Below are 72,089 nucleotides of genomic sequence, written 5' to 3' on the forward strand. Positions count from 1 at the left end.
GGCATATGAGGGGGCCATCCTGGTACCCATGGCTGTTCCCTTTAATTGTTGGTATGTCTGGCCTTCAAAAGTGAAGAAGTTGTGGGTCAGGATGAAGCTGGCTAAGGTGATGAGGAAAGAGGTTTAAGGTAGGGTGGCAGGTGATCGGCATGAAAGGAAGTGCTCCATTGCAGCGAGGCCCTGGACGTGCGGGATATTTATGTATAGGGAAGTATATATATATGATGAGTATAATAGAGAGAAACATTCCACTTGGGAGAAATATATCTAAAAACCAAGTTGATGTGACTTACCAAACAAAAGCGCTGGCAGGTCGTTAGATACACAAACAAACACAAACATACACACAAGGTTCAAGCGTTCGCGGCCGACGGTGGCTTCTTCGGGGGGGAGGAGGGGGGAGGGGGGGACCGGGGGATGTGGGTTTTAAGGAAGAGGGTGGGGAGTCGTTCCAGTCCCGGCAGCAGGTGGACTTGCCTTGGGGGAAAAAGGGACAGGTCTGCTTGTGTCTGTGTATGTGCGGATGGATATGTGTGCGAGTGTATACCTGTCCTTTTTTCCCCCTAAGGTAAGTCTTTCCACTCCCGGGATTGGAATGACTCCTTACCCTCTCCCTTAAAACCCACATCCTTTCGTCTTTCCCTCTCCTTCCCTCTTTTCTGAAGAAGCAACTGTTGGTTGCGAAAGCTAGTAATTTTGTGTGTGTGTTTGTGTGTTATTTTATTGTGTCTGTCTACCAGCGCTTTCCTGCTTGGTAAATCTTGGAATCTTTGTTTTTAATATATATATATATATATATATATATATATATATATATATATATATATATATAGTGTGTGAGTGTATTATATTTTCTGATGTTATTAATTTGGTTACATATTCTACATATGCCAATAAATTTGATGAACTGATACAACTTTGTAATTGTCTACATGTAGTACTGAGGAGAAGAGGAATTGATTATACTGTTGTGAGAAGCTTTTACATTAGGAATACACTGACATGCAACCAGATGTATAGCACGGTAGTATTGATATATTCGTTTATAGAAAGTTGACCACTCATGTCATTGCACCACTTTGTATTCTATCATTGCACTTTGAGGACACAGGCACACTGAGATATGAAATATAGGCTCTGCTGCTTCATCACCAATACTAATTGTATTATATTTTGAGGAATGGTGAGAAGAATGGGATAACTTTTGGTTTTATATTTGAAGATTGAGCTTTTATTGATTAGTAACGATGCAGCAACCTGACTAAGATTTAGATATAGTTCACATCACCACTTTCAGTAGTAGACATTACCATAGGATTTAAATACAATATATATACATTCATGAACTGAAGATCTATGAAATGATTTTTTTTCGGTGCTTGACACATATGGTATGCATCAACACTACTATATCAATATACAGAAGTTTTAGTTGTGCCAGGTATATGAGATTTGTTGAATTCACGATTATTATTTATATCTGTAATGTACACTAGCAAAACTGGTATGAAAACAGGTGATTTACATTGAGTACCTTGTGTATAAAATTAATATTTATCTTTTTATGTGATTTTCAGATTGAGACAGCCACTGATTACCTCATGTTTACTCACGCATACTAGAATCACTCGAGTTGAAATAAACTCTACAGATAATTTGTTCCATGCTGGAGAGGTATATATTGTTCTCTGTCATAGGAAAGAAGAACACTGTATGGAAAGCAAATATGTGTTTGAATGCAAATGATCTATGTTAATTAAATATTGCTTTTAGCAATAAAAAGAGACTAATGTTTGTTAGACTGAGATTAGAATCAAAGTGGGAAAATGATGAACTGTAAATTGATTATTTATATAGGGTAACATTACATTACATTGCATACATTACATCAATACTTGTTCCATATAGCATTAATATGACACTTCACAATTATGTGGAACGTGTCAATTTCACATAAGTTTTCGTTATTCGATTTTTATTTTTATTTTTGTTTTTACAGTTACAATCTCGTACCTAAAAATTCATTTACTGAATAGAAGGAGTTGTCATTCATAAATTCTTTTAATTTGTTTCTAAATGTTGGCTGACTGTCTGTCAGACTTTTAATGATATATGGCAAATGTCCAAAGATTTTGTGGTAGCAGAGTACACCCCTTTCTGTGCCAAAGTCACATTGAATCCAGAATAGTGAAGATTATCCTTACCTTTCTGTTGTGGCTATGCACTACGCTATTATTTCTGAATTGGGTTGCATTATTAATAACAAATTTCATATGTGAATATATATATTGCAAAGGAACTGTGAATTCCCGAGTTCCTTAAATAAATGTGTGAAAGGCAATCTTGGGTGGGCTCCAGCTATTTTTCTGATTACACGCTTTTGTGCAATGAATACTTTTCTCTTAACAATGAATTGCCCCAAAATATGAAAGCAGTGAATGACTGTAGGTATAGTAGGCTAATTTACTGAGATGCTTGTCATCAAAATGTCCAATAATCCTAATGGCTTAAGTAGCTGAATCTAAGCATTTTAGAGGATCATGAATGTTTCTTCCAATTCAATTTCCCATCAAAGCACACACCAAGAAATTTTGGATATTCTGGCTTAGCAGCAGGCCTCTCTTCAAAGTCTCTGTTTAATAATGATGTCACACCATTTACTGTAAAGAATTATATATACTGTGTTTTCTCAAAATTTGGTGAGAGTACATTTGCAGAGAATACTTAATAATTTTCTGAAAGACCTTATTTACTGTACAATTTCTTCAGCTAATTCTTGTTAGTTGGATATGAGTACTATACTTGTATCATCAACAAAAAGAACTACCTTTACAACTTCATGAAAATATGGTAGCTAGTCATCAATATATAGTAAGAACAATAAGGCCCCCAAGACTGAACTCTGTGGTGGTGCAATCATTCTTGATATCTCCACATTTAGAAGACTACTGATTTTTGCGGACTATCTGTACTGTTAATATCAACCTCCTGTATTATTCCAGTTAAATATGAACTACTTAAGCTTATCTAAAAGGAAAGATGACCTATGGAACATATGTGTTATGTTTGAAGAGAAAAATTAAGATATGAGTTGTGCTTGCCTACCTCAAAACAAAAGCTGGGAGACATGTTAGTTCTGTCTGCCTCATTCCAACAGTATTAAAAATGAGTTACATCATGAAAAAAGACTAATATTGTACTATGTAAAGGAAAGTTGAAAAAGTTTTGTTCCATACATAGTGTTACTGTTTAATACGACCAATTGCTGCTAGAGGATGCATTGTTTATACTGTATTTACTGCCACATGTATGAATGCTTAAGTTAATATAGTTTGATTGCCGTTTTGTCAATTGCCTGCAAAATGTTTGTGCAAATGATGGTTGAACAATACCTTTTTCTGGGGGGGAGGTGGTATTTAAACATAACAGCTCATTTTTCATGCAACTTCGAAGTTCATTTGGATTGCATGATTAACTGTTATGTCATTAGGTAGTACCCACACAAATAATTTCGACTTTTGAGCTCTGTAACGTAATTTTCAAGAGCTTCATATCAAAGTACTCACTAACATTATGTCCATATACTTGTAGGAACATGTACTGTCAACGTGTTTAACTGCCATTGGGGCTTTACATTTGCGATGAATCACCTAACAAAAGAGATAACAAATATATTGTAGTTATAATGTTTCAAACCTATAACAGCTCTATTTACCATCCTGACAGCTTGGTATGCTATTAGCTGAATAACAATATCTAATTACTTGTAATTACTGTAATTCATAAAATGAAGCCTTATTAAGAATGTAAACTATGTGTTTTTTGGGCTGCTGTATTATATATGGAAATTCTGTTCACACTAAAAAGTAATGTACTCATATCTGAAACAGGAACGTATGAGATAATGCAGTTTTAGTGTAATTAACGAAAATGTAATTGACATTGTTTATTCATATTATTTCACTTACTTTTCTATGAAAACAAGAGATATGTAATCGGCTTTGTATTATATTCCTTGCATTTCAATTGTAACCACTGGGAAACAACATTTTTTGAAATTATCTACAACTTCTGTAATTGTAATTAGTGAATTTACTATATGCAACAGTACATTAATTGTTAGTGAGAGTATATAAGACCTGCAAGAAATTGTGTGGGAGGCCCAGTATGATATAGGAATGTGGGTTCTTGAGTAGCACTCGCTGATTTAATAAAGTGTACACCTGTAACAATAACTGACTTTTCACTTCTTTTGAGGGCTTGGTGTTCTCTGGCCCATTTTTATTTGAGAAAATCTAAGTTCTGATCAAAGGTCATTATTTTGCACAAACGGAGTTACACCCAGCAAATTTCAAGAAATTTATTTCAGTTACATTCTTCAAATTAATATTTCGTGAAGACGCTTACTTTTATTGACAACATTTATCCTCAGCAAAATGGTTACACAGCAAATTCTGACCCCAATTTTTTTCAAGTTCCAACTCTTTGTTGCGTGATGTACTCGTTGGGGAATCATAAATAGTTTAGTACTATAATAAACCTTTAAGCTGATGGGCTGCATCTTTTCTTACATAATTTTTAATTTGTAACTTGATTGCTACTGAGGGACGACTCATTCTTTCATTCATAGTGTCCTACAGATCATCTGAAAAAGGAAGATCTTGAGAGATATGGAGTGAGTCAAGGTATACATTAACGAATGTCAAGCAAATTATAGAGACCCATCGTGTACACTATATTAACAGTGAACTGCCATTATACTCTTTAATACCATGTGTACTGATGTCATTAAATGTTATATGCTGAAATATAAGGAATGGCGCTACTTTACAAAAAGCTACTACCTCCTCCATTATACTATATAATTACTGCTTAATAATGACTTAATTTCATTGACATTATTCAAAGAAATTAGTTTTCTATACCTCGAACCCCAGAGGCCTGTTTACGATACAGTACTAACTGTCATTCAGTTTTACAATGAACATTGCTATTGCCTCGTAGCTAAATGGAATTCTCGATCTGTTCCTTGACGTTTTGTTAGTTCAGTTTTATAACACTATAACAGCTGCTTTTATATTTATATATACTGAAATAAAGTAATATTTTAGATACAGAATGGTTTAATGTCTTATAAGCATCGTCCTGCTTTTTTGAATGAACAAAATTAAGTATGTAGAACCACTTTATATATTCAGGAAGTCACCCCTCCTCGGCGAAAGCTCCAAAAATTCTTGTCCCAAATTTTGTAGTGAGTGCCGAAGAATTCACTGTGGAAAATAACGTGTTACGTAGGTAAACATGGTTATAAATGAAAAATAAATTGAGAAGGTCGATATTATACATTTATTTTGACCATGTTGAGAATGTACATCAACATAATGTCGTTCAGTGAGGTGCGCGGCCCACGGTAAGGAGACAGTGTGTCTGCTACATGTCGGTCAGCATCTTTTGTTTGACTGGCATCACCATCATCTCGTGCACCTGAAACATGAAAGTGATCTCTGACAAACGTCAGCTAGCAATTGCAGGACATCAACCACAGCATGGTATTTCAGAGATTTCAACCAGTAACAAAACTTACATTCTCAGACAGATCAACACGCGAAATAGTAGGAAATAGTGGTGGCCCACTTTCTCGTAGAGAGAGAGAGATAGAGAGAGAGAGAGGCGGGGGACGGAAAATAAAAATAACATTATGGAGTGCCAAATAACCATGTTTTGTTAGAAGTTTCGAAAACAGTACTATTATATTCTGACACTTGTAAAGTAGTGTTCGGAATGTGATTAGCAACGTTTCATTGTTGTAGCGCAGGAGGTAATGAGTGCTAATTCTGTCACTGAATGAGTATCACAAAGCTGTGACTGAACAAGATTGCTTCAGCTCTGCAAAGCACCAGAGTTTAACACCTCGTTTAGCAGCAATAAAATGTTTGTTCGGATGTCCTCTTCCTTAGCTGAGTGATCAGTGTGTCTGACAAGTATGTAGTGGGCCCACTTTCGATTTCCAAGCCTGGTTGGAGATATTTTTCCACTTGGGGGCTGCGTGCTGTTGCTTTCCTCATCATCACTTCATAATCATCGACACCCAAGTCACCCATTGTGGCGTAAACTGAAAAGACTTGGAAGTCGGCGGCCGAACTTCCCCAGGTGGGGGACTCCTGGCGGTCAATGCAATACGATAATTCTATTTCATTTGTAAGAATTATTATTTTCTTATCGTAGGTACAACCAGGTGTGTGTCGGATCAACGTTATTTATTTATTATTTTCAGAAGAACATGGTTTATTTGTGTATTGTATGTGGTCTCGCAGTGAAACTACTGGTAAACCAGGTTTGTTCAGTTTTTGTGGTGGTGTAAAAGGCAGTTCTTGTTGTGTTCCTACAGAATCAAACACCACAAGTCTGGCACATCCAAAATGCCTGACATAACTTACATGATCACTGTTGGAGGTTACTGTTCACTTAAAAATCCATCCGGTAGCTGATATAGCGCTCACTGGTCAGTCTATCAGGACTCGGATTCCATGTTTCTATGGCTGAGAGCAAAATATGACTGTCTTTAATTGCTACTGGTTACATAATGCAATCACACACGATTTTCTTATTTAGTACCAAAGCTGACTCGCAATAAGGACTTGCTATACACTGAACATAATTTTAGAGACATAAATTCTTACCATCAGCAACAACTGTAATATTTACAAACGAAAAAGAACAACTTTGAGAGAGTAAAGACTATAAGAAGCACAGAAGATAAACTTATCAAGTAGCGTACGAAATAAATTAGCAGCGTTTTATAGCTGTAGCTCAGAAGGTGTTAGTATTATCGGTGATCAGTTCGTCACTAAATAACTATAACAAAACTGTGACTGGTCACAGGTTACAGTAGCGTGGGGAGCTCGATTAAACCACTCATCGGACTGAATATTACAACATCACCTTCAGAATGTATTCTTGTAATTCAGAGAATTAGTAGACCGTATGCTGCTTGATATTTTATTTTAGTATATAAGCTTATTTCGGCTTTATTGCCTTCATCAGTACGTGTCCTGGCGTTGTAGATGCTCATATGTCAACTTCGAGTGAACTATTACTGCTGTCTGTAGTTGTTAAGTGTAATATTTTTTCAATAACATTTTAAAGTCGTTGCAAGTATATTATAACACGTGTTTTATTGTTTTGACAGTTCTGGAAATTGAAGTTTGACAGCTATTACTTTACTTTTGTCTACGGTAAAACGTTACTGAAAAAAGAAGTTACATCCAACAACTTCAGATCAGCACTAATAGTTTACTCAGGGTTAACATATGTCCATCTACAACTTTAGGACATGTACTGGTGAAGGCAATAAAGACAAAATAAGCTTATATGCCAAATTAAAATATCAAGCAGCATACTGTCTACTAGTTCTCTGCATAATGTCTTTTTTTCGTTTATTGAGATTCGATTCCCCCCCCGAAGGGGGTGGGCTGGCAGCAGCTTAGTTCGCCGCTCTTCAGCCTACAGAATTTTTAAAACGTAAGAAGAATATAATAAACAATAGAAGCAGGCGATAAAAACGGTGACTTAAATTTTAAAATAGCGGGAAATTGTGGAAGTTAAAACACAAAACAAAGGGTTGGCGATGCTAATAAAATACACAGGAAGCAGAACAGGTAAAACAGTAGACATACATTAAAAAAACACGGCGACCGTCTAGTTTCTGTTGGCGAGAGATACAAAAATCACACCCAGCGACAGTATGATTTCCGTTCGCAACACTTCGGAAAAGATGCACAACACTTGAAACACTGCACTAAAAAGTTGGCACGAAGATGACTCACCACAGCTAAGGGCAGATGGGGTGACCTGGACAGATGAGGGGAAAAAAGGGGGAGGAGAGGAATAACGAAGTGGGGAGGGGGGGCGACGGAGGGTGATTAATGTCGTCCTGTGACATAATATATGCTGCAGGTCCCACAATAAAGAAACATATTCCATATAACATTGTCAATAGCTCTCTCTAAAACTCCCACAATAAAGAAACATATTCCATATAACATTGTCAACAGCTCTCTCTAAAACTAAAGATGTTCAAAAGTAAGTTTGAATAAAGTTAATTTACGAGGGGAGTTCACTACGGGTTATGCAACAAATTTTTTCTCGGCCAATTTCGGTTGAAATAATGCAAAATTGTTGTGGGACATCGTGGCAAAATCGTACGACAGCCCAAATAGTTTCATGTAGTTTCAAAAGGTGGCTGTGCTATACGTAGCCTCAAAATGGCGCCTGTAACGGAGACGCGTTCCAAGAAAAGAGCTGACACTGAGTTTATTTTGGCGGAAAACCGGAGCATCGCAGACATTCATAGGCGCTTGCAGAATGTCTGCAGAGACCTGGCAGTGAACAAAGGTACGTACGGTGCTTCGTTGGGCGAGGCGTCTGTTTAACATAGCAACAAGGTCGCGAAAATCTGCTCGATCTCCCTCGTGCTGGTCAGCCGCACACAGTCGTGACTCCTGCAATGTTAGAACGTGCGGACACTCTCACTCTATTTTTTTTGTACAACATGGTTGTGGAGAGGAAACAGCGATTAGTATGATTAATCAGGTATTCAAAAACAGTCTTAATCGCATTTATTATTATTATACCGCCAACCGGCTTCAACCCGACGTAGGGGTCATCTTCCAGTGGTCGACTGCTGGTGGTGTCACTCTTGTCTACATAACAGCAGGAGTGACACCACCATCAGTCGACCAATGGAAGATGACCCCTACATTGGGTTGAAGCCGGTTGACGGTATAATAATAATAAATGCGATTTAGACTGTTTTTGAATAATTGACTCTCACTCTAGGTGATAGATGGTTCTCAGTCAAACACCTCGCTCTCAACTGGACGTCTCTGTCGGCAGCGCTGATACATTCGTCCGCCAGTTGGGGCACTCAAAGGCGTGTGCCCACTGTGTTCCTCGCCGCCTAACAAAAGACCATAACGAGCAACGAGGGAACATGGGTGCGACATTGCTTTCGCGTTACGAGGCTGATCGTGACTGTTTTTTGTTCGAACATCGTCACAGGCGATGAAACGTGGCTTCACACTTCATACAGGAGCGGCACCACCCCACCTCTCCTCCGAAGAAAATGTTCAAACCTGCCCCCTCAACCAGTAAAGTCACGGTGACGGCCTTCTGGAACTCTGAAGGGGTTATTCTGTTTGGTGTCCTCCTTCGTGTTGCAACGAACAACTTTGAAGTGTGCGTACTATCCTCAGGAAATTGAGGAAACAACTTTAGCGTGTTAGTCACCACAAAAGTGCAACGAACTTATCCTTCTCCGTGAAAATGCAAGGCTTCAGACAAGTCTGTACACTCGAGAGGTGCTCACAAAACTTCATTGGACCCTTCTTCGTCGTCCACCCTACTGCCCGGATCTCGCACCTTCGAACCTCCGTCTATTTGGCCCATGGAACGACGCAGTCCGCGGGAAGAAGTACGCAGATGCTGGGGAGGTTATTGACGCAGCAAGACGATGGCTCCGACATCGACCAGTAGAGTGGTACCGTACAGGTATATAAGTAATCCCAGTAAGGTGGCATAAGGCCACTCCATTGAACTGAGGTTATCCTGAGAAATAGGATTTTGTAATGAAACGATTTGGGGGGGGGGGGGGGATGTGGTGTATTGGAATCCTGACTAAAAGCCACCTGCTTTCAGAAAAAAATGTGTTTCATTACCTACTGAATGCCCCTCGTATCTTCTACGAGGGGATAATACAACCCTCTGCCAGCCCCTGGCCGTCTCTAATCGTTATCGTCCCAAAGAAATCAATCAATGGAGAGAAGATCTACCGTCTTTGTGTCAATATGAGAGCAGTAAATAAGGTAACCACTCCTGTTAGTTTACCCTCTCCCACATATCGACGAAACACTGGACAAGCTAGGAAATTACAAATACTTCACTACCCTTGATATGATGAGTGGGTATCACCAAATACCGATTGCACCACAGGACAGGCCAAAAACAGCGTTCATATTCCCCTCCAGTCTATATGAATTTTTGAGAATGCCATTTGGGCTGTGCAACGCACCAGCCACCTTACAGCGCTCTGCTTACTTTTAAGAGGACTGAAGCCTACAATGTGCCTAGTTTATCTACGAGGGTCACTCTAAAAGAAATGTACACTAATTTTTTAAAACACAATTTTTATTCTGCATGTGTGAAAGTTTTGCAGTGTGTAGATACATCCTTCCCACTTGTTTTCAAACTTAGTTCATCCTGTTCCCGTGAGTGGCGCCATCACAGCATGTCTTCAAGATGGCTGCTACACTTGACGTTCGTCAGAAGCAACGTGCTGTCATAGAATTCCTGTGCTGCGAAAACGAGACTGTGGGAAACATCCACAAGATGTTGGGAAAGGTGTATGGAGATGCTGCTGTCGATCGCAGTACAGTTAGTTGGTGAGCAAGCAGGTTACGTGATGAAAGCGGGCACGGCAATATTGAGGATTGCCCTCGCAGTGGCAGGCCTCATACTGCACACGCAGACGCATCACAGTGAACGAATTGTCACGCTACGTTAGGATATGGGAAGGAGGTGTTTGCAGAATACTCAAAGTGTTGGCGTTAAAAAGGTTTGTGCCAGATGGGTTCCCAGGATGTTGACAGTGGCTCACAAAGAAACAAGAAAAACGTTACGTGGCGAACTTTTGGAACAGTACGAGAATGGTGGAGATGAATTTCTTGGAAGAATTGTGACAGATGATGAAACTGGCTCCATCATTTTTCACCAGAGACGAAGAGGCAATGAATGGAGTGGCATCATGCAAATTCACCCATGAAAAAAAATTCAAAACCACACCTTCTGCTGGAAAAGTTGTGGCTACGGTGATTTTCGATTCCGAAGGACTCTTGCTTGTGGACATCATGCCAAGTAGAACCACCATAAATTCTGCTGTATATGTGACGACACTGAAGAAACTTCAAGATCGACTAAATCGTGTTCGACCTCATCGCTAAAAGCAGGATGTTTTGCTGTTGCACGACAGTGCACGGCCACATGTCAATCGCAAAACCATGAAAGCGATCACAAAACTCGGATGGACGACACTGAAACACCCGCCTTACATTCCTGACCTGGCTCCATGTGACTATCATCTCTTTGGGAAACTGAGAGACTCTCTTCATGGTATAAGGTTTGAAGAAGATGGCTCCCTTGTGCACGCTGCCAAACAGTGGCTCCAACAGGTTGGTCCAGAATTTTACCGTGCGGGTATACAGGCGCTGGTTCCAAGATGGCAGTTGAGAGGGATGGAAATTATGTAGAGAAATGAAAATATTGTTCCTAAAGGATGTATCTACACACTGTAAGACTTTCAAACATGTAGAATAAAAGGTGGATTTTTTAAAAAATAGTGTGCATTTCCTTTGGAGTGACCCTAGTAAGATTAGTTGTAGGGTCGTCATTGTCTCGCGGGTTAGTACTTTTCACCGGAACTTAAAATGTTCTTCCCCAAAGCCGGCTTCTATCATTTTTTCCATTCTTTTGTAAATGACTCATGTCACTTTTTTCCAATCTCGACTTATTAAATACTATATGGGTGAAGGATTACTTAAATGACACAAAGTAGCTGGTTTAGGGAAATGGCACGCAGATCACTCTCTGGATCGGGTGCTCTCTCTTCGGTGTTGGGAAGTTTCTAGAGTGGACACGAACGTACCAGCACAGAGGGCGGGGCGCCCAGGACGTAGATGACGGCGTCGGCGATGTCCTCCGGCGTGATGTGCGGTTGCTTCAGCATCGCCTCCCGCGAGAAGAGCTGCAGGTTGTCGAAGATGTCCGTGGCCACCAGACCGGGGCTGATCTCCTGAAAGGCGAAGCAAAATCAACACCACCACGGACCGCAGCTACCTACGCCATACAGGTAAACTTCTGATACAGTTTAAAATGGTTCAAATGGCTCTAAGCACTATGGGACTTAACATCTGAAGTCATCAGTGTAGTACTACTTAAACGTAACTAAGCTAAGGACATCACACACATCCATGCCCGAGGCAGGATTCGAACCTTCGACCGCAGCAGCAGCGCGGTTCCGGACTGAAGCGCCTAGAACCGCTCGGTCACAGATGCCGACGATACAGTTTACACTTAGGTACAGATGTTGTAGCAACCCCAACGACATTAGCGAGACTTCGTTTTAAAATAAACAAAATACGGGGCTGCCTAGTAAATTTTTAATTATCACTTCCGAAAACGGAGGTTCCTAATTAAGCTTTTGTTTGTTTGTTTGCAGGCGCGTGTCTGCAGTCCCGGTACAAGTTCAGCGACGGTTGTAGAGATGCATGTTTGCAGTTAGGAGTAGCGGCAGTAAAAGATAAAAACAGGTCAAGAAATATACTGGAGAGGAAGACTGTAGTGAGTATGGAAGGTAGGTGGAAGTAGCATAGCGTCAGGTGAATTAATTGGAGGTGGTCCAAGAACGTTACCGAAAGGTGCTGAACGGTTCTACTGCTACCAATTTAAACTGAGGTGACAAAACCGATGGGGCACCTCCTAATATCGTGTCGGATCTCTTTTGGCCCGACGTAGTGAAGCAACCCTCCCGCCATAACGGTCCATAACTGCGAAAATGTTGCTGGCGCAGAGTATCATGCACGAACTGACCTCTCCATTATGTCCCATAAACTTGTGATGGGATTAAGGACGGGCGATCTGAGTGGCGAAATCGTTTGCTCGAATTGTGCAGAATTTTTTTCAAACCAATCACAAAAAAATGTGGCCCAGTGACATGACGCATTGTCATCCATAAAAAGTCCACAGTTGTTTGCTGTAAATGGTCTCCAAGTACCCGAACATAGCCATTTGCAGTCAATAATCGGTTGAGTTGTATTAGGGGACCTAGTCGATTTCATTTAAACACAGCCAACACCATTATGGAGCTACCACCAGCTTGGACAGTGCTTTGTTGAGAACTTGGGGACATGGCTTCGTGGGGGCTGAGCCCCATTCGAACCCTATCTTCAACTGAAATCGGCCTTCATCTGACCAGGCCACGGTTTTCCAGTCGTCTAGGGTCCAGCCGATGTGAGCACGAGCCCAGGAGACGCGCTGCAGGCGATATCGTGCTATTAGCAAAGATTAGATTAGATTAGATTAGATTAATACTTGTTCCATAGATCATGAATACGACACTTCGTAATGATGTGGAACGTGTCAGGTTAATAAAAGATGTCTGTACAAGAAATTACATTACACAAAATATTGCATGACACTAATGATTAAGTATTTTTTTTTTACTTAGTTTATATCTAAAAATTCAGCCAATGAGTAGAAGGAGTTGTCATCTAGAAATTCTTTTATTTATTTTTAAATGTTAGTTGGCTATCTGTCAGGCTTTTGATGCTGTTTGGTAGGTGCCCAAAGACTTTTGTGGCAGCATAATTTACCCCTTTCTGTGCCAAAGTCAGATTTAACCCTGCATAGTGAAGATCATCCTTTCTCCTGGTGTTATAGGTATGCACACTGCTATTACTTTTGAATTGGGTTGGATTATTATCAACAAATTTCATAAGGGAATATATATACTGTGAGGTTACTGTGAGGATCCCTAGATCCTTAAATAGATCGCTTCGGTCGCTCACTGTCATAGACCTTTTTACGTCAAATTTCGCAGCACTGTCTTAACAGATACATTTGTCGTACATCCCACAGTGTTGCTTGTCTATTAGCACTGACAACTCCTCGCAAACGCCGTTGCCTGGTTCCAAATGGTTCAAATGGCTCTGAGCACTATGCGACTTAACTTCTGAGGTCGTCAGTCGCCTAGAACTTAGAACTAATTAAACCTAACTAATCTAAGGACATCACACACATCCATGCCCGAGGTATGATTCGAACCTGCGACCGTAGTGGTCACGCGGTTCCAGACTGAAGCGCCTAGAACCGCACGGCCACACCGGCCGGCAACGCCGTTGCTCTCGGTCGTTAAGCGAGGGCCGTCGGCCACTGCATTGTCCGTGGTGAGAGGTAGTGCCTGAAATTTGGTATTCTCGGCAGACTCTTGACACGGTGGATCTCGGAATATTGAATTCCGTATTTCCGAAATGGAATGTCCCATGAGTGTAGCTCCAACTACCATCCCGAGTTCAAAGTCTGTTAATTCCAGTCGTGCAGCCATAATCACGTTAGAAACCTTTCCAAGTGAATCGCATGAGTACAAATGAGAGCTCCGCCAATGCACAACTCTTTTAAACCTTGCATACGCGATACTACCTCCGTTTGTATATGTGCATGTCCCAATCCCGCAACTTTTGCCACCTCAGTGTACGGAAAGTTAGTGCTTCCTGCAAGTCGACACTCCCTGCTGATACTGAATATATATATAGAGCAATTACTGCTTTTTAGATTTGTTTGTGAAGAGTCTCGGGTTTACAAAGTGACGTCTTACATTCTCATGTCAGTGTATGTGTCACGTAAGGACGATGAAGATAAGTGAAATCAGGGATCATACGTAGGCATACAGACAGTCGTTTCCCCTCCCTCCATTTCCGAGGGGAATAGCAAAGTGTAAGACTAATAGAGGTACAGAATACGCTGCGCCATGCACTGCATGCGTGCTTGTCGAATAAGTATGTAGATGTAGATGCTACAACGTGCCAGAAAAAACTGGAGTTTAGTGCTTCAGGAGAGATACTAGGTTGGTAGGAGTACTCACAGTGACCCTCATGCTGGAGTCGCGCTGGAGGAACTCGCGACGCAGGCCCTCGGACAGCACCCTGACCGCGTGCTTGGTGCCGTAGTAGAAAGCGCCCTCCGACATGAGGGGTAGCCAGTGGCCCGCCACGCTGCAAGCACACAGCAGACAATAAGTAATGAGGCAATGATTAGCGTGAGCAGCAGCTGGCGGGCGGGAGAAGGGAGCGAGCGTCACCTGCCGATGTTGACGATGTGGCCGTCGTCGACGCCCTTGGCGCGCATCAGGTTAACGGCCTCCTTGGTGCACAGCGTCAGCCCCAGCACGTTCACCTCCAGCATGCGGCGGAACTCCTCCGTGCTGCCCTCTGCACACAAACACACGCATTATCCAGGATAGGTCTGACCTCACATTGCAAGTATCAGCACTGTGCACTGATGAGCTCAAAAGCTACGACCACCACGCTTAATAGCCTGCTGTTCAAGTTTAGAACGAAATACAGATGCTGTCCAGCGTGGCATTGATTCCACAAGTCGGTGTCATGTTTTCAGGGGTATGTCGTACCACATATCTACGCACAAGAAACGCGAATTACAGGCTTGTGCTTTGTGGGTGTGGAACTGGCGCCTGACAGTGTCCCACATGTCGTTCATCTACATCTACATCAACATCATTACTCTGCAATTCACATTTAAGTGCTTGGCAGAGGGTTCATCGAACCACAATCATACTATCTTTCTACCATTCCACTCCCGAACAGCGCGCGGGAAAAACGAACACCTAAACCTTTCTGTTCGAGCTCTGATTTCTCTTATTTTATTTTGATGATCATTCCTACCTATGTAGGTTGGGCTCAACAAAATATTTTCGCATTCGGAAGAGAAAGTTGGTGGCTGAAATTTCGTAAATAGATCTCGCTGCGATGAAAAAAGTCTTTGCTTTAATGACTTCCATACCAACTGGCGTATCAAATCTGCCACACTCTCTCCCATAGTACTTGATAATACAAAACGAGCTGCCCTTTTTTGCACCCATTCGATGTCCTCCGTCAATCCCACCTTGTAAGGATCCCACACCGCGCAACAATATTCTAGAAGAGGACGAACGAGTGTAGTGTAACCTGTCTCTTTAGTGGACTTGCTGCATCTTCTAAGCGACCTGCCAATGAAACGCAACCTTTGGATCGCCTTCCCCACAATATTATCTATGTGGTCTTTCCAACTGAAGTTGTTCGTAATTTTAACACCCAGGTACTTAGTTGAATTGACAGCCTCGAGAATTGTACTATTTATCGAGTAATCGAATTCCAACGGATTTCTTTTGGAACTCGTGTGGATCACCTCACACTTTTCGTTATTTAGCGTCGACTGCCACCTGCCACACCATACAGCAATCTTTTTAAATCGCTTTGCAGCTGATACTGGTCTTCGGATGACCTTACTAGACGGTAAATTACAGCATCATCTGCGAACAACCTAAGAGAACTGCTCAGATTGTCACCCAGGTCATTCATATAGATCAGGAACAGCAGAGGTCCCAGGACGCTTCCCTGGGGAACACCTGATATCACTTCAGTTTTACTCGATGATTTGCCGTCTATCACTACGAACTGCGACCTTCCTGACAAGAAATCACGAATCCAGTCGCACAACTGAGACGATACCCCATAGGCCCGCAGCTTGATTAGAAGTCACTTGTGACGCCTGTTCCGTCGGGCTCAGATCAGGTGAATTTGGTGGCCAGGACATCAACGCGAATTCACTATCATGCTAATCAAACCGATGTAGCACGATTCTGGTCTAGGGACAAGGACAGTTATTCTACTGGAACATGCAACATCTGTCGGGAATACAGAATGAAGGAATGCAGGTGGTCCATATCAATGTTGATGTGGTCCACAGATATCATGAGGCCTCTGATTATCACCACAGATCCCACGGAAGCCCACGTGAATGAGCAAATACTGCCACAATGGGTCTGCGTCTTTGGCGTGGTACATATTTCGATCAGCTATTAGCCTGGATGACGGTGTATTCGAAGACGACCATCGATCTGGTGTGACAAGGAATCCCACAAGTGGACATGTTTCCATTGATCCACGGTCTTATCTCAAAAAAATGGTTCAAATGGCTCTGAGTACTATGGGACTGAACATCTTTGGTCATCAGTCCCATGGACTTAGAACTACTTAAACCTAACTAACCTAAGGACATCACACACATCCATGCCCGAGACAGGATTCGAACTTGCGACCGTAGCAGTCCCGCGGTTCCTGACCGAAGCGCCTAGAACCGCACGGTCACCGCGGTCAGCTGGTCTTATCTCGATGCGCCGTGTACACTGCATTCGTACTTGTCGATTGTGTTGTGTGAACATGGGGACACGGGCAGTTCATTTGTTATGAAGCCCTATGTGCGCTGAACAGTGTGTCCTGAAACACTTACGCCTGCTCCAGCACTGTACTCTGTCGTCAGATTTGCCACAGGTCGCGGGATATGCTGCTTTACAGAGTCGGCAAGCTTCCATTCTCCTCGAGGCATAGACGTCCAATACCTCGTTGCCTACTCATAGTTTCGCCGTCCTGCAGTCATTTTCCACACATGCTCACGACAGTAGCATGGGAACAACCGAACAGCTTAGCCTTTTCCTAGATGCTCGTCTCTGGGGGTCAGTGGTTATGTCAGCGCCTTTTTCATTTGCAGCTCGTATCGTCACGGGAGTGATTCCCACTCATCACTGCTCTACTTATACACAGTAATTAAGCTCCGCCTACCTAGGGGTTTTATGCAACTGCAACGTCTTCAAACATCACTCATATGATCTTCACATTCTCTCACTTGATATGCTCAAACTATAAAATATGCTCAAACTATAAATCCTACAGAAAAGCGAGCAGGACTTTTTTGTAGGAAATTTAATGTAGTTAAATTTTGTACAGGGATATGTTTTTGCTTGAGTCCTTTATTTTCGAATTATTTAACACAAACGTACAAAAGTCAGCTTCAAACGCGTCTTTCTTGAGTAATTTGAAAACTGTGGCCTCCAGCGGAAACGTATCCCAGTACAAAATTTTCTACAGGCAGATCCTGTTCATTTTTTTCTGTAGAACTTATTGTTTACTGTTGGTTGGTTTGGGGGAAGAGCCAAACAGCGAGGTCATTGGTCTCATCGGATTAGGGAAGGATGGAGAAGGAAGTCGGCCATGCCCTTTCAAAGGAGCTATCCGGACATTTGCCTGGAGTGATTTCAGGAACTCACGGAAACCATAAATCAGGATGGCCGGACGCGGGATTGTACCGTCGTCCTCCCGAATGCGAGTCCAGTGTGCTAGCCACTGCGCCACCTCGCTCGGTCTTATTGTTTACGCTTAACGGGCGAGAGAATATGAAAATTACACGCGTGGTTTTTGAATGCGTTGCGGTTTCCATAAAACCCTCAGGTAGGGGCAGCTGAGTCGCCCTGTGTACTTCGCTTACCGCGTCTCGTGCCCACAACCCTGCGAGGCGGTTTCCAATGTCGCAGCTGTGGTCCCAGTGTTTAAGCTCAGCACTATCTGTATGCAGGTTACTGCGTTTGCATCATTCAGTGCCGTGATCCTGACTTGACAGTCCCCTGTCATTTTCTGTTGTATTTTGGACAAATGAATCGAGGTTGGGTGCAGACACTGAGTCAACGAAGTCTCAGTGCATATCAGCTGCTAACTACACTCCAAATGCAAACTCGTATTATGACTGTGTGCAACTTGTATCTATGTTTGCTGCTCTAAAATGCCTGGAATACATTCTTTCTGAAAGCAGCAGGGAGCGCAGTGTCATCTACAACTGACGCAGAAACAAGACTAAGTTATAACGAATCGAAGGTAGTGAAAGAGAAGCAGTCGCTGAGAAAAGAATGAGATGAGACATGGTTGCAGCTTGCTCCCAATGTTATTCAGTTTGTACACTGACTAAGCAGTCAAGAAAACCAAAGAGAAATTTGGGAAGTGATTTGTAGTTCATAGAGAAGAAAAAAACTTTCAGGTTGGACGATGGTACTGTAATCCTGCCAGAGACAGTAGAGACCTGCATGATCAATTGAATGGAATGCACACTGTCCTGAAAGGTGCTTATAAGAGGAACGTCGATAAAAGTAAATCAAGAGTGAAGCTACAGTAGAATTAAATCAAGTGATGCTGAGAAAAATGAAACAGCAAAAGAAGCAGATGAGTTTTAATATTTGGGCAGCAAAATAACTGACAATGGCCGAAGAAGAGAGGATATACCATGCAGACAGGTAATACCATGAAAAAAGTTTCTGAAAAAGAGAAATTTGTTCAAATCTAAAAAAAAATTAAATGTCTGGAGTTTAGCCTCGTATGGGATTGAAGTGTCGACAAACAACAGTTCAGACGACAATAGAAGCTTTTGGAATGTGGTGTTACAGAAGAATGTTGAAGATTTGAGGGACAGATCAAATGGCTAATGAAGAGGTACTGAAACAAATGCTGAAAAAAAAATGTGGCACAATTTGACTAAAAGAAAGAATCAGTTTAGAGGGCACAGCCTGAAGCATCAAGGAATCGTAAAATGAGTAATGGACGGAAGTGTGTGTGTGCGTGTGTGTGGGGGGGGGGGGGGGGGGGGGGTGGTTGGGTTGGTGGGTGGGTGTGGTTGGGAGTACAATTGACGAGGAAGAACAAGAATTGAGTACAATAAGCAGTTTCAAATGAATGTGGGTTGCAGTAATCATTCAGAGATAGAGACGCTTCCACAGGAAGATATATATATTGTGGAGAGCTACATCAAACCAGTCTTCAGACTGAAGACCACAACGTAAACAACATTTCCTGTACGATTTCCATTTGCTCACAGCAAAGGTCTATAAATAAATCGTGCCACAGTGCTATAATGCAGGCGAAATATACATTATATCTAAATGTTTTCTAGCCCTTCTCAAAGGTGATAAATATAAATTCCCCTTTAGTGCAGAACATTTAACAAAGTGCTTCATTTGTCGAGGATGTACGGTAAAGATCCGAATGTTTCTATTAGGCCTAAACTCCAATTACAGTCATAACTTATCACGATCACAGTGTCACCAAGCAAAAATAAATAAATAAATAAATAAATAAATTCTAGCCTCAGGTATTAGACAGAAGCTGTTCGTACAAAATCACTAATTTTCCTTGAAGATTAACATAAGAGCTATGTTTACTAACTTTCATACTCATCAGCCACAATTTTGACATTTTGGCTATCATTGATGTTACGTGCTGCAGTATGTCACCTACAAATATTTCTGACCTATGCACCTGTATATGTTTTATTACTTACTGTGTCTACTGATTCTGTTCTACGTTTTCTGTTGCTACACTGCTGGTAAAACTGTTATTCTTCTTGTAATACTAAAAACAACTTTCAGCACAGAAGACACACTCTTCCAACATGTTAACCTGTTTAGTGTTATCTAGTGTTGCCAACTGTGCGGTTTTTAACTAACTCATACAATACCAGGAATACGTAAGTTGAAAGTGCTGCATGGAAATGAAAATGTATAAGATTACTGGATATCATGACCGCGTGCTATGCAACAACCGTAATCACATAAATTCAAACAAGTTTCAGCATCTTTGTGCCATGATCAGTGGTATTCTTTATTCAGTTCCGTAAAATGAAAGCGTGTTTTAACGAATAATTATCTAACAAAATTAGGCCTGAAACAGTTTTTTGTCCTTCGTTGTCATTACCTTAATTTTTCCACATTATTGGTTTATGCAAGAATCACTATACATTATTGGTTATCGGTAGTTTCTCACATCCAAAAATTTAAAGTGTGTCCAGCACAGTTGTTGAAGACGTCATCCGGTTGCATTCTCATAAATTGTTCGAACATTTTATATACCAGGAGAAACTCAAGTTTCCCAAAAAACTGTACCTGTCCAACACTGTTTATGCACAAGAATAGAAATATTATATGTTGAGAATTATAAATCAGCAACTGTATATCGTAGAACCAATATTTAGAAGGGATGCGTTGTCAGATGTGTAAAAAACAGTAATAAATTGAAGACTCTTACGTTTTGCTTGTTACGTCACTTTCACGATATATGTTTGTAGGCAGAGTAGCTTAACGGCTGCTGCTTCTTTCGCTTAGACTGTATGGTCTGCACAGCTTTCTTCTGTTTTTCTTTAATCGAATTTTTACATTGTTCACATATTGCAATATCTTCTGAACTATTCACGCTAGCCTTAAAGCTGTAGAAGAATGGTCTTTTCTGAATGTGCTTCCGACCAAAAAGCGATTCTGGTTGCTAAGGCTTTTATTAATTATGCCTTGTGCTTTCTTGTGATGATATTTCCGTAGAAACTTTCATCCCCCAGCACATATTTCTTTGTATGTAACCGAGAAATGAAATGTCAGTTTTCATAGATCTAGCTTTAATATGTTTTTAATATAACGAGATATTTGCTTAAAAATTTTCATCCACTGTTTCACCCCCTTAGGAGTTGAGTTTCCAAAAACAGTGAAACACGATTTTTTTTAAATTTCTAACAGAGAAACCAGACACAAATTTCATAGATTTAGCTTTGGAAATGCTTTCATAATGAAATAATTTCATGAATCTTTTCATTCCCTATTTGAATCCCGTAAGGGGTTGAATTTCCAAACTTGCTGCTATACGAATTATTTTTATTTCCAGTAGAGAGGTGAAAAACCAATTTTCATAGATATTGGTTTAAAAATTCTTTAGTAGATCTTTATAATTACTTATTTTCAAAGAAACTTTCACCCCTTATATTATCCCTTTAGCGGTTAAATTTCCAAAGTTACTGAAGATGCATTTTTTTACGTATTTCTCACTGAGAAACCAAATACAAAATTTCGTAGTTTTAGTTTCAAAACTGCCTTAATAGCAACGTTTCTTCAAAAAGCATTTGGTCCTCTATTTCACCCCATTAGGATCAGAACTTCGAACAATACCTTCTTAAACGATAATGTCCACACCCTCTCAAAATTTCAATTTTCTCTCCTTAGTGGTTTGGGCTGGACAAAGATGAGTCATTAAATCAGTCTGGCCCTAGTTCATCCTCCTAAGGATCGAATTTCCAAACACAGTGAAACATGCATTTTTTCATTTCTAAATGAGAAGTCAAATACCTGTTTGCATAGATTTAGCCTTAAAAATGCTTCAGAATGAAATGTTTTCGTAAAACTAGTTGAAGCCTGCCAGAGACTGTGTTCATGTGTGTGTGTGTGTGTGTGTGTGTGTGTGTGTGTGTGTGTGTGTGTGTGTCGTATATTTTTGACAAAGGCCTTGGTGGCCAAAAGCTTATTTTGTGGCAGTCTTTTTCTTGTACCTATCTGCGACTCAGCATCTTCGTTATATGGTGATAGCAAGTATCCTTTTCATAATATTGTTACATTCCATCCTGGATTTTCCACTCTTTGAAATGTGTACTTTTTGTTTGCAACTGAGAAGCCAAATTCATATTTTCATAGATTTGGCTTTAATAATGCTTTGATCTCCTATATCACCTCCTTAGGGGTTGAATTTCCAAAAACAAAGAAACACATTATTTCTTTATTTGTAACCGAAAAGTCAAATTCCAATTTTCTTAGATGCATCTTTAAAAAACTTACTGTAGTTCTTTAATAACTGGTTATTTTAAGAAACTATCTATCACTATTTCGCTTTCATAGAGCTTAAATTTCCAGAAATGCTGATATACGTATTTCTTTACTTCTGACCAGGATACCAAATACCAATTTTCGTAGATCTACCTTGAAAATTGCCTTCACAGAGACATGTTTTCAGAAAACCTCTCATCTCCTGTTTCAGCCTCTTAGGGCTAGAATTTCGAAAAGTCTCTTCTTAAACGACGCCTATAGGATAAGATAAAAACCCTACCCAAATTTCAAGTTTCTGTCATCAGCGGTTTGGACTGGGCCATGATGAGTCAGTGAGTCGTCGAGTTAGGGCATTGCCTTTTGTACATAAAGATTAAATATGCTTTTTTAGGTTATTTTTAAGAAAGGAATAAAGAGATTTATTAATAAATCTCGACCCATTCCATTATTAATGTCCTTCTCAAAAGAATAATTCTGGATGGCAGAGAATATGGGGTTCTATGTTAGTCACAATTTGAAATATAGAAGAGTGTTTCACTATATGTGACATCTACCATTCCAACAACCATGTAAAGATGAAACGAAAAAACTGTCACCTTCTTGGATTCTAGTTCATATGAAGAATTTGGCTGTGTATAACAATACATTTTTCCATAGTAATTTTTTGTCTTCTGCGGTGCAACTTAAAATTGGTTCATATTATCTGCAACTGGGAAGAAATGGTTAATGGAGTTAGAAAAACTAAAACTAAACTAAACTCCTTCCGAACAGGCAATTAAGGCCCAACGGTACGGGCCGGCCGCCGTGTCATCTTCGGTCCACAGGGGTCACTGGGTGCGGATATGGAGGGGCACGTCGTCGGCACACCTTTCTCCCGGCCGTATGTCTCAATCAAGTAGCTCCTCAGTTTGCCTCACAAGGGCGCCCCGCTTACCAACAGCGCTCGGCAGACCGGATTTTCACCCATCCAAGTGTTAGCCCAGCCCGACAGTGCTTAACTTCGATGATCTGACGGGAACCCATGGTACCACTGCGGCAAGGCCGTTGGCAGTTAATGGAGTTGCCATACATAACTATTTTCTGCATAGAGGAAAATCACTACTGCTGTTCCTTCGGGTTCAATATGGGCTGCTTTCAATCAATAAATAATTTTCCCTGTTAAATGATAAAGCTCGTATAGTTGTCTTAGTTGTTGATCCAAGCATCGTAATTATGTTAGTAGAATTACACCAAAACTGTCTTTCTTAGCACTATAGCGGATGATCGCATGATACAAGCAACGTACAGCCTACTAAGCTGATAAAATAAACGAAGCTAAACTTGCCAGGTATGCCATTCAGTTGGTCGAGATGTATACATATTGAGTGAGCTACCGATCTTTGTGTTGTTTTGCTTCAAATATCAGATACTCATACTGCCGTGTTGACATGTTGATGAGATGGTCATACCTCAATGACTAGTTCACGTATGTGCTAGATGCAAAGTTTAAATATGCTGATGGGGTCTGTGCAGACTAACCTGTAATCTGAGAGTCAGAGAAGACGCCAGCGTTGTTGACCAGGATGTCGACGCGGCCGAGGTTGTCCTTGAGCCAGCGGAAGGCCGCCTGTATGTCCTCCTCTTTGCGCAGATCTGCCTGGACTGCGTGCAGCTTGCCAGAGTACGAGTCGGACTTAGCAATGGCCTGAAACCAAAAAATGTACCAAAAACTGTCTGAAATGTGTGGATTCCCTACACAATATGCCACCACAGGTACAGTACTTCACTTGAGTCAAAAGGCAACACTCTGATATACAACCTTGGAAACTGAAACACAAAATCATGACATTTGTGAGCTCGTCAGCTCTTGATGTGAACATGCAGATTAATTCTGTTACTCCAGAGAATGATATTCCAGGTGGCTGTGGAGAAGTTTTTCTAGCTATAATGGCCAGGGACAGTGCCAGAGTTGAAGCCAAGGCAGGCTATCACGCAATATCTCGTTTGGAATGCCAATAAGGACGAACAGCCGATGCTGCATGTAGAATAGGCAGACCAGAGTTAATTGCCAGACACCACCCAAACTGAATGTATGACCAAAGTACCGATGCAGCAAAGTGGCCTCGTGGAGAAGGGAGCATAACATCATTTTTTTGACCACGCACAGTGAAGTAACAACACGTAAATTGTGGGCAAGAGTGGCTATTCAGTAGGCAGACGGAGCTGCACTAACCAAACTGGAAACTTTAAGACCGGAATTATGAGACCGCAGTGTGGTGTAGAATTTTGACAGGTCCATGAAAACTAGGGCACACTCGATCATTCTCGACACATGATAATGTGATTCGCATGGACCAACTGGTACAATAACCCTGGCATCAATGCTTAGTTCTCAGTTGGCAGCTAACCAGTCCCGAGGTGGGACCTGTGATATACCATCTACGACCTGCCTGGATGACTTCGACCTACAATGCAACAGGCAGCCTGTTCTGAATGACTTGGCTGACGAGGGCGGCTAGCGCCTCGTCTTTGCCTAGAAGCCTTGGGTGCATCCCATCACCAGGCCACCTGGAGGCCTAGCTGATGATACCTGTTGAGCTACCAAACCACCACCTTTCCAGGGAAACACAGTTGCTCCCACCCCCGTACCAGAGTGTATGAGCAAACACCTCCATCACTGGCCCTGCTCTCGCTGAGAGGCCGTGACGTAACTCTTTGTGACTTCGGCCACCTCGTTCAGAACTATGGGTTGCCTTTCCGGACTGTGTGAAAATAACACTAAAGAACGATATACATTTCTTTTTTCCTTTTTCATGTAATTTCTTTTCACTTTTTTTCTGCTTTCTTTTAGCGATACGTTGGAAGAATTATTTTAGGATGAGTGCTGTAAATTTATTTCTTTGTACAACTACATTTCTGTTTACGTCCTGCAGTGGTCATAAGTGTAATTGTTTTGATGCTGCATGATTTCAGGTTCATTAACAGGTTGTTTAAATTCTTTTTCTGTGAACGGAATAATATGAAGTCATAATTTTCATGAAACTGCAAATCGATGTTCTTGGAATTGTTGAAAGTGTAATGTGAAGCGAGATGGACTGAGTGGTGTAGAAACATATCGCTAGGCCGACAGAGAAAGCATCAACAAAGAGTTGGGAGTGAGAACGAGAAGGTGATTGTCGTGCCTCGCCAGTTCAAAAATGTGTGTGAAATCTTATGGGACGTAACTGCTAAGGTCATCAGTCCCTAGGCTTACACACTAGTTAACCTAAATCATCCTAAGGACAAACACACACACCCATGCCCTACGGAGGACTCGAACCTCCGCCGGGACCAGTCGAACAGTCCATGACGGCAGCGCCTCGCCAGTGCTAGTGCGTTTTGTGTGTGTGGCCGACGTAAAATAGCTGTTTGACCGATGATAACGTTTTGCGATTCTTTTTGGGTACCGCGGACAAAGAAGTAAGCGTCGCGTTAGTTATAAGTCGGAACTGCCACTTGGCGTAAGAGCTATGACGGGCAGACAGCCAAGCCGCGTGAACGCCTGGCAACTGGACAATTTGATTGTAGGCAGCACAGACGGTTTATTGCGTACTGCGGTCTGTAAAACTAAACAGAAACTTGCTAATGCATTTCCTTGTCGTGAACTGATATGTATAACTTTAATCTCGAATGGGCGATGTGCCGATCACCACGCAAATGATGTGAGTACATGGTGACTATTGTGCACGGTACGTACTGTGTGATGTATACCATGGACCATTAAGTCAAGTTACAACTAACTTATTGTACTTTCTTATTGCGGACGGTAGTACTGAGAAACGTGCCGAGCCGCTATCGAACGGAAACTGAGAGGGATCGGTCGCGCCCGTTCTGCTGGCGGAACCTTCCGCAGTCGAACGACGAAAACTTCTCGCTGCGACAGAGATGGATGATGGAAGAGTGGCTGCAGTCTTCGTCTTGGTGATCCGTTGGACTGGTCGAGGCACATTGTCGGTCAGCCGGACGTTCCAAGCCGTTGTTGGCTCGAGTCGATGTGAAGAGTTTTATGAAGGAGCCCGCAGGAACTGTTGCTATTCGCCGAGTTGTGGACTCTGGCCGACATTAAATAGCCACATATAAAAGTGATGTTGGTCGAGATGGCCGTTTGCAGCTGTCAGCATAAGTGGATTCTTGTGGGCGTTACAGCTTGTAAAAGCGTATTTACTGCTCACTCGACTCATTGTCTTCATTGTAGTGAAGTACGTTACTGGAACGCGTCATGGTTAATGTATTCAATCCTTGCGGGTTTGGATGACCGTGCTCGTTTTGACAAGAACCATATTTATTACATTATGTTGAATACTGTGTATCCTGTTATTAATTTGATTATTGTTGAAAAAGATGACGTTCACAATGGAAGGAGGGCTGTGTGTACGTAATGTTAACGAGTGAGGTATCAAATCAAAGTATTAACGGACTCCTCTGGTGTGTAAGGATTACTTGTGGTAATTTTAATAGTATCTGTTCTGAAATGCAGGACGGTAACCCCAGTGCGTAAATTTGAAACTTTCTTGTTAATTGATGGTGGGACCTGTGCGATTTCCGTCTGCTATGTTAGTTAACGGGATTTGTTTCTTATGTAAAGAATTACCTGTGGGCGCTTTAAAATTGTTTGCTCTAAATGCAGGAAGGTGAACCCAGTACATAATTTGAAAGCTGTTTCGGTTGATTTCAAGTACGCTTACGTGTAAAAAGAAAGAAGAAAAAAGGTTCAAATGGCTCTGAGCACTATGGGACTTAACATCTGTGGTCATCAGTCTCCTAGAACTTAGAACTACTTAAACCTAACTAACCTAAGGACATCACACACATCCATGCCCGAGGCAGGATTCGAACCTGCGACCGTAGCGGTAGCGCGGTTCCAGACTGAAGCGCCTCGAACCGACGCTTACGTCATGCTGATCTCTTGTTAATTCCTCATGAGATTTGTGCGATTTCTGTCCGCCATGTTAGTTGACTGGATTTGTTTGTTTTTTATGTAAAGATTATTTGTGGGCCCTTTTAAAATTGTTTATTGTAAATGCAAGAAGGTGAATCCAGTACATAATTTGAAAGCCGTTTTGGTTGATTCCAAGTACGTTTATGTCATGCTGGGTCATTAGCTGCTGTCTTAATATTAATTGTTTACTAAAGATAAAAGGGGAAAGAAAGTTTAAATTCAAATTTTCTCTGCTTATTGATCTTAAAAGTTGTATTTAAAAAAATACATTCTATGATAAAATTGTCCTATCGATTCTCTTGTAAGGCTAACTGAGGTTTCACCTCTTGAGTTTTCTGTTCAAGTATTTATGTGTAATAAAAGCATGAAACTTTCTTCATTGTAAGGTCGTTATGTACGCCTGTAAAGGCCCAGCACCACCGTTTCATCGCTATGTCACATTTGTAATTTTAGGTGTATGGTTTGAGAATGGGCGTGTCAGCCCGAAACCAGTAACCACTACAGCTGAATTTCATACCAGTGCAACTGAGACGGATGAAATAAAAAATTATAGAATTCCTCGATGTTTAATTAGAAATCATCCCATTTACAAACAATGCTTCGAACAAAAAGATTGTGGATTCGCTTTGTCCGTCATTGTTCCCGTTGCTCCCGCTATGCCCTTGGCACTCTCCATGTTGAATATCGTTGCTAATCGACGCGTTTAGTACACAGAGTACTGCCGACGTAAAAATCACGTTCTGCTCGGCACCAGAAATCCTAAAACGACTCCGGCAGCATACCCCATGATGTCCTCACTCGCTACCTATGGCTGCGCCAGGCAGCTGCCGAGCCGCAACATTTATCAGGAACACGTGAGAGCTGCCGCATGCGGTGTGCAGTGCTATGCACCAAATGGTTTAGCGCTCCGCTGACAACTCGATAACTGTTCCTTCCAACAGCAAAGTCACACGTCTCCTGCCCACAGTCACGGCCGGGCGCATTGTGTTAAGACAATACGTGACAAAGTTATCCAACACCAAATGTGCCATGGTGCCGACAAGGGCGGCGGCCTAAGGGACATCATGTACCAAACTTTCGCATTGTTTTGACCTGTTTCATCCACAGTACTGCGTTAGTAATTGTTGGAATATTGGATGCGTCGCTTGCACAACCACACATTGCGATTTTTGTTTGACAACACGTCCTCAAGAACAAATTTCAAATTTTATTGAAAGGACACTTAGCAGCTAGGAGTATCGTTTCCGAAAACAACCGCACGAAAAATAGCATAACCATATAGAAAACTTCTCAACTAGTGGAGGAAATAAAAAACGTATTCCTATTACCGAAGTCTGGTGTAATTGCAATGAATCACATTTAACATATAGTACATGAAAGTTACGGCAAATGGGTCTAAAGTGGCCTGTTGGTACAGATACATTGATGATGTTTTTTTTTATCTATTAAGTGAACACAAGGAAACAGAAAAACTGCATAAAGAGAGCGAGCGATTAGGCAAAGGCGCTGGTTAAGACAGTGTCTCGTATTCGGGTGAACAGCGGTTCAAATCTCAGGCTGCCGTCCACATTGACATTTCACGTGGTTTCTGTAAATCGTTTAAGGAAGTGCCGGTATGTGATTTTGAAAACGACAAGGCTGATTTCTCCGCATACTTCCAAAATCCTTGCTTGTCGTCTGCCCCTAATAACCTCATCATCGACCGGAGGTTAAACGCTAATCTTCGTTCGTTCCATAAAAAAGTTATAAACGCAATACAATGAAACATCACGTTTACGTTAGAGGAACTGGACGAAACCAAGCTTGATTTATTAGACAATATCGTGAATACATAAAACAGTGGATACGCTTTCGCAATATGCAGGAAGTCCACAGGAAGAGATATAGTGTTACATATAAACTGTAATCACACTCTTAACCAAAAGCAGACAGCACTCATACACATGCCTCATTACATGTCACTTCTAGCTCGGAATTCAAGAGGTAACTCACACAGTAGGCAGAATAGCTCGGAACAAACCGAGCGAGGTGGCGCAGTGGTTAGACACTGGACTCGCATTCGGGAGGACGACGGTTCAATCCCGCGTCCGGCCATCCTCATTTAGGTTTTCCGTGATTTCCCAAAATCGCTCCAGGCAAATGCGGGGACGGTTCCTTTGAAAGGGCACGGCCGACTTCCTTACCCATCCTTCCCTAAACAGATGAGACCGATGACCTCGCTGTCTGGTCTCCTTCCCCAAACAACCAACCAACCAACCAGCACGGAACAATAGCTACGACATAAAAATAGTGCATAGATAATTTCTGATGATCCACGTTCGACTTTTAAGTACGGGGACAAACACTGTTACAAGCTAACAGACCACACAAACTCTATACAACCTAAAACAAACATATGCAGCAGATTATTGAAAGCAGTTTCGTAATCGTAGTGTAAATTCAATACACTGATGACGCTTCTGGGAGAAGAAGCGCGTCGTATCTGACGTATAAACGCATCACATTTCACAGTTGTGCAAGTGACAATCTCAGTAAGTCAACAAGTTTGTGTCGAAAAATCAGTTTGGAAGATTTGCCATAAGAATAATATACCAAGTACTACGAAATAGTTTAGTAAGGTAACTTATTTTGCGTGTTTTCATGCACATCTGAGATACTGACTTGCAGACATCTATTCAGTACCATGAAGCATCCCCTCTCGCTAGAAAACTATAGCGAACTGCACGAAACTCTGCAGAGGATTGGCGCTTGGTACAGGGAGTAGCAAGTGACTGAGAAAATAAACAGATATAACGATCTTCGAATACCGTTTATTGTATGATTACACTAATGCAGAACAATCACGGAAATCAATTTTTTCCATAAACTGTCTTGGCGTATGTGTACGGAGCGATTTGAAATGGGACCCTCGCATAAAAGTAATCACGTGTAAGGCAGATGCCAGACAGATTCATTGGAAGAATTCCCAGAAAACGTAGTCCATCAATAAAGGAAGTAGCTTGAATATTGCAGGTCAGCATGAGATCCGTACCATAATGGACTGAAAGAGGAAATAGAGAAGATCCAAAGAAGAACAGCACATTTCGTTACAGGTTTCACTTAGTAAAAGCGAAAACGTCACGGAGATTCTCGTCCAACTCCACTGGCAGAGGCTGTGAGAGAGGCATTCTGCACCTCTGTATGGTCTACTGTTAAGATTTCGAGAGCGCAAAGTCCTATAAGAGTCAACCAATATGTTTCTTCCTCCTAGACAATTCTCGCGAAAAGATAAAAATAAGAGAGATTTGAGCCCACGCGAAGGCTTACCAGCAACCGTTCCTCCCGTGAACCATACGCGATCGGAACAGGAAAAGCGGGAAGCCACACTGGTACACAAAGTGCCCTTGGCCACAAACAGTGAGGAGGTACAAATGTGGATGTGTAACAGACGGGACATCTCATAGACTCCACAAGAAATCGAAACTGATGTGAGGCATCTGGAACCACGATCTCTTAGTCATAGTTAACAATTTACGGAGACGGGGGAAAATGCGCCCAAGACAAACACAACTGTCTCGATGGCAGCCCACATTTACTCAACAGGCTTGAGCTGAGATGCTCTGGCTGGCCTTTATAAACACTCCTATATGCACGTGAAGTTCTCCTTGAATCATTCTCTCTCAGTTCGCAAGCGACGGCGAGATGCATCGTCTTGCCGGAGGTACAGGTCCCATGTGAGGTTCTGTAGGCTCACAGTCGAATTTACAGGATCAAACAGTAGGTTGCTGTGTCATTATCCAGTGAGAGACGCATCAGGAATTGCCGAAACGCACCCCTCACAAGCAGCCGTCTCTGATTCAAACGCTCGTGTGTGTATATGTGTGTGTGTGTGTGTGTGCGTGTGTGAATAACAAAGCTATGTGTAGTGTAAGGGAATAAGCTCAAGACGACCAGTGCATTAAAAAATCCCAACGATTAACGTGAACTGCGTCCTTTGGCATATGTATGTGATATTAAACAGTTACCAGCATTCTACAGTGGAAAATTTCCCTATACGTGTCCACACTCGTACTCTGAAAGTCACCATGCCGTATGTGGCCGATAGTGTACTGTGTACTACTGTCTCCCCTTCTCACTCCTCCCCCCCCCCCCCCCCTCTTCCTTCTGTCATTCACGGACCACTGAACCACTGATGGAGGCGGTAAGAACGACCGTTGTTAAGTCTCCCTACAGGCCGTAATTATTTCACCTTAACCTTCATGGCCACTAAGCAAGACGTACGAGAATCGAAATAATACGTACTCGGTTCTTCTCGAAACTCTGCTCTCGGAATTTCAAGTTTTTACGTGATGCATCATTCGTGTTTAAAACTCTAAAGTGGCGTTTTTGTTACTGTTGGTTTATTAGTACATGGTCTAAGTACGTCGAATTAAATTGTTTTTGATACGCTGAGCTAAATATAGAACGTGACGAGCAGCGATCGCAGTTTCAGTTCAGCGCGGTCTGCAGCAGAAATCCAAAAAGAAAATGGGAGCTATGAGTCTGATGTAGAGATGGGATACAGCTCTTCGAAGAATGCGAATATATTCTAGTTCCGATTACGAATATAACTCAGTAATCGTTTTCAATTTTCCAACAGAAACACTTGCCAGAGCTCAGCAATTGACGAAAAACTGCTTCTTTTTTTTGGACTGGAAGGAACACTTCCTGTGCAACGATTTCCGTGTCAATATTTATCCCAGTTATCTCCTGCGAGGCCAGATCATCAATCAACTTTGTTCTTCCGCGCTTTTTCGTTAATTTTTCACCTCAGTGTCAAGAGGGTGCTGTAATATTTTCCAGCTGATACTTTGCTCTCTTATTATGAGGTCGCTGGCAAAATCAGGTTTATAATGTCCAGCTCAGCTGTGGGCGTACGGATTTTATGGGTTATGACCACACAATCTGTGAAATTCACCGGCGAAGTCTGATTCAGTTATACCAGAGACCATCTGTCTTGATTGAAGTACGCTGTTTAGAAAATAATGTTTAGGAATCAGAATGAGGCCTCCAAATTGATAAAGCATATTAACTATTGGGCTATTACCCACACTTCGGAAAACTGTATTGTTGATACATTGTAAAAATTGTAAATTTGTGTTAAGATCTTATGGGACCAAACTGCTTAGGTCATCGGTCCCTAAGCTTCCACACTACTTAATCTAATTTAGACTAAGTTACGCTATGGACAACACACACACCCATGCCCGAGGGAGGACTCGAACCTCCGACGAGGGGGGGGGGGGGGGGGGGGGGGCAGCCGCGCGGACGGTAACAAGACCGTGCGCCGTTGATACATTCTCACAATGTTTCGACATCTGTAAGAAACGCTCCAATACCATACGTATGTGAAACTTGAGTTTCTCCCAGCGTATAAGAAGTTCAGAGTATTTCCAGGAATAGCTAGGTGACGTTTCGGACTACTGCCGATATTTTGACAGATGCACACCCCGTAATTTTAAAGACACAATGCTTTGAGAGTGAGTGCGCTATGCGAGAGAATTTAAATCCTCAATTTCTGGGGCCAATCGGACCAAGGACCATAACATGGCATATGCGGAATGGCGAAACACACACACACACACACACACACACACAACTAGTAACCACCACACATACAATCATGAGCAATGCCAGAAGTCATCCATCAATAACAAATGGGTGAGAAAATAACATTAACTTTGTCCTTCCGTTGCTTTATCAGGGAATGAGGAAGATTCCATACAGAATGTAAGCAAAAACCTCCATCTCTATACTACCTGGAAGGCTACGTACTGATTTAATCTCAACTGCTTCCACAGTAATAGTATCCCTGCAGTATAAATAATGGAGAACAAGACAACCTACCCGAGATACTTCCCCCTCCCCCCTCCCCAAAGTGGTGTTTCGTAGCCCACCCAACCTCCACAACATCCTAGTCCATTAATATGTCACTCCCAACCCCTTGCCACAAGGATCGTATTCTTGTGGAAGACACAGGTGTAAAACCTGCCGAGTCCATCCATCCAGCTCTTACTATTCCAGTCCTTTCACACCTGTGAAAGGAGCCATGACATTTACCAGCTCTGCTGCAATCATTGCAAAACTTTTTATATTGGCATGACTTCCAATCAGCAGTCTACCAGGATGAACAGCCACCGCCAAACTGTGGCCAAGAGCAAAGCAGACCACGAAAGTAGACAACCCTGTGGCACAATATGAGGCTGAACACAACACTCTTGATTTCAATGGCTGCTTCACTATCCGAGCCATCCAGATCCTTCCCTCCACCACAAGCTTTTCTTAACTGGGCGGATGGGAATTATCCTTACAACACATTCTCCGCTTCCGTAATTATTCCGGCTTCAACCAACGTTAACATACTGTCCCCACATCCTCCACCCAACAGTTCCCACCCCGTCTGCCCTATCATCTCCTTCCCATTCTCATCTCCAACCCTGTAAATATGGAGCCCTCTGCCAACGCATTGGCCCATCATTCCTCGCACCTCTTCAATTCCGCCCACTTTTTCCTCACCTCCCTGCCACGCAATCTCTTGACGCTGCGGCCTTGGCATTCTACTCCCTGCACACTCCACCAGACAATGTTCGTCCGTCTCCCCATCCATACACCATCACTTCCGCTTCTCCACCACCTCCAGATTGCTGCTTGCGTCCCACGTGATGCTGCATTCTGGCTCGAGATGCTGGAGTTGTGTGTGTGTAAGGTGTGCTTTCTCTTGTGTGTGAAAGGTAGGTGTGTGTGTGTGTGTCTTTTTCTGATGAAGGCTGTTGCCGGAATCTATTTGATTTATCCCTGCAGTATCATGGGCTTACGTCCACTCCGTCTGCACTCCACATGACATCTAAGCTTCGCGGCTTTCTTACTGCCGACGCTTGAGGGCTGCCAAGCTACACACGGGTACCAGACCTCTTTCCTGTACTGGCCACTTGAGAGGAAGCAAGACGACCTGCATCATGGTGCCGAGGGCTGCACTTAGGCCGGTGCACGGGTCCTGAGCAGGCACTCCACTCCCGCCGCCAAGTGCTGATGCATTTCTCCAATCAGGAGCTCCCTCCGGAGCCAGTGCTACGCGACCAACGTCATCCGAGCCAGACCTGTCGTCCGGAGCCTGCAACGTGGCCATCTGGAAGAAGATGCTACTCCGACGTAGTGACGGATCAGTGGACTTGTTTTTGTTTTGATTTGGCTTCACCAGACGTAGAAATTACTCGCTGTGAACTCTGACTCAAACTAGTCCCTACCAGACTTTGTTTCCACACTAAGTGCGCCAAGAACTTAATCTCGAACTTTTATTTTCTCTAATACCAGGCTTTCTGGCTGAAGTACTGTTTTATAGCTCAAACCAGAAGAGTTTATTTTGTTCGTGACTATTTCAAGATTTGTTTCCAAGAAGAGAAGTTGTGTTCTCTTCGTTCAGATAAAACTGGTGTTCATTGCATACTTGGGCTGTTATACATCGGCTGTTACTTTTTGACTGTGATACTTTAATCCCAATAATTGCAAATGCCCTTATATGCATAGGATGACCACTTACAATGCCCGACCAAATCTGATATTGCAGAACACTGCCTTCGTAACACTCATTCTGTGGAATATGAGAACACTGAGTTTGGGATAGTGTTGTTATGGAAGCAGTTCAGATTAAATTAGCAAGGGATCTTATAAAGAGAGACGGAGGTTTCTGCTGTTTGGAATGCTGATCAAAGAATAAAGGGACAGAGTTAAATTATTTGCTGAGACACTGGTTATTAACATTCACTGTCGATTATTTCTGACACTGGTCATCTTTGATTGTGTGGTGGCACTAGTTTTGTGTGTGTGTGTGTGTGTGTGTGTGTGTGTGTGTGTGTGTGTGTGTGTGTGTATGCGCGTGTGTGTGTGTGTATGCGTGTTTCGCCACTCTGTTTATGCCATGTTATGGTACTTGGTATGCTTAGGATTAAATTTGCTTGCATAGCGCTCTCTCGTTGCATTTGAGCCTATAAAGTTACAGGCTGTGCACATTTTGAAATAATGGCGATTGTCCAAGACGTCATCGGGTTGCAATCCCGGATGTTGTATGGAGAGCAGAGTGGGTTATTCAATCATGTGTACAAGTTCGGCTTACATACCACTGATTTCGCTTCCAGTGAGACATAGTTTTTTCTGCATAAGATGCGAGTCTGTTTAAGGATGTGCAGTGCATAAATAATCATTTAGAAAAATTACTTTAATCGCACCGGATCGCTGAAGCTGGCTCCAAGATCTGCAGTCTCGAACGCTTATCAAGATATCTAGTCTCTTGTATTTGCCGTTATGAAACATATCGCAGAAAATAAAAATCTCCAGAGTACTGCACTTCATGTGGATAAAGAAACTCTCTAATATTGAATACAATTAAGTAGCCGACGACTTAACGAAGACGGGTCCACAAAAGACCACACTCACAGTTGTTAAACTACTGTCATCAGACCTAAATCCTGCAGTATACAGAAGAGCAAGTCGCCGACGAAAGAGGAATGTTAGGAACTGCAACCCTATGAAAATATTGGAAATATAGATTCTATAATACGTTACTGAAATGTACATTACAATATTTGTTTTGGGATGGCTCCACCTCAGAAACATTAGCTACGAGCCACTTCTGCTCTAAAATACACTACTGGCCATTAAAATTGCTACACCACGAAGATGACGTGCTACAGGTGCGAAATTTAACCGTCACACAAGGCTGGCGCCGGTGGCGACACCTACAACGTGCTCACATGAGGAAAGTTTCCAACCGATTTCTCATACACAAACAGTAGTTGACCGGCGTTGCCTGGTAAAACGTTCTTGTGATGCCTCGTGTAAGGAGAAGAAATGCGTACCATCACGTTTTCGACTTTGATAAAGGTCGGATTGTAGCCTATCGCGATTGCGGTTTATCGTATCGCGACATTGCTGCTAGCGTTGGTCGAGATCCAATGACTGTTAGAAGAATATGGAATCGGTGGGTTCAGGAGGGTAATACGGAACTCCGTTCTGGATCCCAACGGCCTCGTATCACTAGCAGTCGAGATGTCAGTCATCTTATCCGCATGGCTGTAACGGATCGTGCAGCCACGTCTCGAACCCTGAGTCAACAGATGGGGACGTTTGCAAGACACCAACCATCTCCACGAACAGTTCGACGACGTTTGCAGCAGCATGGACTATCAGCTCGGAGACCATGGCTGCGGTTACCCTTGACGCTGCATCACAGACAGAAGCGCCTGCGATGGTGTACTCGACGACGAACCTGGGTGCACGAATGGGAAAACGTCATTTGTCGGATGAATCCAAATTCTGTTGACAGCATCATGATGGTCGCATCCGTTTTTAGTGACATCGCGGCGTACGCACATTGGAAGCGTGTATTCGTCATCGCTATACTGGCGTATCACCTGGCGCGATGGTATGGGGTGCCATTGGTTACACGTCTCGGTCACCTCTTGTTCGCATTGACGGCACTTTGAACAGTGGACGTTACATTTCAGATCTCTTACGACCCGTGGCTCTACCCTTTATTCGATCCCTACGAAGCCCTACATTTCAGCAGGATAATGCACGACCGCATGTTGCAGGTCCTGTACGGGCCTTTCTGGATACAGAAAATGTTAGACTGCTGCCCTGGCCAGCACATTTTCCAGATCTCTCACCAACTGAAAACGTCTGGTCAATGATGGCAGAGCTACTGGCTCGTCACAATACGCCAGTCACTGCTCTTGATGAACCGTGGTATCGTGTTGAAGCTGCATGGGCAGCTGTACCTGTACACGCCATCCAAGCTCTGTTTGACTCGATGGCCAGGCGTATCAAGGCCGTTATTACGGCCAGAGGTGGTTGTTCTGGGTACTGATTTCTCAGGATCTATGCACCCAAATTGCGTGAAAATGTAATCACATGTCAGTTCTAGTATAATATATTTGTCTAATGAATACCCGTTTATCATCTGCATTTCTTCTTGGTGTAGCAATTTTAATGGCCAGTAGCGTATGACAATAGGCAAATACAAGAGATTGACAGGACACATTTCTATTACCACAACTTGATAATAAATTCAGTTTGGAGGAGCATACTACAGAACTGCTGAAGCGCCAACTAAATCTTTATTTCATGTGCGAATGTTGTCAAACATAGGCGATATAAAAATAAGAAAGCTGGTGTACTTCGGTTACATCATATGGGATCATTCTTTTGGGGCAACATATCGAAGCAAGCTGCAGTTTTGAGTCCATAAGTATATGATACGAATTATTTCTGGTGTGATCTCAAGAATGCCCCGCAAACTCCTGATCGAGGAATTGGTGATACTGACTACTGATTTATTGAAATTTGTGATACATGCCTCTTTTTTAAAACCTACAGCTCAGTTCATGGAATCAATGCGAGAAACAAGAATAATATTCATAATGATTTAAACTCCCTTATTTTGATGTTAAAGGTGTCCATTATTCAGGATTACATGAAAATAGTAACCGTTCGATCCCCCTTCTTTAAAGAATCGAATTTCTATGTATAAAACAGGTTCAAATTTTTGATTATCTTACAAATGAGTTGAACTGATAAATATTTGAGGACTTTAAGTGTCGTATAATGATGTAATTTTGAAGGTACACTGTCCACAAAATGTGTCCCGAAAAGAGACAATAGTAAAGAAGTAATAAATTATAACATCAAGCCTAAGTCGCTAAGTGCTCACATTCTCAAACACTGGAAGAACATAATCTGCTTAACCGTGTCCCGTTAGTTACGATGCTTGAAGACATATACAAAGTTTTCATCTTTATTGTTTGATTTACTGCGTAAAAAAGTTTAAGCTAAGATTATACCTCTTAATGAGTAGATTACGACAGTATTTTAAATTTTTTATTTGGTCAATAAGTATATGAAATACTGAAAAACAAATGTTTGTTGCCCCTTATAGCTGTTAGATAGGCAACCTGGAACTAGGATCGGATTACTATCGCACCCGTTAAGTAATATAGATAAGGGCGCGAAATACGTGTCTCTACTTGCAGCTGCCGATCGCTTCCTTGTTGGATAAACTGCGCTTGCATGATGAAATGTATTATCTGCAAGTTTGTTTTTTTGTACTTGGAATATGTTTTGAGGGACATCGAACATGTGTGGCAAAGAGAACTGTCAAAACACGTATTTAATGAATAACTGACGGGGTCAAAATTTGGTAGGACTCTTCGGCACTCGAGTAACAGTCACACAGCGATTCCTAACACTGAAACTACGAGCCACCTCTGTTTTAGACATGTGTTGGGAGAATGGAGGGCTTCAAACCAGTCTTCGGACTGAAGACCAAATCAACAACAAAAATTACCCTTTGATATGCACTTCGCAGTGCTTCGCAGGAGATCAGTAAACCCTCGATTACTTCACAGAATCGAAGACCCACTCGCAAAACAGCTTCAAACGTCTGTTTCTTTACAAGTGACTTAAAGTGTTAAATATTTGACTTTAAGCATGTAAGAGAGAAAAAGTTTAGGAAAGGTTTGAAATTATGCTCAAAGTTTGCTGCAAGTTCTTAAGTGCTCTCATTATGAGAGCATGTATGAATGTAAACTGGCTAATTTGCCTTCCATTTTAGGTAGAAGCTGGTTTCCCATGTAGCTCAGTGTTAATGACGTCATATGATTAGGTAAGGTTGTTACAAACTTTCTGTGGTGATGGAGAAGGATAAATGTCTCAGTCTGACGTAAGGTACTCTGATTCGGAAACGAACGAGTCCAAAGTTCTGGTACCTCTGTCAGTCAAATAGATGTAACGATACTGTTTCTGCTACGGTTGTACGATACGCAACTTTCAGAGGTGACAGAACGGACCAAAAAAAGAAAAAAAAAGTCTGGTAAACATGGGCTTTAAAATGCGTACGCCTCTAGATCTATGAGCACTTCTTCAAATTCGCTACCGTGAAACATATCTCTTCTTCGAAACAATTGCTGATAGCTGACGAGGTATGCATTTTAGAGCGCTTGTTTGCTGGGCTTTTTTCTTGTTATTTTGGTCCATACCTCTGAAAATTCCTTACCTTACAGTCTCAGCAGAAACAGTTCCGGTACATGTATTCCACTGTCGGAGATATCAGAGCGAATAGCGCTGATAACTTTCGACTTAGTCTTTCCCGGACCAGGACCCCTGACCTCAAATTGATACACTTACCTTCTCCATCACCCTGAAAGTTTGTAACGTTCTCACGGAGTCATCCTGTACCTAGATACTGTACGCAATGTGTGTTGCAAATAGAGTTATTAGTAAAAAAGTATTAAATTAAGACGCCGTGTCTCATATTGAAGTACGTATTACTGCGAGCCATTTTAAACAAAAAGTAATTTTTCACGGATGTCAATGTTTAGGATGTCGTATCTTCTGAACTATGTGTTGCTTATTCGCATACAGTCATGTTAAGAAAAAACGGAACACCTTGAACTTGCATATTCACAAGACTTGTACATTAGTATGTTCCGCAGAAATGACTGGTATTTCAGTCACCTCGGTTCAGCATGTGTCCTGTTTCCTAGTAGACGCAGTGTCCGCCATGGGCCCTGATAACGTGTTCCATGCGTGACGGCATCGACTAGGATAAGGCAAGATACCGTATAGCCATCCATGCTCCATTCACCTGTTTCCAAAGTTCGTCAGTGGTGGTGATTGGTATTGGGTCACAGCGTTGCACCAGCCGGGGTGGCCGAGCGGTTCTAGGCGCTACAGTCTGGAGCCGCGCGACCGCTACGGTCGCAGGTTCGAATCTTGCCTCGGGCATGGATATGTGTGTTGTCCTTAGGTTATCTAAGTTCTAGGGGACTGATGACCTCAGAAGTAAAGTCCCATAGTGCTCAAAGCCATTTGAACCATTTGAATCACAGCGTTGCACCTGTCGTTTCACAACATCCCACACATTTTCGGTTGACGGCAAGTCTCGAGATCTGGCTGGCCAGCGCAAAACGCTGGCAGCCTGTGACACCAAAAAGGCACGTGTTTGTGTAGTAACATGTGGTCGTGCATTGTCTTGATGAAAAATGGCGTCTGGGTTGGGTTGTTTGGAGGAAGAGACCAAACAGCGAGGTCATCGTCTCATCGGAGTAGGGAAGGACGGGGAAGGAAGTCGGCCGTGCCCTTTCAAAGGAACCATTCCGGTATTTGCCTGGAGCGATTTAGGGAAATCACGGAAAACCGAAATCAGGACGGCCGGACGCGGGATTGTACCGCCGTGTTCCCGAATACGAGTCCAGTGTGCTAACCACTGCGCCACCTCGGTTGGTAATGGCATCTGGGGTTTTGTGCAGAAAGGGTATGGCTACGATCGCAAGATGTCATTCATGTAGGTCATACCGGTCACAGTGCTCTGGGCTCGCACCAACTGTGATTTGTTGTTATACTCAATAGTACCCCGTACCAAAAGGCCTTGAGTCTTGTGCGAATGCAGTCACTGTGATGTCACTCCCCCTGTCTGCACCGAATAAAAATGCGGCCATCATTTTCAAATAAACAGAACCTAGATTCGTCCGAAAACATCATCTGATGCCATTCTTGTTCCCAGTGACGTCGTTCCATACTGCCGTCTAGCATTTTTCTGCAAATTCATCGAAGGTAGGCGGAGAAGTGGACGACGCGCACATAGCCTGTGCCATAATAAACGACGACGGACTGTCATACCTGCTAGTGTATAATGTGTTACACTATTCCACTGTTGCGTCAAAGTCGAGGAAGACTCACATCTGTCCTACAATGCCATTCGGATGACGTGTCGATCTGCTCTGGGGATGGTCTGGGTGGTGCAACCTAACCCATCTCGTAGTGTTCTACGACCTTCCAAGAACCATTCTGCACGCACCCCTCGCACGGCCTAAACACTTGGTCCCACACGAGTAGCAATTTTCCGGATGAATGCGTCACATTTTCTCACGCCAATAATGCACGCTCTTTGAGACTTACTGATCTGACGGTACGTTTCGTGTACACATTTGCGAGGCATCCTGAACATTTGAAGTCATACTGATCCATTACCTTCCGTTTATAGTTACAACGAGAGCTGCTGACACATTTTACCAGTAGATGGTGTTACGTTTAGATATCGATGTTTTCCTTGAACCCGGGGACCGACATGGTTGAAATGCCAATCATTTCTTCAGAACATACTAATGTACATGCCCTGTGAATAAGGACCTCCTATCTCTATTCGTTCAAGGTGTTCTGTTTCTTCTGAACATGAGCGTCATTTCGTAGGTACCTTCGATAGCATACATGCATACTACCTTCTAAGTGTGTTGCGAACAAAGTTAGTAGCAAAGAAGTAATAAATCAAAACTTCGTGCGTGATGCTGAAGTTTTACTGCACGAAATACGAAAATTTAATAAGCTATGAACTTGTTTCCTCCCATCTCTTCGCCTTGTGTGTCAGCGAGAAAAAGTTTCGCAAGCGTTTTAAATTATGTGTAAAGTTTGTTATAAGTCGCTATGTTCTGTCATTCTTAAATGCTGTATGAACGAAGTCTGTGTATTTGTCCGCCGTCGTTTACGTTGCTTCATGACAAACACACAGTTTCTTACAGCAATACGTGAATTATTGTGTAAAGCTTTGAACATAATGTTTGACCTCTTAATGAGTAGATTGACAGCATTTTAAATTTTTAGATTGGTTCAATAATTAATCAATTTTGGTTACCTCTTGGCTGCAACTGGTATCGGGATCCGATACACTCCTGGCGTTCCTGGTATTACAAGAGGATCGCACCTACTCGTCAGCACCGATTCATCCACATTTATGATATAAGACAAGGTGATTCAGTTGCCCCTAACGCTGCCGTTTTATGTAACCCGCAATGTTATAGCTGCTCTTCATAAATCACGAGCGAGATTTTCATGTTCTCTCGCTCGCTACGCGCAGTCTACAACTGCTGCAGGGAAATGAACACGATCTTTTTGTAGAAAATTGATGTGGTTAACTTTTTTTTTTACTGGGATAAAGAAAGTATTCGCAATAGGCCGTAGTTATTGACTTAACCAAGAAAAACGTACAATAGTGATCTTCAAACGCAGTCCTGCTCCCATGCTCGGGCCCCCACCAGTCAGGATTTGTTGTATGCTATTCATGGCACTTCTTCCTACCACTGTGCAAATATCTGAGACTGCATGCATTATTTCCCACATTAGACCTTATTACGCAACCGGCTTAATCGAGCACTTACAAATTGTAAAATCTACATCTGTTTAAATTTTACCTAACAGTGTTGTGAGTTTAGCAACATAACATAAACATCGTTGCATTCGTCAGGCCTTCTGACTACGATACTACTGTGCTTGCAAGGGATACGTTTGGATCGGATTGTTAACATAATTAGTTTTAGCGTAACGTATGCAAAAGTTGTTTTCCGTTAATTATCCTCACGGGAACGTTTAAATTAATAAACTAAACAGACGACCATGCTGATGGTTTTGTAGCCCAATCAATAGAGATCAAAAAAGGTCGAATATCGCGAATATTTGGTGCAGTCGGAAATTTTTGTACAGTGTTAGAATCCTGACTGGTGAGGTACGAGTATGGAGTGGAGGTGCGTTTGAAGTTCACTTTTATAAGTTTTTCTTGAATAACTCGAAATTTTCCCTTCAGCGAAAATGTATCCCAGCACAAAATTTGAACTACATTAATTTTCATACAAAAAGTTTTTTCTCTAAGTTTGCGCGAAGCGAGAGAATATGAAAATCTCTCGCGTGGTTTATGACGGGCAACTATAAAAATGTGGGTTACATAAAGCGACAGCGGTAGGGGCAGCTGACTTACCCTGTGTACAGGACTTGACCAGAAATGAAAGTGAGGAAAGTGGGAGCTCCAGATGGTCAAGCATTTAGAAAACAGCGGCATTTTTGGCGAGAATCAGACGAGTCATGAGCCATCCACGTTAACGTAGTTTCCAGGCAACGGCTGGTGTAGTGGAAAGAGCACAGGCTAGTAATCGGAGGGTGGTGGGGCCGAGCCCATGTCGAGAACCTTTCTGTTTCTTTTTACACACACCAAAAAAGGTTTTGTATCACCTCGGTTCCCAAAACTCCTGAAGATAGACGTTGACTGTGGATATTGTAGCACGGACACAGTCCCTTTGACTGTTCTGAGATGTCATTAAACCCGCCCAAGCCGGCCGCGATGGCCGAGCGGTTCTAGGCGCTTCAGTCCGGAACCATGCGACTGCTACGGTCACAGGTTCGAATCCTGCCTCGGGCATGGATATGTGTGTTGTCTTTAGTTAGGTTTCAGTAGTTCTAAGTTCTAGGGAACTGATGCCCTCAGTTGTTAAGTCCCATAGTGCTAAGAGCCATTTGAACCATTTTTTGAACTCCCCAAAGATGTAAACAACCATGCATGAGCAGCGCCTATTAGATGGAGGGTGTTCGATAGCCTATCAGTTCTAGTCATTCCACCAGAATGGAGGTAGGCTACACGGCTCGTGTTTTCTGTAGTTCAACCTTGCCTAGACGGTCAATACCGCGGTCCGATCGCGTCCACATTATTACTTTGTGCCAGGAAGGGCTCTCAACAAGGGAAGTGCCCAGGCGTCTCGGAGTGACATGGAGAAGATACAGAGAAACAGGAACTGTCGGTGACATGCCTCGCTCAGGCCGCCCAAGGGCTACTACTGCAGTGGATGACCGCTGCCTACAGATATGGCTCGGGGGGAACCCTGGCAGCAACGTCATCGTGTTGAATAATGCTTTTCGTGCAGGCACACGACGTCGTGTTACGACTCAAATAGTGCGCAATAGGCTGCATAATGTGCTACTTCACTACCGACGTCCATGGCGAGGTCCATCTTCGCAACCACGATACTGTGCAGCGCGGTACAGGTAGGCCCAACAACATGCCGAATAGACCGCTCAGGATTGGCATCACGTTCTATTCACCGATGAGTGTCGCATATGCCTTCAACCAGACATTCGTCGGAGATGTGTTTGGAGGCAACTTGGTCAGTCTGAATGCCTTAGACACACTGTCCAGCGAGTGCAGGAAGGTGGAGTTTCTCTGATGTTTTGGGGTGGCATTATGTGGGGCCGACGTACGCCGCTGGTGGTTATGGAACGCGCCGTAACGGCTGTACGATACGTTAATGCCATCCTCCGACCGATTGTGCAACCATATCGGCAGGATATTGGCGAGGCATTCGTCTCCACGGACGACAATTCACGGCTCCATGGTGCACATCTTGTGAATGACTTCCTACAGGACAACGACATCGCTCGACTAGAATTTCAAGCATGTTCTCCAGACATGAACCCTGTTGAACATGCCCGGATAGTTTGGAAAGGACTCTTTATGAACGACTCTGAGGGATCTACGCCGAATAGCCGTTGTGGTGTGGGACATGTGGACAAACAGTGGACTGTGGATAGTATGCCACGACGGATACAGGCATGCACCAATGCAAGAGGACGTGATACTGGGTATTAGAGGTACCAGTGTCTACAGCAATCTGGACCACCACCTCTGAAGGTCTCGCTGTATGGTGGTACAACATGCAATGCATGGTTTTCATGAGCAATAAAAAGGCCGGAAATGATGTTTATGTTGACCTCTCTTCCAATTTTCTGTACTGGTTCCTGAACTCTCGGAACAAAAAGAAAAGAAAAAAAAATGTGTGAAATCTTGTGGGACTTAATTGCTAAGGTCATCAGTCCCTAAGCTTACACAGTAACCTAAATTATCCTAAGGACAAACACACACACCCATGCCCGAGGGAGAACTAAAACCTCCGCCGGGACCAGCCGCACAGTCCATGACTGCAGCGCCTAAGACCGCTCGGCTACTCCCGCGCGGGTCTCACAGAACCGAGATGATACAAAACTTTTTTTTGATGTGTGTGTTAATCTTCCCTTTTTACGTTACTTACACGGCGAATAAACCGAAGTAATTCTCATTATAATGCATTTGTTACTGTTTTCGTAAAAGACACGAAAAGGAAAGGCAAAGGAAAACTTGTAATATACAAATAAATGTCCAGGAAAGGATTGCAAGTCATATACGAGAACTTTATATATACAGTGTAGTAGGGGTATAAGCGCAAATGTTTCTATTGGTGACTGAGGACAGTGTACTGAACAACATTGCATTAGTGTTTGTTTAATTTGCAAATGGCAACAGCAAACCATTAATGCTAATTTGGCCCTGGACAGCTTGTCAAGTGCTGACGTGTAGAAACGTGGACGCAAAACGTTTAGTGTATACTGACAGGCGTATTCAAGTAAGTGTTGCAGTTACGATCGTAGAGAAAAAATCAGGTTGTAAACGATGTGACGTGTTTGCGGGAAGACTGTCAGGCATAGGGAAAAAAGAACTGACGCACCGAAGTGGGTACATTTTAAGGTACGAAAGATTACAATATCCGCACTTATATACCTTAACACTCTGTATAATTATATAGTTTTATTATTTTACATTGTTGACTTAGACGTGCTGGAGCAACGTTCATTGTAAATGCAGTGGAAGCAGTAATTACCTCGGCATCCTGCAGACGTTACAAACGCAGCATTTTTACAATAACATGGTTGTTTTAAAGTTTGTACAGAAAAACGAACTTTGGTGATCTCGAATCACACAGTGCGGCTGCAAATGAACAGTAGCACAACATGTCAGCAGATATTCGCGAGGGTAGCTGATGGTGTACAGTGTAACGTACTTTGATGCAGTCTTCTTGGTGTAGATTTATTTTTCTCTTCCATTGAGATAAGATCAGTTTTGAAGCATTATGGCAGTTCATTTATCTGACGACAAAAATAGACACCGCAGGGTTGCAATAGCGGAGTAAACTCGTATTTGGGGGAATCGCTTTAATACTAGACGACGGCAACCCTTCATCTCAAAAGATCTCGTCGTATGACTGTGGATTTTTTTGTACGTCTATGAGCCAGTTAATAGAAGATATTTGTCTCATGCACGGAAGACTTAATTCTCAATCACAGCTTTTCTTTGTCTTAGCATTTCATATCTTTTATGGAAATATTAATAAATACAACCGTAAGTAGGCTGTTTAGGCTTTTATGTTGGTGACGCCACGTAGCGCTCTGTATTAAAATCTGCGCTGTATGCAGTCTGTGGCTGGTTCGACTCATTGCTGGATTATTCGCTAGTGTAGTGTTGGGCAGTTGGAGGTGAGCCGCCAGCGGTGGTGGATGTGGAGAGAGAAATACCACGGTTTTGAGATGTTAATATGAGCGGACGATCTGGACGTGTGTTCGTCAGAAATAGGAAATTTGTCATATAGATGTCAAAATTTATATACATATTATGACTTTTGAACACTATTAAGGTAAACACATTGTTTGTTCTCTATCAAAATCTTTTATTTGTAAACTATATGCCTATCAGTAGTTAGTGCCTTCAGTAGCTAAATTTTTTTATTTAGCTGGCAGTATTGGCGCTCGCTGTATTGCAGTCGTTCGAGTAACGAAGATTTTTGTGAGGTACGTGGTTAATGAAGGGTATAGGTTAGTCAGGGCTATTCTTTTGTAGGGATTATTAGAAGTCAGATTGAGTTGCGCTAAAATATTGAGTGTCAGTTTAGTAATGATCAGAATAAGTAAAGAGAAAACTGTCTGAGTACGTTCAGTATTACTCAGCTGTTTCAATATCAAATAAAGTAAAAGTTTACCAGAACAGTCTTTCTTTACATTCAGAGGGGAAGTTTCACAACATAGTTAGCATTATTTCTGTTTACTTGAAGTGTAAGTAACGTAAAAATTACGAATGAGGAAAAGGTTCCACGTAAAGCCTCGACCACAAGACCCTCTGATTACCCTTCTGAACTCATCCCGCTGCTCTAGCCGCCTCTTGGAGCCCACGCTAACATAAACGGCTCGTACCTCGCCCGACCCGCTTCAAAAATGCTATTTTTCTCTGAACGCTTGCAGCTCCTATTTCTGTCACTTTCGTTTCTGGGCGAGACCTACGTACGCCATAAATCTGGGTGAAATCGGTGGCGACGAATAGGCACGGAACCCTTGTTAATAATACGGAAGATAGGTGTAGATCTGAGTTCGTGTCTTGCTACTTATCTGAGGGCAGTGGAGAAGCTACTGGCGTGACGTGACCAGCTTAGGGGAGCGCTCCCTAGGGCTAGAGAGGGCAGAGCAGTGGTTCCTAACACACTATCGCTGAGTGTAATCAAATACTAGCTAGTATTTCCCCACCACCCACCCCTCCCCCACCATGGTCAACATTTTCTTTGTATACTTTAATTTTGAAAGGACGAAAAGTAATTGATATTTAGTTTCTGTAGTTTTATTAAACCACGAACTAATAAGCCAATAAGATAATTAATATTGCTTATTTTTAACAATCTTTTTTATAGATGTGATGAAACAATTGTCAGTGCACAGCGACTGCTACGTACAGCTCATTCGCAGAAAAGAAAGCTAACTATCCAAATTAAGTGTAAGTAATTGAAATAATTGGTTGTAGCTCCGACATAAGTTGCATTGAGAAGTGTCTTCTTTTTTATTTCTTGATGATGACTCGTTTCGGACACCTGTGTCCATTTTCAGATCATCCATATAGTAACTGTGATAAATACAAGCGGTGGCCTTTGTACAAAAACAGTAAATAGGCCACATGGGACCGTCCTATGTCGTCCGTTTACTCTTCCTGAGTCGGCCATAGTGCCGCTTTGATTCTCACTGCATGGGCAGTTTCTGTACATAGTCTGTTGTCTGTATTTAAAACACTTACGGTACGAATGGTTTGAAAATGGACACAGGTGTTCGAAACTAGTCACCATCAAAAAGTAAAAAAAAAAAATAGTTCTCAATGCAACGTATGATGGAACTACAACCATTTATTTCAATTCTAAAACAAGTTACGGAACTAGTTATCACCTGCAACATACTACAAGGCCGCAGGAGTAAATACTTGCCACAAAACATGCTTCTTCTGCAACATGCTTCCTCTGCACCGCTTCTCTCCTTAGCGACACTTACTTCACCCACACTCTGCACACCCAATTAAAAATAAGCAAATTGAATTTTGGGCATTACTTTTTTTTATTTTTGTAAGGAAACGTTCAGGTTAGCTGCAATAAGTTGTATATTCTTTAGTACGACAGCTGTTTCGGCTCTACTGCCATTCTCAAGTAACCTATGAATACAACATTAGCGAAATTACCTACATATACAGTCTGTTGGGACACCTTTGTATCACTTTTTTCCTTTTTTGAAAATACTGGACACAAAATAAGTTACATTTCAGAACAGACACTAGAATTTTATATCTATAGTTGCTGAGTGCTTAGGAGAGTGAAAATTTACACTAACTTTGCCCTACTAGAGTAAAATTTCTATTTTAATACTGGGACTAAGTTGCACTGTCGTGTAGGGTAGTATTGCTCCTATATCTAATCATCCTAGAAGTAAAACGGGTGCTAATAAGAAGTAAAAACAGGCAGTGTTAATTCAGTATTTGCAGGTTTACTTTGAAATATCGAGATACCTGTATAGCCTTGGCATTGTTCAACTTAAGTGGCGCCAAAAGCTCTGTTGACAGCCAGTCCAACTGAAGTGTAATCACAAGCCTGAGAGAGCAAGTAGGCGTTAGCAGCAACTAATTGACTAAAGTAGTAAGTGGTACAAAGATACCCTGACTGGTAAAACGTTACCCTGATTAACTGTTTGGGGAGTGTCCATGTGAATAATTATACATTGGAGCAGTACATTGGTACATACGTCTAGTTTGATTTGAATTCCATATTGCATCTATAGTAAACTGTCATTGCTAATTCGTAGAGATTAGATGTCATTTATCAGTTATAGAATGCGTTTTGTCACTTCATAGTTCGTTTACTATGAAGTATGATTTTGCATTTATTTGACAGTTTGTTTACTCTGAGGCTATATGTTTACAAAGTATAGTTAGATAAGTAGCGGTAATGTTACATTTCACTGATTGAATTTTGCTGTGAATTATTTCTTTGGTCTGAGTTTGTTTTGTTGTCCATATATACCATCCCTTCACGTATGCCATGTAGTTGTGTTTATGGTCGTGTCTTCGTTTAGTATTTCGTCTGGATAGTCTTTTGTGTGGTCTTATCTCTCCAGTTCTTGGAGTATTTTCATAGTGAGCCGTTTCCCTAATCTGTGTAGTATCTGTAATGCAGTATCGATTTCCTTGGCTGTGTAATTTTGGCTTTTGTGTGTAAAAAGAGGTTAGATTGATTACTGTCACTGTTACTGGTGTGGTCTTTGAACCTGATACTAAAATTTCGTCGTTTTTGGTCGACACAGAAATTATTGCGACTGTCGCAAGTGATTTAGTATGTTCCCGGATTGGTATATTCTGAAGTTTTAGTCTTGTCTGAAAGCATTTTTGTTATGACATTGTCATTATTACGGAAGCCAAGTTTGACGTAGTTGGTCTTGATCAGTGCATTGATCTTGTTTGGTATACCAATCCGGGAAATCGCACTTTATAGTAAGCGAACTATCAAATAAGTGACAAAACGTATCCCATTCGTTTATAATTACAATATGTCATGTAATCTCTACGAATTAGACAATGACAGTTTACTGTAGATGCAATATGGAAGTCAAATTGAAGTAGACGTAAGTACCAATGTACTATTCCATTGCATAATTATTCACATGGACAACCACCACGTGTGTAGACAATTTCACCAATGCTGTATTCGCAGGTTACTTGAGAATAGCAATGAAGCTGAAACAATTGTCGTAACGAAGAATATTAATTTATTGTAACTAGTCTCGACGTTTCCTTTTGAAAATGTCATATTATGACGTGCATTATGCTGCGGGCTCAGTCGAAAAAAATTATTGTGCACTCCGTGTGCATACCGGGGGGAGTCATTCCAGATATGGAAACGGTCCTTCCGGATGCCATGAAGGGTACAGGATGCACCCATCTGCAGGTGGCACCAATGATGTGTGTCGCTATGGATCGAAGGAAATCCTCTCTGACTTCCGGCGGCTATCTGATTTGGTGAAGACTGCCAGTCTCGCTAGCGGGATGAAAGCAGAGCTCACCATCTGCAGCATCGTCGACAGGACTGACTGCGGACCTTTGGTACAGAGCCGTGTGGAGGGTCTGAATCAGAGGCTGAGACGGTTCTGCGACCGTGTGGGCTGCAGATTCCTCGACTTGCGCCATAGGGTGGTGGGGTTTCGGGTTCCGCTGGATAGGTCGGGAGTCCACCACACGCAGCAAGCGGCTACACGGGTAGCAGGGGCTGTGTGGCGTGGACTGGGCGGTTTTTTAGGTTAGATGGCCTCGGGCAAGTACAGAAAGGGCAACAACCTCAAAGGGTGCGGGGCAAAGTCAGGACATGCGGGGACCAAGCAGCAATCGGTATTGTAATTGTAAGCTGTCGAAGCTGCATTGGTAAAGTACCGCAACTTCAAGCGCTGACAGAAAGCACCGAAGCTGAAATCGTTATAGGTACAGAAAGCTGGCTGAAGCCAGAGATAAATTCAGCTGAAATTTTTACAAAGGCACAGATGGTGTTTAGAAAGGATAGATTGCATGCAACCGGTGGTGGCGTGTTTGCCGCTGTTAGTAGTAGATTATCCTGTAGTGAAGTAGAAGTGGAGAGTTCCTGTGAAATATTATGGGTGGAGGTTACACTCAACAACAGAGCTAGGTTAATAATTGGCTCCTTTTACCGACCTCCCGACTCAGCAGCATTAGTGGCAGAACAGCTGCGAGAAAATTTGGAATGCATTTCACATTAATTTTCTCAGCATATTATAGTCTTAGGTGGAGATTTCAATTTACCAGATATAGACTGGGACACTCAGATGTTTAGGACGGGTGGTAGGGACAGAGCATCGAGTGACATTATACTGAGTGTACTATCTGAAAATTACCTCTAGCAATTAAACAGAGAACCGACTCGTGGAGATAACATCTTGGACCTACTGATAACAAACAGACCCGAACTTTTCGACTCTGTAAGTGCAGAACAGGGAATCAGTGATCATAAAGCCGTTGCAGCATCCCTCAATATGGAAGTTAATAGGAATATAAAAAAAGGGAGGAAGGTTTATCTGTTTAGCAAGAGTAATAGAAGGCAGATTTCAGACTACCTAAGAGATCAAAACAAAAATTTCTGTCCCGACACTGACAATGTTGAGTGTTTATGGAAAAAGTTTAAGGCAATTGTAAAATGCGTTTTAGACAGGTACGTGCCGAGTAAAACTGTGAGGGACGGAAAAAACCAACCGCGGTTCAACAACAAAGTTAGGAAACTACTGCGGAAGCAAAGAGAGCTTCACTCCAAGTTTAAACGCAGCCAAAACCTCTCAGACAAACAGAACCTAAACGATGTCAAAGTTAGCGTAAGGAGGGCTATGCGTGAAGCGTTCAGTGAATTTGAAAGTAAAATTCTATGTACCGACTTGACAGAAAATCCTAGGAAGTTCTGGTCTTACGTTAAATCAGTAAGTGGCTCGAAACAGTATATCCAGACACTCCGGGAGGATGACACACGTAAAGCTGAAATACTAAACACCTTTTCCAAAGCTGTTTCACAGAGGAAGACCGCACTGCAGTTCCTTCTCTAAACCCTCAGACAAACGAAAAAATGGCTGACATCGAAAGTGTCCAAGGAATAGAAAAGCAACTGAAATCACTCAACAGAGGAGAGTCCACTGGACCTGACGGAATACCAATTCGATTCTACACAGCGTACGCGAAAGAATTTGCCCCCCTTCTAACAGCCATGTACCGCAAGTCTCTAGAGGAACGGAAGGTTCCAAATGATTGGAAAAGAGCGCAGGTAGTGCCAGTCTTCAAGAAGGGTCGTCGAGCAGATGCGCAAAACTATAGACCTATATCTCTGACGTCGATCTGTTGTAGAATTTTAGAACATGTTTTTTGCTCGAGTATCATGTCGTTATTGGAAACCCAGAATCTACTCTGTAGGAATCAACATGGATTCCGGAAACAGCGATCGTGTGAGACCCAACTCGCTTTATTTGTTCACGAGACCCAGAAATTATTAGATGCAGACTCCCAGGTAGATGCTATTTTCCTAGACTTCCGGAAGGCTTTCGATACAGTTCCGCACTATCGCCTGATAAACAAAGTAAGAGCCTGCGGAATATCAGACCAGCTGTGTGGCTGGATTGAAGAGTTTTTAGCAAACAGAACACAGCATGAAACTTCCTGGCAGATTAAAACTGTGTGCCCGACCGAGACTCGAACTCGGGACCTTTGCCTTTCGCGGGCAAGGGCTCTACCAACTGAGCTACCGAAGCACGACTCACGTCCGGTACTCACAGCTTTACTTCTGCCAGTATCCGTCTCCTACCTTCCAAACTTTTCAGAAGCTCTTCTGCGAAGAGAAGAGCTTCTGTAAAGTTTGGAAGGTAGGAGACGGATACTGGCAGAAGTAAAGCTGTGAGTACCGGACTTGAGTCGTGCTTCGGTAGCTCAGTTGGTAGAGCCCTTGCCCGCGAAAGGCAAAGGTCCCGAGTTCGAGTCTCGGTCGGGCACACAGTTTTAATCTGCCAGGAAGTTTCATATCAGCGCACACTCCGCTGCAGAGTGAAAATCTCATTCTAGAACACAGCATGTTGTTATCAATGGAGAGACGTGCCACAGGGGAGTGTTATGGGACCATTGCTTTTCACAATATATATAAATGACCTAGTAGATAGTGCCGGAAGTTCCATGCGGCTTTTCGCGGATGATGCTGTAGTATACAGAGAAGTTGCAGCATTAGAAAATTGTAGCGAAATGCAGGAAGATCTGCAGCGGATAGACACTTGGTGTAGGGAGTGGCAACTGACCCTTAACATAGACAAATGTAATGTATTGCGAATTCATAGAAAGAAGGATCCTTTATTGTATGATTATATGATAGCGGAACAAACACTGGTAGCAGTTACTTCTGTTAAATATCTGGGAGTATGCGTGCGGAACGATTTGAAATGGAATGATCATATAAAATTAATTGTTGGTAAGGCGGGTACCAGGTTGAGATTCATTGGGAGAGTCCTTAGAAAATGTAGTCCATCAACAAAGGAGGTGGCTTACAAAACACTCGTTCGACCTATACTTGAGTATTGCTCATCAGATTGGGATCCGTACCAGATCGGGTTGACGCAGGAGATAGAGAAGATCCAAAGAAGAGCGGCGCGTTTCGTCACAGGGTTATTTGGTAACCGTGATAGCGTTACGGAGATGTTTAGCAAACTCAAGTGGCAGGCTCTGCAAGAGAGGCGTTCTGCATCGCTGTGTAGCTTGCTCGCCAGGTTTCGAGAGGATGCGTTTCTGGATGAGGTATCGAATATACTGCTTGCCCCTACTTATACATCCAGAAGAGACCACGAATGTAAAATTAGAGAGATTCGAGCGCGCACGGAGGCTTTCCGGCAGTCGTTCTTCCCGCGAACCATACGCGACTGGAACAGAAATGGGAGATACTGATAGTGGCACGTAAAGTGCCCCCCGCCACACACCGTTGGGTGGCTTGCGGAGTATGAATGTAGATGTAGATGTAGATACTTATTTTGAATGAAGTGATGCCCACTGGCTGTAAAATATTTTTTTCACAAAAGTCACGATTGGTTTGAAGACGGATCCTTAGGCGAACATTTACCGTCCGCGGGTAAGTGCTCTGTCAGCTGAGCTAGCCACGCATGTCTCGGGATACATCCTCAGACCTTTACTTCTGCCAGTACCTTGTACCCCACCTTCCCTTTTCTTCCGCCAGGAAGTTTCGTGTCAGTGCGCACTCCGTAGCAGAGTTAAGATTTCATTCTGGAGACATTCCCCAGCCTGTGGCTAAGCCACGTTCCCGCGGTATACTTTCTTCCAGGAGTGGTAGTCTTGGAAGTTTCGCAGGAGAGCTTCTGTGAAGTTTGGAACGCAGGAGAGGAAGGGTGGTGACTCGTGCTTGGGATGCGCAGTTGTTAGTGGGCTTGCCCGCCAAAGACAAAGGTCCCAAGTTCGATTCTCGGTTCGGCATAGTTTTAATCCACTAGGAAGTTTTAATTTGTGGTCTGTTACGAAAACTATGTACAATTTGGAGAGAGGATTTTCATAAGATATTTAGGCATAGGTCTATGTGACTATGTCAACGGCCTTCACGCGGTAGATACACCGGTTTCCGTCAGATCACAGAAGTTAAGCGCTGTCGGGCGTAGCCGGCACTTGGATGTGTGACCGTCCAGGCCGCCATGCACTGTTACCATTTTTTGGGGTGACCTCAGCCTCGTGATTCCAATTGAGGAGCTACTCGACCGAATAGTGGCGGCTCCGGTCAGAGAAAACCATTATAACGACCGGGAGAGCGGTGTGCTGACCACACGCCCCTCCTATACGCATCCTCAGCTGAGGATGACACGGCGGTCGGATGGTCCCGATGGGCCAGTTGTGGTCTGAAGACGGAGTGCTATGTGACGTACAGCGCTCAGTTTTATTGCCATAACTGAATGTTACAAAGTACAAAGTGCGTTTTTAGTGGGTGGACTGTGATAGGAAGATATTGTTCGCAAGCTGCAGTGTCCACCACTATTTGAAGAAAAGACAGTGTAATTATTTGTTACTTCTGCGATCAACATTATAGACTTAAGAGGTAGCGATAATAGTCGAGATTTAAAAAAAAAGTTTTATAAGCGGGGCACAATTCTTTGTTCTTCCCCTCAGAAAATTACATTTTAACCCTACTCATGGGGTAACTACCTCCAGGCTTGGGACGCCTCTACTAGGGCAGAGGGTGAGCACGCGACTGACCTGCACCCTGTCGGCGCGCCGCGCCACTCCCACGACGGTGACGCCGTGCCGGAGCAGGGCGCGCACCACGGCGGCGCCGATGCCCGCGCTGGCGCCAGTCACCACCGCCACCCGGCCGCGCCAGCGATCCATGTCTCTGGTCTCTGGTACCGTCTGGCGCCGCGGCGCCGCGAGCGGCTCATATATACGGCGACCTCGCCTCGCTAATCGCAGCCGCCGCGCCATCTGCGGAGATAGAGTGGCCGAGGTCGTGGGGGAGGTTGGCGAAGCCACGCAGCCGGCAGGCGCGCCGCTCCATTCCCAGCACCTCGCCGGCTGATCGCCTTACCTGGAGTCTCCAGCACCTCACCCTGTCATCACGACATCCCGGCTGCACGCGGCACACTGCCGCCGGTCAAACCTGTCGCGTCGCGCAGGAGTGACTGGACACACCCGTCCAACGTGACGCTGCCACATAAACTTTCATATCAAACGTACTTTTACCGTTTTCAGACGTTTATTTATTACTGACAGCAGTGGTGCTCTACCGTTGCTGCTGGAGCAGAAAACAGGTCAAATGAAGAAAAGTTTTTTTTTTTTTTCATAACAGCTAAAACGAACGTGAAAGATGTGAAAATTACCGAACTATCAGTTTAATAAGTCACAGCTGCAAAATACAAACACAAATTATTTACAGACGAATGGAAAAACTGGTAGAAGCCGAACTCGGGGAAGATCAGTTTGGATTCCGTAGAAATATTGGAACACGTGAGGGAATACTAACCTTATGACTTATCTTAGAAGAAAGATTAAGCAAAGCCAAAACTACTTTTCTAGCATTTGTAGACTTAGAGAAAGCTTTTGACAATGCTGACTGGAATACCTTCTTTCAAATTCTAAAGGCGGCATGGGTAAAATACAGGGAGCGAAAGGCTATTTACAATTTGTACAGAAAGGAGATGGCAGTTAGAAGAGTCGAGAGACATGAAAGGGAAGCAGAGGTTGGGAAGGGAGTGAGACAGGGTTGAGCCTCTCCCCGATATTATTCAATCTCTATATTGATCAAGCAGTAAAGGAAACAAAAGAAAAATTTGGAGTAGGTATTAAAATCAATGGAGAAGAAATAAAAACTTGAGGTTCGCCAATGGCATTGTAATTCTGTCAGAGATAGCAAAGGACTTGGAAGAGCATTTGAACGGAATGGACAGTGTCTTGAAAGGAGGATATAAGATGAACATCAACAAAAGCAAAACGAGAGTAATGGAATGTAGTCGAATTAAGTCGGATGATGCTGAGGGAATTAGATTAGGAAATGAGACGCTTAAAGTAGTAAAGGAGTTTTGCTATTTGTGGAGCAAAATAACTGATGATGGTCGAAAGAGAGAGGATATAAAATGTAGACTGGCAATGGCAAGGAAAACGTTTCTGAAGAAGAGAAATTTGTTAACATTGAGTATAGATTTAAGTGTCAGGAAGTCGTTTCTGAAAGTATTTGTATGGAGTGTAGCCATGTATGGAAGTGAAACATGGACGATAAACAGTTTGGACAAGAAGAGTATAGAAGCTTTCGAAATGTGGTGCTAAAGAAGAATGCTGAAGATTAGATGGGTAGATCACATAACTAATGAGGAGGTATTGAATAGAATTGGGGAGAAGAGGAGTTTGTGGCACAACTTGACAAGAAGAAGGGACCGGTCGGTAGGACATGTTCTGAGGTATCAAGGGATCACAAATTTAGCATTAGAGGGCAGCGTGGAGGGTAAAAATCGTAGAGGGAGACCAAGAGATGAATACACTAAGCAGATTCAGAAGGATGTAGGTTGCAGTAAGTACTGGGAGATGAAGAAGCTTGCACAGGATAGAATAGCATGGAGAGCTGCATCAAACCAGTCTCTGAACTGAAGACCACAACAACAACGACGACAGCAAAACAAACGTGTAGTTATGATTATCATATGGCTCACGTGTATATGTTGAAAGATATAGAGAAATGTGAAAGAGAATTGTAACCTTTCCGTATAAATAAAATATATATAAACTAATGATACGTAACCTTCCCGAACAGAAAATAAAAAATAGAAATAATGAAATTTGGATAATTAAATTCTGACGTATGTAAACTGATAAATCTTAACTCATGAAAAACTGATAAATTTTGACGAAAGCAGCGCGACGCCATGGCCCTGTGAAATCAGTCTCAATCTATCCGTGAGAAATAAACTGATAACGCCGGATAACGCTTTCTATACATCTGCTTGTAAATGGCACAGCTTAGTACAATGCTTGCCTATCTACTAATACTGGATAACATTTGTCTGAGATCTGAATTACTAGAAAAACTGACTTAGTGACACACTGCACAGCTGGTCGTCTGATTACTAAAGTGCACATGACTACGATCTGACAAAAATAGTGGAATATTTTAATTTAGATAAATGATCGGGAATGGCAATGACTTGAGGTCAAATTATACTTTTATAGTTGACTGGTAAAAACAATTATATTCTGAAAATTCCTTACGTTATTGAAAATATTTACAATCAATTACATGGGAAAACTGAATATATTACAAATCTGGGTCAACTGGTGCTGACGAATCATAAAAGAAAAGTTTGAAACAAAGTCTTATTAACATCGCAGACGAGTTACTTAACTACGCGCATGCCAATAAAAATAATAAAATTTACCTTACAGTAGATGGTTGACGTAATTATACTGTTGATTTTTCAATATATTAACAATTATTGGCTTGGTTCAAATGGCTCTGAGCACTATGGGACTTAACATCTGAGGTCATCAGTTCCCCAGAACTTAGAACTACTTAAACCTAACTAACCTAAGGACATCACACACATTCATGCCCGAGGCAGGATTCTAACCTGCGACCGTAGCGGTCGAGCGGTTCCAGACTGAAGGGCCTAAAACCGCTCGGTCACATCGGCCGGCTAACAATTATTCATTTGTTCTTCAGCATCTCATTCCATGGTATCATTTAGCTCTGCGGCTGATCTCATTATTATTCAGTTCCATTTAATAAAATTTTACAATTTGTTCTTCACTGTGACTTTAACAACCACTAGCTACAAAGTGTGCTGTACCAGCGAGAGACTACAACTACACTGTAGCAGCGAGCGCCTGTCCTGCGGCAGAGACTGCTCTGAACTGCGACTCTATTGCAGCTCTCCTGTAACAGGGGCAAAGATATTTTATGTCTCAGGCAGCGCCTGTGAATTGTCGTTCTAGCAAGAGAGCAATACATAGAGATTACATTTGCTCCAGCAGGGTATATGTCTCAGACAGCGCCTGTGAATTGTCGTTCTAGCAAGTGAGCAACACGCCGAGATCACATTTGCTCCAGCAGGGTGGTGAACCCCTTACAGAATTAGCAAGGCCAGATTAATTTCTGTCATTGCATGGCCGTATACGGAGTGTTAAAAAAAGTGTGACATTCAGGGGTTGGATAAAAATATGGGAACACGGCGAAAAATGCATGTTTGAACATACTCTACTGGCCATTAAAATTGCTACACCATGAAGATGACGTGCTACAAAATCGAAATTTAACCGACAGGAAGAAAATGCTGTGATATGCAAATGATTAGCTTTTCATAACATTCACACAAGGTTGGCATCTACAACGTGCTGACATGAGGAAAGTTTCCAACCGATTTCTCATACACAAACAGCAGTTGACCGGCGTTGCCTGGTGAAACGTTGTTGTGATGCCTCGTGTACCTGGGTGCAAGAGGGGAAAACGTCATTTTTTCGGATGAATCCAGGTTCTAGCATCATGGTGGTCTATCCGTGTTTGGCGACATCGCGGTGAACGCACACGGGAAGCGTGTATTCGTCATCGCCATACTGGCGTATATCACCTGGCGTGATGGTATGGGGTGCCATTGGTTACACGTCTCGGTCACCACTTGTTCGCACTGACGGCACTTTGGACAGTGGACGTTACATTTCAGATATGTTATTACCCGTGGCTCTACCCTTTATTCGATCCCTCCAAAACCCTACATTTCAGCAGGATAATGCACGACCGCATGTTGCAGGTCCTGTACGAGAGTTTCTGGATACAGAAAATGTTCGACTGATGCCCTGGCCAGCACATTCTCCAGATCTCCCACCAACTGAAAACGTGTGGTCAATGGTGGCCGAGCAACTGGCTCGTCACAATACGCCAGTCACTACTCTTGATGAGTTGTGGTATCGTGTTGAAGCTGCATGGGCAGCTGTACCTGTACACGCGATCTAAGCTCTCTTTGACTCAATGCCCAGGCGTATCAAGGCCGTTATTACGGCCAGAGGTGGTTGTTCTGGGTACTGATTTCTCAAGATCTATGCACCCAAATTGCGTGAAAATGTAATCACATGTCAGTTCTAGTATAATATATTTGTCCAATGAATACCCGTTTATCATCTGCATTTCTTCTTAGTGTAGCAATTTTAATGGCCAGTATACATGTGTATAAGCACATGCTAGCCAAGACTATAGGTTGCTTTGTTCTATCTGACCACTACAGGTGCCTGTGTAAAGTCCTCTATACGTTACACGTGCGTTTCGTTGGAGCTAAGTGAATTCGAACGTGGACAAATTCTTGGTACTCGTATCGTGCGTACTTCATGAACTGAGGTAACCGAGGTGTTTGCTGCTTCAAGAAGCACCGTATCGAAGATTTACAGCGCATACAGGCAGAGCGGAAAACATCATGTGTGTTGAACCATCGTTACAGACGGTCATTGAAGACCATTATGACGAAAACTAAGAGGACGACAGCCGCAAAAGTCACTGCAGAAATGAGTGACGCACTTGCGAACCCGCTAGGGGCCAAAGCAGCTGAGACAGATCTCCACAAGCTGGGAATTGCAGGACGAACTAGAATTTCAAAACCGCTCATCAATGATGCAAATGACTGTAGCAGGTAATCGTGGCGCCGTAAACATAAAACCTCCGTAATGGAGCAACGGAAGAAACTCATTTAGTCGGATGAGTGTCGTTTCAAACTGTTTCCATCTTCTGGCTCACTTTACATCGCAAGAGTGAAATATTGACACACAATATTTTTTAGCGCAACGCAATCTGACTCAAAAATCCCTACGAAAGAATGGCCCTCACTAACATTAACCTATATGTTTCACAAATCACTTACCTCACAAAAATCTTCGTTACTCGAACTACTGCAATACAGGGAGCGCCACTACTGCCAGCTAACTAAAAGATTCAAACTACGGAAGTCACTAACTACTGATAGGCACAGTTAGCAAATGAAAGATTTTAATAGAGAACAAACAATGTATTTACCTTTATAGTCATAATATATATCAATTCATGACACCAATTCTTGCAACTTTCAAAACTCCGCCATCTCTCACCCCACGTCCACCACCGCTGGCGGCTCACCTCCAACTGCGCAACGCTACGCGCTGTAAGCATCCAGCTGCCGCTGCCCAACACTACAATGGCAGACAACAATGCAAACCAGCCACAGACTGCACACGGCACAGCCAGTGATTTTTATACAGAGCGCTACGTGGCGGCGGCATTGCCAATAAAAAAACCTAAACAGCCTACTTACACTGTCTCCAGTGGTAATGTTAGGTTACTCACCCTTTATACAGGAGGTAGTACTGATCAAAACTGGAAGAAAAGTTCCTGCAATGATATGTCAGGAAACCAACACCTGTTGTCCTATGAGCCAGTCTGTCCTCTCAGTCCAACCAATCTGTTACACAGAAGTTTGCTCAAGAGACAGTGCTGCCTGTGGCTACCACACAGCCTGACACATCCTTCAGTCCTTCTTCGCAGCGAATCACGCATTCTTTCAAAAAACACAATTCGGACTGCGTGACATGCATTGATTGCCTGGTCCTACAACAATTGGGTTGCACGTACACCGATGCCTCTAAATGTCTTCATAATCAGAAACCAAAAGCACTTAGGTTGCCTTAGGTCTGTTAAATAGGGAGGTCAAGCTACTGCAACTATCCAGCCAATTCGTCGGCCATGAAAATGTGTGTAAACCACAGTCGTTGCCTTTCTGCAAGGGTAACGTTCTCCAGTAGCGTAGATAATTCAACCCTCAGAAGTAGGTGATACACGGCACCTGTTAATGTGCTTGGTAAAACGAGTATGTCACTACGATTCTGTCACCGACAACTGCTACCCATATATGCGAGCCTGATGGCTCACCTTATAACCCTGACTTGACGTGAAACACGCTAATGTTGCCCCCTGAGAGGATTTCTAATTTTGACGGCGCTTGTATCGGACTATAATTCTGAATATGGTGAAATTAACAGAAAAACTAAACGGACTTTGACCTTGGGAGTTAATGAAAGGGGTGAAATCATAAGGGAATGAAAAAAATGTACGGTCGACAGCCCAATTAGGCACATTAAGTTGAAAATATATGTTTAGGAAAATTGGATATTGGTTACTGAAGTTACTTTCGTTGATATTTCCCTTTGAATAGCACACAGGATACAAACTGACTCAGTGTACTCTGAACTGTGTGCAGCAGCAGTTACCAATAACGCACATACCACTGAATTACAGGAAGCAAATTTGCACCAAGCTCATATTAGTGACAGCTACACTCAAGATCATCACTTAATCAAATATTGAAATGTTACTGCATGAAGTGCGGAACTAAATTTGGACACGACATAAAAACAAATAAAGATGAATAATATCATAAATACTCTGTTTAAGCTCCTCTACATACATCAGTTTTCATTAGGAACAGTAATAGTTCAATTTTTTCCTAATATAGTTTCTCTAGTCAACTCTCTCTGATTATTACAGTAAAAAAAAGACTAATCCAAGAAGATAATCATTCACTTCAGTTCGGGTAGTTCACAATTTACTTTGTAATACAATTAAACACAACACTGGGCTTACTTATCTTCCAGAAATGAACAATTCATGATAGAAATCAAAACCACACTATTATTGAAAATGAGCTTGACTTATTTGCCTTTTTATCACCTGTAAAGCAGGTATTTTAGACAATACTATTTACACAATCTTGCACTGTATTCCTACAAAACTATACTTTGTAGTAAACTATGGATATTTTAGCAAAATCATATCTAACTTCACTTCTGTGATTTTAACTTTAACTTTTAATACTCCTTTTACATTAGGCAAAAAATCACTTTAAAACACTTGAATGCAAGAATTGTTCATTAAAATCAGGATACTCGGTTTTAATAGCACTTAGGTAAGGATCCTGGATAGGTTCGTGGTCAGGATAGAAAATATGGTTCTGGACACACAAATTAACTGGCCCATGCCCATATACATACTGAATGTATGAAGTTAGTGAAGCAGTGGTGAAGATTGGCGGCAAGCGACATGGCGGCTAACTGTCCTCACGGCTCTTGCTGTTCGAATTCTCTATAAAATCTCTTCTTGGCTTCGGATTTTCACCATATTAGAGTCATTCCTTTTTGCCGAGAATACCAAATAATAGCCAGATACACATCCAAGGCAAATCCGTTGTAAAGCAGTTCCCATTGCCTCTCTTAGCACCGTCGAAGTCTACCGTGCTCCGGCCAGCCACATACTGCGCACCGTTCACACCAAGGAGCCGCTCAGTTCCACCGCCAAAACCACCTTTTACATCGCGCCATGCCACTTCCATTGCGGAGGGACTTCCCTATATCTTTTATATATTACAAATACAAGTGTCCTGAGCATAAACCAGCTTTCAATTAACATTTTCTTTTTATGAACATACACATATTATAATAATTATTCATTTTGCTTTTTTCATATATACATTACAAAACTCTAATTTTCCGGTTACAAATCAAGGACTTTAAATAACAGGGAATACACATTGTATAATTGCAGATACATAGTTAGATAATATAGACCTACTTATAATCGATATAAGTGTTACAACCTCCACGAATCCTTGAGGATTCACATCTGCCCACAAGTGAGTGCAATGGTAATTTTCTATGAATTTCCTTGTGTATCGTGCTTTATCTGTAAATAAAGTAGGGGCTACGAACTGCAGGTAATCAGTAATCTGTTGTAGAGGAGACTGGCAAAACTGCTATCGGGCAAGGTGGTATGCTAGCCGAAGAGCTTGGGCACTTTGCAAGTTGTTGTTGTCTTCAGTCCAAAGACTGGTGTGATGCAGTTCTCCATGCTGCTGCTCTATCCTGTGCAAGCTTCTTCATCTCCGAATAACTACTGCAGCTAACAGTCTTCTGAATCTGCTTGCTGTATTCGTCTCTTGGTCTCCCTCTAAGATTTTTACTCCTCCACCCCCTCCCCACGCTTCCCTCCAGTATTAAGTTGGTGATCTCTTGATGCCTCAGGATATTTGCTACCAAGTGATCCCTTGTTCTAGTCAGGTTGTACCACAAATTTCTCTTCTCCCCAATTCTATTCAGTACCTCCTCATTAGTTATGTGATCTACCCATCTAATCTTCAGCATTCTTCTGTAGCACCACATTTCGAAAGCTTTTATTCTCTTCTTGTCTAAACTGTTTATCGTCCACGTTTTACTTCCAAACATGGGTACTTTGAGAAACAACTTTCTGAATTTCAAATCTACACTCGATGTTAACAAATTTCTCTTCTTCAGAAACGCTTTTCTGGCCATAGCCTGTCTACATTTTATATCCTCCCTATTTCGACCATCATGAGGTATTTTGATCTCCAAATAACAAAACTCATGTACTACTTCAGGTCTCGTTTCATAATCTAATTCCCTCAGCGTCACCTGGTTTAATTCGACTGCTCTCCAGTACCTTTGTTTCGCTTTTGTTGATGTTCATCATATATCATTCTTTCAAGACACTGTCCATTCCATTCAACTCCTCTTCCAAGTTCTTTCCCGTCTCTGACAGAATCACAGTGTCACCGACAAATCTTAAAATGTTTATTTTCCCTTAACTTTAATTCCAACTCGAAATTTTTCTTTGGCTTCCTTTACTGCTTGCTCAATTTACAAATTGAATAACATTGAGGGTAGGCTAGAACTCTGTCTACTCCCTTCTCAACCACTGCCTTCCTTTTACGCCTCTCGACTCTAATATGTGTGGTTCGGTTTCTGTACAAGTTGTCTATAGTCTTTCCCTCTCTGTATTTTACCCCCGATAGCTTAATAATTTCAAAGAGATTATTCCAGTCAACATTATCAAAAGTTTCCCCTAGGTCTACAAATGCTATAAACGTTGTTTTGCCTTTCCTTAACCTGTCTTCCCAGATAAGCGGTACAGTATTGACTCGCGTGTTCCTACATTTTTTCGGAATCCAGACTCATCTTCCCCGAGGTCGCCTTCTACCAGTTTTTCCAGTCTTCTGCAAAAAATTCGTGTTACTATTTTGTAGCTATGACTTGTCAACCTAATAATTCGGTAATATTCACAGCGGTCAGCACCTACTTTCTTTGGGATAGGAAGTATTATATTCTTGTTGAAGCCCGAGGGTATTTCCATTGAGTTATACGTCTTTCTTAGCAGATGGAAGAGTTTTGTCATGGGTGGCTCTCCCAAGGATGTCAGTAGTTCTGACGGAAATTCGTTTACTCCAGGGTCCTTGTTTCCGCTAGGAGCTTTTCTGTGCTCTGTCAAATTCTTCTCGCAGTATTGTATCTCCCATCTCATCTTTATACATTTTCTCTTCCCTTCCTACAATGTTGCCTACTGCTTTATTTACCTGGTATAGCCCGTCTATGTGCTCCTATCTTTGAACTTTCCTTATCTGCTCAGTATGAGTTTTCCATCAGAGTTCTTGATATTCATACAGCTCCTTTGTACACTTTACATATGATAGGGATAAATCAATTGCACGTGCATAACTGGCCACGGAAGAGAAGGATTTATAGCTTCATGAAATCCAACGCTTCACACGATTGTTTAAGATTCCTCTTCTACACGTCGCAAAACCTGCACGTCAATCTACGGTGTGAGAATTGTGCGAGGTTTACAGCAGTAGGTTGTTCTTGCAGCTGGAATGATCCAGTGTCTTCAAGCCGCTGGAGTAGCCTGATGAACATCGTACGTTGCGCGTGTCGTTCTGCAGTTCTTTGGCCTGGCGATCGCTGCCGCCGGTTAAGTCGTAACACTGCAATGGTCACCTCGCCGGTCAGAATGTCAGTGGCCGTCGAGGTTGGACAGGTGAGGCGGTGGCGTCACAGTACAGTTTGTTCGCACGTGTCTTGTTCTGCTAACTTAGAGCAAGGGCAGCACCGACATAGCGTACCGTTGGACTGTTAAGACTGGTTTCGTTGCCACCGTCAGTGTCCTGCAAATTACAACCGTTCAGGCATCAACAGCGCTGGAACAGTAAGACGACCTACACCACCGAACACTATACACTACTCGTCACAAATAAACGGCTCTCGTATATCTTTGTGGACATATAATATAGAAACATTTCTTCTAGTTCTGACAAATGCTACCTCCCGTAGGAATATTTAGTATTTGTCAGACATCCTGCATTTACGAGACTGGCGCTCGATAGTGTGGGAGCGTATTACCAGTCACTCTGTTGAAGATATACACATGTCGATCAATCTTGAGCTATAGATAAGTTTAACACATTCGTTACGTTCATTGATAAAAGAAAGCCTTTAATTCTGCAGACAGACAGTATTCGTGATACTGGTTGAAGCAGGTATTGACAAAACCACCAGACAGTTAGTGAAGCAGAGACAGACACAACTTCAAAAGTTAAATTACTGGGAGAAATTTCAGGACCCTTCAAAATTCACACAGATGTTCGGCAGGGCTATGGGCTCTCGTCGATTCTCTTGTCTGTTCTTAGACAAGGTCGCGAGAGAGTGGGATAAAGAACTGTGAGAGAAAAACATTGAAGAAATCCATGTAGGAAAAGGAAGAGGAAAATCAGAGGTGAGCTGTCTCGCTTTGGTGACGATATTGCAATAATTTCTAGTAACAAAACAGGTGCAGAGATAATAATAGAAACACTTGACAAAATTTCAGCTAAAACCCGATTAATAATGTCTTGCGAGAGAACAGAATACATGGTTCAAATGGCTCTGAGCACTATGGGACTTAACAGCTATGGTCATCAGTCCCCTAGAACTTAGAACTACTTAAACCTAGGCTGTTTAGGTTTTTTTATTGGTAACGCCGCCGCCACGTAACGCTCTGTATGAAAATCACTGGCTGTGCTGTGTGCAGTCAGTGGCTGGTTGACATTGTTGTAATACTCGCCATTGTAGCGCTGGGCAGCTGGATGTTAACAGCGCGTAGCGTTGCGCAGTTGGAGGTGAGCCACCAGCGGTGGTGGACGTGGGGAGAGAGATGGTGGAGTTTTGAAATTTGTAAGAATTGGTGTCACGAACTGATATATATATTATGACTATTAAGGTAAATACATTGTTTGTTCTGTATTAAAATCTTTCATTTGCTAACTATGCCTATCAGTAGTTAGTGCCTTCAGTAGTTTGAATCTTTTATTTAGCTGGCAGTAGTGGCGCCCGCTGTATTGCATGTAAGTGATTTGTGAAACGTATAGGTTAATGTAAGTCAGGGCCATTCTATCGTAGGGAATTTTGGAAGTCAGATTGCGTTGCGCCAAAAATATTGTGTGTCAGTTTAAGCACAGTCTTGTATAATTTTTCTAAGGGGACGTTTCATATGTCGACCCTTAGCCAAGGATACCTCACTGGAATCTTCTGATTTTTTCTTGAAGTTTGTGTAGTTAGTGTAGCCTTTGTTTATTGCTAGCGCGTAATTGTAGAGAGAATCTTCATTGTAGTTGCAGTCTTTCATTGTTGTATAGTAAAACAGTTGCAGCATGCATGTAGAGTTGCACCAAGTATTTCGCAGCTTCGCTTGCAATTAACTAGATATTATTTTCAGTGCTATGTTAATGTGTTCTCTTATTTTTTTTCTTCAAATTGTGTTTCTCTGTTTTGTCGTGTGAAAAATTGTGACAATAATGGCGTGTGAAAAACGTAACACTGGGCTCCAAAGTAAACTGAGAAATGACAGTGAAGACGAAAGCAGTGTGTTAGCGTCACCATGTAATGAATTCACTAACGTTCAAAGTAGTAATTTGGTAATAGCGCATAGGGAAATGGAGCGGGCTGCAAATAATGGTGTAGGCAGTGAAACAATTAGTGAACAGGGAAGCATTATCGATCGATCGGTCGGCAACAACTCGCCTCAGGATTCTGAAATGACAGGACACAATCTTGCAAATACTGTAGATTCAGATTTTGCGTCCTCACCGTTTTCTCAAATAAATCAAGACACATTTTCTGCTTTTCAAAATGCGAATATTGCCAGTTCAAATGCACTGCCGAAAAGCACATGTTTCAGACACCAGTGCACTGTTATTACAGTTAATGCAACAAATGGGACAAAGGCTACAAAAGTTAGACACAACGCTTGAACAAAATCAGAAACAAATGGGACAAAATCTTCAAAAGTTAGACACAATGGAACAAAATCTTCGGAAGTTAGACAGCACACTTGAACAAACACGTGACGATTTAACTACTGAGTTACATAACATTGAATCGAAATGCCAAAAAATCTGTAATGACGTAAAAACACAAATTTGTGAGCATTTTCAACCTATTTTTTCGCGGCATGAAAATGCATTACAGAATCATGAAGCAGCCATAAAAGAACTGCAAACTATTGTTCGTGAAAATCACGATACCTTGCAAGCTAAAATGGACTCAGTTGCATCTACCGATTTGGTTACGCAACTTGCAAAAACTCAAGAAAACTTAAAGGACACAGTAGATACTTTGAAAATTTGTTCAGAAAGACACATGGAGGACATTAGTTCATTATCAGAGAAAGTAGTTGAACTTTCGGATCAGCTAAATAATTTATCTACGAAGGTAGATGATAATCTGTATGACACAAAACCGGTAGTCTTTAATGACACAGAAGAGTTGGAACAAATTAGGAAATTCAAACAAAATCAGAATCAAATTAATACGCAACACCAAAGAGAAATCCGGGAATTACAAGATCAGCTGACACAGGTAATACAAGAATTACGTATTTCAGAGGACACTCGCACTCCAACACGGGAAGAGGGACTTAGAAATACGGAAAAGCCACAAAATAATAACACAGGGCATTTCGGAAATTGTGAAAGAAATTGGCAAGGTGCACCGAATTTTGAGATGGAACTGCCGACACGACGTAACAATGAACGATATGCTACCCGCCGACACGATGATTTTGACTATAAGCTGTTCATTACTGCACGTAAATTCAAAACATTTAAGAATTCTGGCAACGACATTCATCCACAAGCGTGGCTCCGTCAATTCTCTCATTGTTTTCCTCCCAACTGGTCATTAGAGCACAGATTATAATTTATGTGTGGCTACTTGGAGAATGAACCAGCTGTAAGAATGCGATCGGTCATTCACGATTGTCATAGTGAAGGAGAATTTTATCATGCCTTCCTCTCAGCATATTGGTCTCAAGCTACACAAGACCGAGTAAAACATAGCATCATAATGATGAAACATTTCGAACAAACTGAATTTTCCAGTCTTGTCAAATATTTTGAAGACATGTTACATAAGAATCAGTATCTTTCAAAGCCATACAGCCCGTCAGAACTCATCCGCATTTGCTTAATCAAATTGCCTGAACATTTACGGCATATTATTTTGGCAGGACGTTGCAAAGACGACATTGAAGCTTTTCAGGGACTGTTACGAGAACTGGAAATTGACACTGACAATCGCGGAACGCGAAAACAGGAGCACAACAATTACAGGTCACACCTGTCACAATTCCGCGATGACAGAAATAATACACGACAAGGCTATTCGTACAACGTAAATCGTGACCAAAACAGACACCACCCGTATGACAACCGTTGGCAGAACAGAATACATTGAACATAAACACAACAGAGAAAAATATATACAAACACAACACTGGAACATCAAAAGAAATTTAGTTTAAAATTTTGAGGGCTAGGACACAATCAAATGGATTAGATAACACCATAAGTAAGGAAATATGTAATAAAATGCAATTAACGTACAATTTCATCCAAACCGATATAATAACAGACCAGTACCGTGCTAGCCAAAAATTGAACACTGCGTAAGAGTCATAAAACTGGAAGCACTTTATTGATCTGAATGTCTAACAGCTTTAATGAAAAGAAGAACTGGCAAAGAAAGAAAAATTTTAGGAGTACGAAAGAACAAAGATAAGAACTGGAAGAAGAGGAGAAATAAAGATCTATACAGACACAATTCGGAAGAGGACATTAAAGTTTATAGTACGAATGACAGTACACTAACTAAGAAAATTTGCAATTTTATTTTCATATTAAAAAACACCACAGGATGGTTGGAAGAGACAGCAATGGATTTGAGAAAACTTAACGTCTTGTGGTGTCTTCTAGTTAGGGAAAATTTCAGGCTACTGATCAATACTGTTAAATTTCGTGCCGGCCGGGGTGGCCGAGCGGTTCTAGGCGCTACAATCTCCACCGCACGACCGCTACGATCGCAGGTTCGAATCCTGCCTCGGGCATGGATGTGTGTGATGTCCTTAGGTTAGTTAGGTTTAAGTAGTTCTAAGTTCTAGGGGACTGATTACCTCAGAAGTTAAGTCCCATAGTGCTCAGAGCCATTTGAACCGCTTGTTAAATTTCATATTCAACAAAATGAATCATAACGTTGGCGTGTGATGTCAAATAAATGTTGGCAAGCCATCGGCCAGTGCATGAGGAAGCTGTAGGAAGATAAGGAGAAAGAGATTGTACCATAGTCTTAGGTTCTAAGCGGTCTACAATTGGCCCATTCTGTAATTAGAAAATATAGGTTTAATGTGTGAAGTTTGAGCCATTACCTCTCGATTATACAGATCTGGAAACCATTAAGCTTATTTTAAAGTCTGCACGATTTCTGTTTTACAGCTGCTAGGGATGAAGGAATATTAAAAATTGTGGTACCAGAAAGAAAAAAGAACTCTAAAATTTCGTTCCTGAAAATGTTTCGCTGTGTGATCAATCGCTAATTTGCTGCATGTCTCAAGCTGCAGGCTCCTTGTATCGCGGGATACTTTCATACTGGTGTCCAGGAAACCATTTCGTAACACCACCGCAGTGTAACTTATTAAAACAGAAAATTGCCAAAACAATAAAGTGAGGTACAAAACTAACATAGCCACGCCTCTCCCTTGTTTATCTGTAACACAAAAACCTAGGTCTTGCAAAGATGGCCACGCACGTAACTGCATGGTTCACAGACATGCTTGCCTGAGAAGGTATGCACAAACTCCTCCCGCCTCGACACGGCGCAAGCAGATTTATCCAAGCATCAGTTTGTTTACCAGAAAATGTAGAGCTCAAACGGTGATGCACTGTCTTTGGCAGCCCTTCCACTGGTGTTACGAAAAAGAAGAAGGGGAAACTCGATATGTGGAGTAAATAATGGGTAAAGAAACAAAATGTTATATTCATATTAACTATTCGCGGTAGATGCGCTACGGCAACTGTCTCACAGTATTGCTTATTTTCTTCCCTTTTTCTTCAAGTAATATTGTATTCTTTGATTTGTCCAACATAACAGTACAACCGTTATACAGAATATAATTTAATATGACCAAACGAAAATTAGCCATACCAGATCGCTGACGAACGATTGAACAAGCCTTCCTATTCGAAATGCTCATGGTAAATCAAGCACACATCTGTAGCCTCGCTTAAGCATGCATAATCGAAATTCGATCAAGCGTCACGCTGCTTGTACTTTCTTGAAGCTTGCGGAAAGATATTCTACTTACTCTGAAGCATGCTTCGGAAAGCACGTGTGCACATGCGTGCTTGTCAAGCAAGCAGTCACGCGTGTAGCCGCCCTAACAGATAGATGGCTCCTCTTTTATAAAACTGAGCGGTCTTCGATGGTTCAAAACTTGTTAATGTTAAGCTAAGACACTATTGCTATTTATCCATTGATATCTCGTACATTATTTCTAACCGTGCTGAGACCTCAGTGGTGAGTTATCAAGAACACTCTGTTCTTTCAGTTGAAGTGCACTAACATCGGGAAACGACGATCTGCCGAGTCCACCTTCGAGACGGAGCAAAGCCGCGCCGCGCTATGTGTATCCACGTCCACAGCTGCGGGAGCTGTGGCCGTCTGTCTACTTGCGACGTTCGTTATTTACGACCGTCTGCACTTAAAGCACGCGACGACTGAGAACGTGTCTCCTTGCGAAAGTTCAAACTCTCACACTGGCTGTGTCCTTCGAATGATCTCTGACTTACTACTACCTCAGTTCGTCCGCAAATGTGATCTATGAAACGGTGCGAAAGTCGGAAAGGCAGTGACAGTATTGAGGGAGAAATTTTTATGTCGAGAGAACGAAATATCTCAAAAACTGCACATGGGATTAAAAAAAACGAAAAATACGTGTCAATATTTTAAAAAATGCTATCCTCAGATACCAATGTTGATACCCCTGGCCCCCTGTTTGAAATCTTAAATAGAAAAGTCTCATATTTATTAAAGACTCGAATTCTACTGGAAAAAAACGTGATTTTTGTATGCAACACCTCTGTCGTCGCACGGTAGATGATGCTGTAATTGATAAATAACACAATTTTGTTCCAAAACGTATTATCTCGAGAGAAGATCACCGGAGATAGCTGGATGCTAGGCGTTCACGCGCGCTGTACGGTCCCACCAGACTGCACCCACTTTCGACGCCTGAGATCATGTGACTGTGTCTAATAGCCGGAGAATGCAACCATATAATGCTGAGCTGGTGCTGAGACTGCAGTCGAAGTCAGGAGCAAAGATGAGGCACAACAGCAGTGGTCACGTCACAAGTCGAATCTGGCGTAGGACAGGACAGATCAAACGTCGCCTGACGAGAGATAAGTCCCCAGTGCAAGTGATCCTTCCCTGGGCAGAGGCCCAGGTATATGGGTCCAATCGGCGTTGTGACAAAAAACCCTGCTTGATAAGTCCCCAGTGCAAGTGATCCTTACCTGGGATGAGGCCCAGGTATATGCGTCCAATCGGCGTTGTGACAAAAAGCCCTGCTTAATAAGTCCCCAGTGCAAGTGATCTTTACCTGGGATGAGGCCCAGGTATATGTGTCCAATCGGCGT

General features: G+C 42.4%; 1 protein-coding gene across 1 annotated transcript; it reads right to left on the reverse strand.

Moving 5' to 3' along the window:
• Positions 1–5,323: 5,323 nt before the first annotated feature.
• On the reverse strand, positions 5,324–55,335 carry LOC126335014 (farnesol dehydrogenase-like). The gene is made up of 6 exons (XM_049997842.1): positions 55,000–55,335; positions 23,798–23,963; positions 14,909–15,038; positions 14,693–14,822; positions 11,699–11,845; positions 5,324–5,484 (listed from the first exon to the last, which is right to left on the reverse strand). Exons 1-6 carry the CDS (start codon positions 55,222–55,224, stop codon positions 5,431–5,433), a joined length of 852 nt encoding a protein of 283 aa, XP_049853799.1. The 5' UTR covers positions 55,225–55,335; the 3' UTR covers positions 5,324–5,430.
• Between the last annotated feature and the right edge of the window lie 16,754 nt (positions 55,336–72,089).

This window comes from Schistocerca gregaria, chromosome 2 (genome assembly GCF_023897955.1).
Source record: "Schistocerca gregaria isolate iqSchGreg1 chromosome 2, iqSchGreg1.2, whole genome shotgun sequence".
Taxonomy (NCBI): domain Eukaryota; kingdom Metazoa; phylum Arthropoda; class Insecta; order Orthoptera; family Acrididae; genus Schistocerca; species Schistocerca gregaria.

Excerpts from the sequence above, each read along its gene's own strand:
- LOC126335014 (XM_049997842.1), bottom strand. The coding sequence starts at position 55,224 with ATGGCGCGGCGGCTGCGATTAGCGAGGCGAGGTCGCCGTATATATGAG. Across the intron at positions 23,964-54,999 it reads GGCGCGCCGACAGGGTGCAG|GCCATTGCTAAGTCCGACTC; the intron begins GTCAGTCGCGTG and ends TTTTGGTTTCAG. Across the intron at positions 5,485-11,698 it reads GCGCCCCGCCCTCTGTGCTG|GTGCACGAGATGATGGTGAT; the intron begins GTACGTTCGTGT and ends TTCATGTTTCAG.